The sequence below is a fragment of the Miniopterus natalensis genome, chromosome 2 (assembly GCF_054644295.1).
Source record: "Miniopterus natalensis isolate mMinNat1 chromosome 2, mMinNat1.hap1, whole genome shotgun sequence".
In the NCBI taxonomy this organism is placed as follows: Eukaryota; Metazoa; Chordata; class Mammalia; order Chiroptera; family Miniopteridae; genus Miniopterus; species Miniopterus natalensis.
Genome location: NC_142082.1, coordinates 156,056,049 through 156,116,996, shown reverse-complemented (window position 1 = coordinate 156,116,996; position 60,948 = coordinate 156,056,049). Strand labels below are relative to the sequence as shown.

Here is a 60,948-nt window from a genome sequence, read left to right as displayed (position 1 = left end):
TCAAGGGGGTATTAACCCTCAAGGAAGCACATAATCTTGTTAACTATCCTGTAATCCAGTCCCTGCTTTGCTTTCTCCTGTCTTCAATAATTTCAAATGCACAAAAGAAGTTGCAAAACTTACTCTCCAGAGCATCTTGCTCCCTGGCACATGTGATTAGTTTGACTCAAATAAAGTCATAAAAATTCTCTGCAGGTTTGGATGTTTCTTATGTCGACAGCCCCTACATGCTAAAGCCACATAGCAGGATCGTAAATCTGAAATCTCTGTGTTTTCGTGGTCAGTAGTATAGAACATTGTTCTTCACACTATGCTAAAGTTGAAGATGGTTATTACAACTAAAATTTCTCTTGTCCACAATTGCAAAAGAGCTGAAGGGAGACCAGTTGCAAGACTAAAGATGGAAAATAACCAAACCACAACAAAACTCATTTGCTATTGGCCATGTGTTTTGAAAAATATCTTGGTTTGTCTTTCAATCACACATTTAGTTGAGCGCTAGGCTCGGTCCTGTCCCAGACATGATCTCATTTCACTCTGACAGACGGTTAGGAAGTGCGCGCTGTTATCTTCCTGCGACCTGATGCAATAAGCTCAGAGAGCCTCGCGGAGCCAGGACTAGGACACGGGTGTAATTCGCCTTTCCTGCTGCTATTCTTAAATTTCAGATGGGTAACTGAGGGGGAGGCACAGAGGGAGGGAGCTCGGGAGCTCCGGGGAGGGACATGGGAGTGTAGCAGGTAAACCACGGGACTGAAAGGGGGCTGCATTGGGAGGAGGCTATCACACAACCATATTCTAAGATGATTGTCCAAGGTGCTGTTAACTCACCAGTGTTAAACTTCCCAGTGAGACTCCAGAAACATATTTCCTCATTTACTTACAAAATACCACAATATTTTGGGAGGGGGCAGCTTAATTTGATATTTTGAGATTAGCAGCTGCTGAAATCCCACCTCCTCCAGCAAGCCTTCCAGGACTACCACCAAGAATGAATGAATGGCTCCCAGCAATGCCACCCATTGTAGACAGTAGTCAAGTCCTGGGACTCCTCCCATTTATGTCTCTTCCTCCTCAGGCCCGCTGGCCTTTCTTTCCTTTTCTTCAACGTTGACAGTAACATTATCTACATCCCTTTTATAGTCCCCTTTTTTATCTTGTTATCTTGCTTATCTGTCTGTCTTACTTTGGAAAGCAGAACTTCCTGACTATATACTTGAAGGCTTGGAAAAGACACTGAATTTGAGCATTTCTATTTCAAGCAGGGGACCAGAGCTCCCAGGAGCTAGGCCAGCCTGCCATTGAAGCTTTGGGAAACTTTCTGGACTCCCTCTTTTGTTCTCTGAGTTACAAGGTGCACTCGCAGTGTGGCATAGGTAAAGTTTCCAGCGACAATGAATTTCCGCACTCTGTCCAGCAGAGCCCCAGCCTCCAAAAGCAACTGCAACATTATCTATACCCCTACCACTGACCAACAAGAGATTTAAATAATTGGTGAAAAAATTAAGAGTAGATTATAGTATCATTTAAGTATAATTTTAAAGCCTATTTTACTTCATTCCAAAGAAATCCACATTTATTGTACAATCTTTGGAAAATGTAAGGATTTTGATAAGATTTATAGCAAAGCAGAGGCATCTCTCAGCTGGTTGCCACTCTCTTTCCCACATGTTCTGCTCCCATTAAACGACAAATGTGACAAAAATATCAAAAAGTTTCTTTTCCTTTTTTTTTTAAACTGCAACTTATAGAGGACTGGCAGATCTAGAATTTTTCATAAGAGGGTCTGAGGGGCCATGTCCTGCTGTTATAAAGAGAGGAGTTTGCATAGCACTTGGCATAAGACCTAGAATACATCAATTATTCATTTTAAAGAATGGCTCATGGAACGCTGGCCGGTGTGGCTCAGTGGGTTGGGTGTTATCCCTTGCACCAGGGGTCACGGGTTCCATTCCCGGCCAGGGCATATGCCAGGGTTTCAGGCTTGATCTCCAGTAGGGGTGTGCAGGAGGCAGCCATTTCTCTCTCTCATCAATGTTTCTTTCTCTCTCTCCCTCTCCCTTCCTTTCTTTCTAAAAATAATTAAAAATATATTTTTAAAAAAAGAAAGTAAAATAATAATGGCTCATGGAGATCTTCTGGAATATACAGTCCTCCCAAACCACACTCCCAGTGACACAATTATTTCAGAAGAGTGGGTTTAAGAGACTATTTAGTTACCTTAGTTAACAAGCCTTTATTAAACACCTTCTATGTGCAAAGCCATAAGGTAGACTCCAGATGAAAAGAGAGAGACAAAATGAACAAGCTTTGGTTCCTGCCTTTAAGGAATTTTTAAATAACAAAAAAGACTTTGTTTGACATTTAGGTCACTTTCTACTAAAAATAATACTGTGATGAAATCCCTGTGGTTGAATTCTTTTGCACATCTATAAATATTCCCTTGGGATACATTTGAGAAGGGGATTTGTAAGGTGTCACTTTGATGATTTTAGAAGTTATAATAAAATAACCAGGCAAATCCATGAGACATAGATAGAATTTAATGGATTATTATTTTAATCACTATGAGAGTTGGGTGGTACTAAACCATTAAAAGCATATGAAAAGAATGCAAGAGTTTGACTAAAAAGACATTAAATATCTCAAAAGCCAAAGACATATAAAGTCCAGTCATATAAGGAAGTTTTAAGAGTGAGTATTACAGATCCTAATATGATTTGAAAATTAAGTAATAAAATGACTCACCTCTAAGGTCTTTGGCTATGTGATCACCTTTTGTTTTCAACGAAGAACACTCTGATAGCAGCTATAAATAGGGCTCATTATGCCAGAAAACCCCTTCAGTGTCACAAACAAGGATCCAGTGTTGTTTCAGTCTGCACCATCTGGTCCTTATGAAACTTCAGCAAGCTGAAAGGCAGTGCAAAAATTACATGGGAGGTGATCCCCCAAACTGTGAAGGATGACATAATTACTTACATAGTGGATAAGCATCTCTCAACTCCTAGATTCAGAAAGTTTTTCACAGTGTTAATATATTTTGTGTTAGGAAATCTATGTATAGTTAGTAGTTTGGTACTTTCAATGTCTGGAATTTGGCCTATTAGACTTAAGTTTTTTTAGTTACAATTTAAAACATGTAATATGGAGAGGGAGTGGGAGTAGGAGTCAATGGAGGTAAAAAAAAAAAGGGGGGACACCTGTAATACAGCAATAAAGATAAATTTAAAATAATAATATAAAATTTTTAAAAAACCATGTAATATGCAATGGATTTAAATTTGTGATTTAATTTGAAATTTTATCAAGTTGATATACATTTTAGAATAGTTAAGAGATCTTAAAGTTCATTGTACTTAGAAGTTTCTTTTATTAGATTTATGGCCTATTTGGTACCAGGAGGGTTTTGTTTGTTAAATCAGACAATTATAGTATTAAAAGAAAATGAATATTTTAAATTTATAAGTAGTTTAAGATGTTCAAAGGAGTTCATTTAACTGTAAATGAGGGAAAAACGTTGATGGCCCTTAAATATGATTGAAAATATTTACTATACTTAGAATATTATTTTTAAATATAATTTAACACCTTTATACAAAAATACTCTTTAGAATTTGTAAATTTGAGTTTAAAAGTTCTGAATAATCTTTTCTACACACAAAATCCTCCCTCAAAGATAATTTTTTAAAAACTGAGTTTTAACACAGGATTAATACAAATGTACAAGCCTAGGCTTCTGATAACTATTGGGTTGTTTATGTTTAAAGTTTCAAAATTCTTTATCCCTAATTAACCACATACAGGCATTCCACAATACATTTCAAATCTTTCTGCTCTCACTTCCTTTTTCTTACTTTTACTGAATTTTTAACAATCTTGGTCTAGGGGACACATTCTGACATAAGCTGATTAGCATAACAGAGTTACAGGTAAAAATCATAAATTATTTAAAGATACATACTTTTCTTCTGCAAGGAAATAAGTGCATGTTTAGAATTCAGAGACTGAAACGTATTGGTTGGAAAGTTTTCATAATATTAGGGAGAAAAAAAGAATTGAGGTGACCTTATGAAAGAACCACAAATCTAATTAAAGGCTCGTGAAATAGGCCCCATAGGAAAAGGGTTAAAGATTTGAAATATTTTAACTGGAGAAAACTGAGGTGAAGTGTCTAAACAAAGTGGTTTGACTAAATTTGGCTTATAAATACTGGTTGAAGTCCTTCCAATAAACTCTCTCTCACCCCATGCCCTTCATTAAAGCAAATAAAGCTGGATTTTTTTTATTCTTCAGCTGGCCTGTTGAGTACAAAATTTGAGGGTCTCTAAAGATAGGAAAAGATATTCTATAAATTAAATGCTAAACAGACATTTTCTTTCCATTAGAGATAGTGCAAAAAAAAATTAGCTTAAACTGTAGAAAGAAGATTATAGAGGAACATTCAAAAAAAGTTTTAGATCTCAGATCACATTATACAATTAATGTATTATCTTTTTTCCCGGAAAAATAAACTAAAATACATAGAGACCATCCTTTCTTGGATGGTAGAGATAACTATGAAAAGGTGCTGAGAAAACAAAGACCAAAGAAAAGGAAGTGAGGGTAAACACCCCTCCTTAGTAGCCAAATCCTGGGCAAAATTCTAAAGACATCAAATTCAGTCATTTAGTTCTTCCTGGAGACTCACATCACATTCAAGTCCCAGGAAACCAGCTCCTCAGAGCCCTTACTTTCGAAGTCCCTGCTCTGAGCCACAGTCTTACTCTAACTGACCTTCTCCATCCCTCAGGGCTTTGTTTTGATTAGATAAAATCCTGCTCATCTGACGAAGCAGTACTTATTAAGATGTTCATGGAACCCCTTGGCTAGTGCTATCTTTGCCCAAATAGCACATTTACTTTATAATCAGATTCCCCTGAGTATTTATAACTTTAACTCAAAGCTATGTCTTTAGCAGTAGAACTCCCTGAAACTTTGTTAACTCTGGGTAGGGTAAGCAGATTTCAGAGGATTTAAGTAACTCCAGGTATATCCATTCATTCAATAAATAATTATTAAGCACTTCCTATATTCTAGACACTGTTCTGGGCAGGATGACATCTGAGAAGGACAAGATATGCACTGTTCCTTTCCAATAGCATTGTATTCTAGTGGGACTCGTGGCAGACCAACTATAATGTCATACAGTGATCAGGGTAATGCGTTAGTGACTGGGCAGGGATGGGAGTGTGGGGACGGCGGGGGAGCTGGGGTTAGTACAGCATTTTTCTATGACTCAAACAGGGCAGCTTGGTCTCAGAGATAACTGACTTACCTACTCTCAACTAGCAACCTCACCCACAAGGCCTAAAATTTCCTAGTTCCATAAAAGACCCTATGGGAATACACTCAGCAATTCTGTGTTGGTTTATCACAGTGGATGCTGTGACGTGATTATTCCTTGGGAGCAATATTTTGATCTACTTCACCTGCTCCAGAGATCTTCTAGTACTGCTACATTTCAGGACTGAGCACAGTTGTGCTCCAGACATCCTCCAGTCCAGATATTTTCCATTCCTTGAGAGGTTACAAATAATGATTTCCTTACCCATAAAATAGGGATATAATAGCTACTTAACAAGATTATTTTGATGAAATAAAGCATCTAGAATGGTATGTGGGGCACAGTGTAAAATTCATAAATGTATATTTCTTTATTTCTTTTTACAGATACAGTCTTGAAGCCTTTTTTAAAAAAATTCATTGGACCAGAGTATGAAGATATGTTCCAGAAAAATCACCCAATGGCACCTACAATTCTTAAAATAAATAAACAAACAAACAAACAAACATGTGAGGATATTGGAAGATTATCTTGGAATCATATGAAAAAATTAAAAGCACAATCTTTTCTCCCTTTGCAATCTATAAGAAACTATTGTAATGCTTTGAATTATTGAAACCAGTCTTATGTATAGCTTAAAATTTGTATCAACAATAATATAAGCTATTTATGTTAATTTTGCAGACTGGTAATAAAAGTCTAGGCTTCTAGAGGAAAGAAAACTTTCCTAGCTTGGTGTTCCATCCTCATCTAACGTAGCACTTCTTATCCATTGGTCACTAGATTATACACATTAATGAACGGCCATATATTCCTTTGACAACTATTTTTTTAAGGACTTAACATAGACTGGGCCATTTATTAGCTCCTGGAAATATGTTCATGAATAAGACACCATTTGTGTCCTGAAAAAGATTAGTGTTTGGGGAGATTGAAGAGTAAAGTGAAGTATGGGAAATTTTATAATACGAGTACATCCAGTATGTGCTATGGGAGGACAACAGGGCCATGATTTTCCCATAACTTACTGGAGGCTTCATTTATTGGAGGTCTACCTTCTGAGGTGTCACAATTGCCCTTTACCAGTAGCATATGATTGCAATAGAGCTTTGAAACGGAATAGCCCATCACTCTCATGAAAGCTTCCCTTTCCTTTCAACAGCCAGAAGTGTGACTATGAATGCCTGGTTCTAACCCACGTGTGGCCAGCCACACTAAGTATCCATATTAATTCAGTCGTTTTGTATGGAAAGCCTGAATCGCAGTTACAATAAATAAATTTTCACTCTGCGGATCTTTTTTGTAAAGGCGCAAAAGTATAAATGCTAAAGAACGCCAACCACATTTCCCCCCAGGGAAATCAGATCTCATAAAAGAATTTTGATTTTCTTCCCTGAGTATTTGCATTCAGTGGTTTCTGGAAGCACAATCTCCAACTGGACATACTTCTTGTGTGTGATAACCTCTAAAACCATTTCTGTGGTTACTTTTCTCCTGATTTCCTAGATAGATTCGTAGTCTCCCTTATTTCTTATTGCATGCTTACATTTCCAGTTTTTCAGGGGTGAAAAATTTGATAATATTTACCTTGCACCTTTCTTTCGAGACATTGTGAATTCTCTTTGATCAGTTTTCAATCAGAGGTCTCTATGATCTCTGTTCACGGAGGTTTACCATTTGATGTTCACTAAGACAAAAGAAAAACATTTTTAAAAATCAGCAATACTCTGAACAACCTAGAAATGATCTGTACTTAGTGGAAAGTAACATTATTCAAAATTCCTTGCCTGTTTACTAACAAGTAACCTCAGAAAACATCCCTGAAAAGGCTGACAGTTTCTACTTTTGAAAACATTAGGTAATTCAATAAGGTTAAATTAGGGTCAAAATCTTGAGGAAAATATTCATGGCTTTTAAATTTTTCCTGTTTTTTTTTTTTGTTTTGTTTTGCTTTGTTTTAATTTAGAAGTATACTCTTCATTTCAGTGGGAAAGGATTATTACAATATTTACCTAAAATAAAGAAGTGCCTCTTCTAAAGCTAAGCGTATACCATGAGTAATAATTTGTCTTGTATATTTCCCAATGAAAAATATTACTCTAACATTCATATTCTTCACCCTTTTGTTTCCTCTTCCTACCCATCAGTGTGTGAGTGCTTATACAGACAGGCCTTTCCAAGTGAATTTGCTTTGTAGAGAAGGGCATATGCTTACAATTTCATTAATAAGATAAAGCACATACTAATTAGGTCAATTAGTGAAGGCCCTAGGTCCTCAGACTTAATAAATGAGCTGTATTGTTTGCAGGATTTTATTTATGTCTCTGATCAGACTGTCAGTTACTAGAGATTAGCGACTGAAATTATTCAGTATGCACACACCTGACACAGAAGGGAAGCTCAATAAATAATGCTCGAATTGGACCCTCAAACAGGCCCTAAAGGCTATGGATTAGTAAGAATAGGAATTAAAATTTTTAAATAAACTTAGAACTCTGGTCATATATATTTTTAAGGTACTGATATGTCCTAGCAATATAAAAAGGATCACCAAGGACAGGTAGGAAAAGGGAATGCAGGCCTCCCGTGCCTAATGCACTCTATGAGCAAACTAGTCTGAGAGTAGATTTTATTTTTTATTTTATTATTTTATTTTACCTTATTTTATTTTATTTGTTGTTTTGATTGGTTGTTGTTTTTCTAGTATCTGCAGTTAAAGGAACTGAACTGCTGCATCCAATAATTTTCAGTACTTATTGTCTATTTAAAGCCAAATATAGCAAGATTTCCAGAGCAGTAGATTTTTATAATGGTTCCACTTCTTTCCACTCTCAACAGCTGTGTGTCCTCGTGTGTGTTTTTCACATCATTACTTATCTATTTAAAGGTGAAAATTTTGAGAATAAGCACTGGAGGAATGAATATAACCTGATCTGACAAACAAAATACGAAAACAGAAATGAACCACTTTTGACATATTTCTTAACCTCACTTTTCAAACACTAGCCCCATCTGCAAAATTAAAAAACTTTATCTTAAAAGTCCTTCCCTGAAAATACATAATGTGAGAAGGAAATGTAATAAAGCCGCATCATTCATGCAAAGCCCTTTTGTTTGTGGCGGGTCCTCATTAATGCCCATGAGCTGACCTCATTCAGGGTGTCTCTCTTTAAAATGTTGGGCTCAGTCTTTCCTCTGTGTCCAAACAACAATCCTGGGTGTGAGGAAAAGTCTTTTTAAAACAGCTCCTTTTCCAATTGTCTTCCCTTCAATAACCAATCAAGCCCATAGTTATTTACTGAGTGCTTACTAGGTATGCCCCGCACTGGGGGACACAACCATGAGTGAAGCGAGGTCCGTCTCCTTAGTGAGCAATAGAAGAGTTACCCCCACACGTGCCGCAAGCACATGGATGCGGGAGCCCTGTCACCTGAAGGCCTCCAGGATTCTGCTTCCAGCTGGATCTGGGAGGCGCAGCTGGTGTGTGGGGAGGCAGGAGAGAGGACAGTTGGAAGGAAGGCCCTTCATTTCAGGCACCGTGTACCCGCAGGAACAAAGGCACCGGCGGTGAAGGCCTCATGCTCGCTCGGGAAGCCTTTGGAAGGGACAGAGGAGAGCAGTAAGCAGCACTTGGATTTGCAAGGCCTGAAGGAGGAATGGCGCACTTTCTTCTCTAGACTTCAGACGGCTGCTTCTCAACCGCCGTGTGTGTTCTCACCAGGGGCATCTGAGGCTTTAGGATAAACACAGTGCAGCTTCCTAGAGTACCAATTTAATGTGAAGATTTCGGGAACAAAAACCATCGTTTTTATATAAAAATAAATGTGTATATGTTGCAGAAAGCATAATTTTCTGTTTGGCACAATTGCTTAGAACTTTGCCCTAGATCCTCAAATTTCTTCTCCGTCCATCTCTTCAACCCTTAGGTGTCCTTCTGTAATGTCCGGGACATACTGGGAAGTTACTGCTTGGTTAGGACAGAGCCTGGACCTACGCAGCACCCTATCCCAAACAAGAGACTGGCACCATTAGACTGGCTCCCCCCCAAAAGTAAAACTACTCCTCGGTTAGATACATTCCACCCTCCCTCCTCAGGTTTACATTTGGGTAGGTGTCCAAAGTTGAGGTGAAAGAGTCATAATTATAGCACCGTTTATTAAGACTACTTATGTGCCATGCACCTTATATACATTATGACATTTAATCCTGACTCTCCTGTGAGGAATTGTGCTTATTTCACATATGAGAAAATTGAGATGTAAGGTCACACAGTTGGAATGGTGGGGTCAAAATTTGAAGTCAGGTCTATCTGACCCCAAAGCCTATTTTCTTAGTCCTGTCCTTTATATAACTCTGCTTGGGGGAGAAAAAAATTCAGATATAGTCAACCACTTTGGGGGGGCAGTGAGTCTTGCCACTCAAAACATCATCCATAACATATAGACACAGACAACGGTGAGGTGATGGCCAGCGGGAAGGGGGGGCAGGGTTGGGTGGAGGTGAGCAAAGTGGAGGGGAAGTGGGGACATCTGTAATAGTGTCAACAATAAAAATAAAGTTAAAAAAACACACCTAAAAACATCATACATGGTGTATGATGTCATACATGGTGTCCTAAATCCAGGGAGACAAAGCTATGCCTACAGGTATAAGCCTGTCTACTGTGGACTCGAAGGATCTCCATCCTGGTAGCCACACCTCTTTCAAAGCCACAGGACCCCAAACAAACACTGGGGCTGGGGCGGTGAAACACAGATGCCTGGAACTGGGGTGGAGCACAGGCTGCCACGGTTATCCAAACACAGGAGTGTATACATGGGAACTGAAACCAAAACAAGTCTCACTGAGCACCCCTCTGCGCTGGAAAACCGCCACTGCTCCACCTAGAAGGGGGTGGGGGTTATTTGCAAATTTATGTAAATTGGCACCTAATGCCCCAGTTGATCAGTGTTTGCTTTGCACTTTGCACTCTATTGTAGAAAGCTTTTGATCCGGCAGAGCTTTTGTTCCCTGCAAATTTGCACATTGTTTTACAGGAACTTGCAAATCATTCTACAAAACAGACATTTTCAGAATCTTTACTGCTTTTATATTTTTGGATGAAGAACAATCAGTCGTGGAAGGGCAAGAAAAATTAAATATATGGTCAGACCCTTAGTTATGGGACTTTAGGGCTCCGTGGTTAGAGCATCAGCCTGCGGACCGAAGGGTCATGGGTTCAATTCTTGGTCAAGGGCACAGACCTCGGCTGTGGGTTCAATCCCCGGCCCCTATCGGGGCTCCTATGGGAGGCAGACAATCGATGTGTCTCTCTCACATCAATGTTTCTCTCTCTCTCTCTCTCTCCCTTTCTCCCACTTTCCCTGAAAATCAATGGGGAAAAAAATTTTTTTAATTAAAAAAATGAACTAGGAGCAGGCCCTAGTGGTGCGGCTCAGTTGGGGGTCATCCCACGCACAGAAAGGCTGCCGGTTCAATTCCCAGTCGGGGCATGTGCCGGGCTGTGGCGTGGGGGCATGCGAGAGGCAGCCAACTGATGGTTTGCTCTCACATCTGTTTCTCTCTCGCCCTCTCCCTTCTTCTCTCTCTAAAAAAAAAAAAATCTTAAAAAAAAGAAAGAAAGAAATAGGAGCAGAACTTTTACGGAGCAGCCTAGCAAGGACAAGAATGTCTGCTGTGTCAACCAGGACGCAGATCACACCAATCAGTGGACAAAGCTCGCTTTTCATGCCTTCTCACCACCCAGCTTTCTCCAGTTACCATCCCCTCACCCCCTGCCCGGGGCTCCTGCGCTTTAGGGTCTCCGGTTCCCAGGTTAAAATTCCTGGGCTAGCCAGTTGAGGTGGTTTTGGAGACTACATCATCACCCAGGGATCTGCTGTCCTCCCAGGATAAAACTCTGTCCTGAAGAGCCGGGCCAGTTTTGGGGACTCCTTGGAGAGACTCACTAGCTCTGCACAGTCACCACAAGCATGCCTGCGGGAGGGGGACTTCACATTTGATGAGCACCTGAACTCCGGGCAAGGCACTGGGGGGCAGGGCAGAGTTTGCCACTCCAAAATATGCCTTCATTGGATATTGATTATTTTAAACTGGTTCTTTTTAAGAAACAAAAGACTCAGGAAAAACCTTTGACCTTCCCCCAACTGTCTAGAAGAATTTAGACAGAGGACCTGTTCCAGGAAAGTAGCTATCATCACAGATAACTATCTCTTGTTAATTTGTCTCTGTCAATTTATTAGACCAGCCACAATAAGAGGGAAAAGAGGAGAGAGTTCTCCTTCTTCCATAATATATATTAGGCTTTCACATACATAATCTCACTAAATTTCATCCAAACCTCACAATTACCCTACTTTTCAGAGGTTAACAACGCTCCCAAATTCATACAGCTGATAAGTGGTACGTTCCAGTTTCAGATGAAAGACTGGCTGCCTTTCAAGCCCAGAATACCTCATGCCCAAGGGGGTCCTGAGTAAGGCACGAAAAATAACCTGGGGATGTTACAATCTCCAAGGCCAGTGTAGCACTGGAGGGGGCAAATGGGAGACAGTAGTAATTAAGGAATGGTGATGTGTGCTATGAGGTAAGTTTCAATGTTTTACTTTTGGACACTATGAAGCATATTTGAAAGGACAACCTGCATCCAAAAAAGCTAGGATGGAAAATATATTGAGGGAAGGAAGAAGCACTTATGCAACTAGTTTCTAAATAGAACTATGTCATCAACATCATGGGCAGTCTAAGAAGAAATGATGATAAAGAAAAGCACTATTCAAAGTCAGCTCCACTGACACATGCTCTGCAATACTGAATGCACATAACTGTGGTATTATCTTGTTTATAGACAGCTTAATGTACTAGGAAAGATTTGTTCCACATCGTTTCATTTCAAGTCAGAAGTCTATAAAAACTTTTGTTAGATAAGCAATGAAGAGACATTAAATATGTGTCACCAAAAGGCTTTCCTTGAACAAGTCATCTCTATTTCCACCCCAGCTTCTCTCTCTTGTATGGGCCTGTTTTGTTTTCTTTAGAGCACTTGGTATTCCTTGACATTATCTTAAGTTACTTGTCTTATCTATGTCCTAGGATACAATCTCCATGAGAGCTGTCTCATTCATCACTGGATGCCCGATACCTACATCCGAGCTTGGCACATGGTAGGAGCTTGTTGCAAATGAGTTCTAGAAATGAATCAGAAAGTCAAAGCACTTGCATTAGAGATTTTTGTAAATTATATTGGCTAAGTTTATCTTATGGATCTGAGAGTAGAATAGTAGCTGTATCTAAAAATGTTACCTCATTATTTGGATTTTTATTTACTACCCTATATTTTTTAAAAGAGTACCCTGAAAAAAAGTATATATTATATAGAAAGTATAGATTACATATAAAAGCCAACATTTATTGTGTGCTTACTATGTGCCAGACATGTATTATCGACTCATTTAATCCTGCAACAACACCATAAGCTAGGGCCGTATTCCTATCTTCCAAATTTTATAGATGATAGAATTGAAGCACAGGGGGTAAGGTCACATACCAAAGTTTTCCAGCAGGAAAGTGAGGGGACTGGGATTCAAACCTAAGCCATCTAACTTGAGCCTATAGTCTCAGTCATTATATTCTACTGGCTTTCTACTATGTATCAATGTTGTACATGGATGTATTGTATTTTTTGCAACAAATATGGCAGGAATCATTACATATTTAGAAAATGTTTTTAAATTCTAGATTGGTCCTGACATTTGGTGCAAACATTGGTTTAAAAAGTAGACATGACCCCACAGATTGTGTATTAGTCACAAGGAGAAAACCAGTAACTATACAGAGGAGAAAAAAGATTACATTTGACCAGATAACCAAGGTTAAATTGTCAATGAGAAGGAGGTGGGCCTCATACGTCCATTATGGATGGGAGACCTTGAGAAGGACATGGCATCACTTATGTGATGATGATAACCTGCATATAATTATGAGGAAAAGTCAAACAGGACCAATTACAGGAATATCCCATAAAAATGAACATCTGTAAAACAACAATATCAATATTATGAGAGACAAAGGAAGGCTGAAGACCTGTTTCCAATGAAAGGAGAAGAAAGAGAAGTGGTCACTAAATGCAGAGCGTGATCCAGGGTGGGATCCTGTGCCGAAGAGAGAAAATGCTCTACAGCTCATTATTGAATGCAAAATTTGGACGTGGTCCTTAAAGTATTCTAGCAATGTTGACTTCCTCAGTTTGATAACCGTACTGTGATTGTATAAAGGTAATTCTTGTTTTTAGGAAATACACACAAGTATAAATACATGTGATGTACGTCCCTGTGAGACAAGGGCGCCTCATCAGCCTCACCTGGGTTGGATGAAATAGCCCCTTAAACTGGCTTCCTCTCTTCTTTTTTTTTTTTTTTTTAATATATCTTTATTGATTTCAGAGAGAGGAAAGGAGAGAGAGAGAGAGAAACATCAATGATGAGAGAGTCATTGATCGGCTGCCTCCTGCACGCCCCTGACTGGGGATGGAGCCCGCAACCCGGGCATGTGCCCTGAGCGGGAATCGAACCTTGACCTCCTGGATCCTAGGTCAACGCTCAACTGCTGAGCCACGCCCGGCTGGGCGGCTGGCTTCCTCTCTGGTTACAATTCTTTTCCTCATTAAGCTCCCTTCTGCATGTGGCCGCCTCAAAGGGGTGGAATGCACTGAGCAAATGACCTGGAGATTCAATTCCATTTGCCAGAGACATTTCTCATTTAGATGAGAAACCTGCCACGCTGTTTAATGCAGCACCCTCTTGCCAGCTGATTTAGCAATACCCTCGTGGGGCCATGGCTTCCTCTTCAAAGCCGGAGAACAGTTTCTGGCAAGCAATGGTCATGCTGATGTGCCGCTGGATTAAAGGAGCTGCACCCCACAAACTCTCCCTCCTGACGGCTCTTTCTGAGACCCCTCCAATGGTCATCACTGGGAAACATACCATTCTGCTAATTAACCACAATTAATGCTGTCACCCTAGCTCCACATCCCATTAGTTTTAAGTTATTCAAAACGCAGACCTGCAGGCATCTGAAGCATTACATCAACAGCACACTGAGGGTATCTCGTAATGCCGCACCCTCTGGCTTCTCACAGCTGGTGGAGCCAAAGGCCTGGGGCGAGCGGTGGGGAGTTGAAGACAGGCTCCATCCAGGCTGAGCCCTGGTTTTCTAGGTTGCAGGATGTATTCAGGAGACCATCGGGTAGCCCAGAATGAGCAAGACAAGTAAGCTGAAGGGAGTCCCAAGTCCCCTTTCTCCGCCCAAGGAAGGAAGGTCACTAGGACTGCCTGAAGCCTGTATTCCAGGAGGGCTCTGCCAATGACTCATTTCCCCCTTACTGTCTTTACAGTCCTGTCCTCGGTGATGGCAGGCTAGCTCATGACAGAAAAACAAAAATGCAACTCAGCTAAAAATATCTACTCGGTGCCTACTCCATGCCAGGCATTACATTCCACATAATCAAGTCTGAAAATTAGTTGCTATGGAATATATACATGTGCTTACAGTTATTTTTATATACTTAAGTGTATATAGGGTGGGGCAAAAGTAAGTTTACAGTTGAGAGTATGGGAAATAATACAGGGATTAATAATAAATAATCATACAAGAATAAACTCCGTTTTGTGTACTCACAACTGTAAACTCACTTTTGCTCTCCCCTGTATGTGTATATATTTAAGTTTAGATGCAGACACTGAGGTCTCTGAAGGTTAAATAACACAGGTCAAAAGTCACGCAGCCAGTAGGTAGAACAGGATCGAAAAGCACATGGGCCCATGTTCTTCCTCACTGTACACACTAGGAGAGCAAATCCCTCACCAGCTAGTGCCTGTCTCACCTCAGACCCAGGCCATTTCTTTTTTTCTCCCTCTTATGTTTGTTCTTATTTATCTGCTCCCCTTAGAAGATCTCAGTTTTTATTAGACTCAGACTGAGAGGTAGAAGCCCTCAGACAGGACAGCCTACGTCTCTGTTCCTGGCGTTTTCCTTTGGGCTCCTTCATTCTCTTGGCCAAAAGTTCAGCATAGTCTGGGGCCTCTTGTTTTCCTTACTACGCTGTTTCTTCAGAGCAATACACCAACGTCTGTGTTGCAGGACATGTGGAGTAACAAGACGCTGAATCTTGGGTGCTTTAGTCCTAGTTTTCTTCTTTATTTAGGGGCTTTCTCATTGGCGTGTATCATCTCCTTTAGAGAGACTGAAAAGTTTGTGGATTCTGCTAGCTCTTTTGGGCCCCAAGCGACGAGGCCCAGTAGCATCAATGAGACCAGGAATACCTTTCTCCCTGTTTGTTTGTTTTTTTTCACAAAGACCAAGTTGAAAACACTGAGAGTGGCACCCACAATGCAACCCCACACAGATTTGCACTTTCTCTGTCCGGTCCTCTCTGGGCTGTAACAAGAATGCCCCTTACTCAGCAGCAGGTGGACACAGCCATGGGTCAAGACACCCTGCTTCATGGGGAACCTTGTGTGTCACTCCCACCAGATTCGAACCACATAATCCTCCTGTTCTTCACCCAGAGCGTCAGCAGCAACTCCTGTGGCCATACGCCTCCCAGAGAAGGTACGTCCACGTCAATCAGCTTCTGCAGTCAGCGGCTCAGGGACGCTCAGCTCCACCCTGACGCAGCCGACTGCCCCTGAGGCACCAAGAAATAGAGACCCAGACACTGGTCTTAGATGTGCAAAAGCCCCTCTGGAATTTCAGGGATGAAACAGCTTTTCTTACCTAGCTACAGAGATTGCCATTAATTATTATTATTATTCCTGAATATTCTAGCAAGACAAACATGATATTGCATAAATTGCTCTCTTTAATTTTTACTCATATCCTTTTTACCTTCTTAGGGCTTCATGTTTAATGTCATATCCTTCTAAACAAACACATGACAGCTACAGTCGATCTCAGTCCTTTCAAACGTTCACAATTGTGAACACCATTTACACTGTTAAAATTGCAGTTCACTCGGGGGAAAGCACTTCACTGACAAAAGACAGCAGTGTCCCCGAACTGCAAACAGAACTCCCGCTGAAGGGCTCACAAGTCTGAGAACACAGACCACGTTTTGTACCCTGCAAAGGATCTGGAACAAGCTGGTGTTCAGTAAATGCTAAATAATATACCAGTTGAACTTAAATTATGATTCAGCATTTCAGGCTAATTTTATACCTTAACTGAAAGGATGTCATTTTCATAACAGTACAAAGAAAATGATTAAAGCTGCTACTTTGTAGATTGTATTTATAAGGTCTTGGAGCCCTCTCTACCCACCCCCCAACCATGGTATATTTAAAACACTACAGTATTACTATGTTACTTTCATTTTTTAATTAGAAAAGGAAATCAGAGAGACGGCAATTTTTCCAAAATAATCCAAAATTACAGAGCAATTAACTGACTTAGTCAACTGTACTCTTAGGTCCCAATTCTGTTTCCAAGAGAAATTCTTCACATCACGGGAGATATGAAGATATTTAAGCCCCTGCTCCAGGATAGCATAAGAGAGTAGTTTGTATTAGTAGTAGTCAAACCATATGATTTCTGAGGTTTCTTATAAATTTGATATTACTTCAGGAGGAGAGCATTTAAAACTAAAGCAAACATATAACAGATTAATACCTGTTCAAAGTGTTACCTATTTGTCATAAAATGGTTGAACAATATAGAATGTGGAATACAGACACAAAAGTTAGGCATCTGCTGCTGACTTAGAATAATTTCCCCAGCGACTGTGTCAGAGCCGGATTCTCTCCCTTTCTGAAGAACACTTTTTCTCCCTCACTCTAGCCACTGCTTTCAGGTAGGAACTGCCATGTTCTCACACGACTCCCATCCCTGGCCACAGGATCAAGGACAGGGCACGTGAACCAGTCTGTGCACTGATAGTGCCTACGTTCTTGGCCCAGAAACTGGTGCAGGCATGGGCACGTGGCCCAAGCCAGGCCAATCAGATCCTGCCCTGAGAGTTCTGCTGACTCGAAATGAGGGAGGAAGAACTTTCTTCTCAGACACTACAAAGACATCAGCCTAGAATCCACCAGCAACAGCCATGTCCCCACTGGGTGAGAAAGCTGAGCCCATAGTGGAGGAATAAAGGTGAGATCCAGAAACAAAAAATAGAAGATTGTTTTGATGGCCCTGAGATCCGTGATTCTAGATATTCCTCAGGCCAGCTGCCCCCATGCCCTTGCTACATTTGGAAACACCGTCTAATAAACTCCCTCTTTGTTTATGCGGGCTCAAATACAGTTGCTATCACTGGTAGCCAAAAATATTCTGATTAATATAATTAAAATATAGTTATAAGTGGAATCCCCCAACCCCTTCTCAAGAGGTACTAGTTAGGCTTATCCACATAACTGACAGAAGCAGTTTGACCCACCTTAAACAAATAGGGAGATCTATTTGCTCCTTTGGCCAAGCCCTTGGTATGTGAGCTGGCCCTAAGGAGTCTGGAACCAGAGACTTGAGACCAGCTTTGTCTCATCTCCACTTTTCGGTGTATGTTCACTTCATTCTCTCAGACGAATTGTTTTTTCTTTTTTTTTTAAATATATTTGTATTGATTTCAGAGAGAGGAAGGGAGAGGGAGGGATAGAAACATCAATGATGAACATCAATGATGAGAGAGTCATTAGTCGGCTGCCTCCTGCAAGCCCCCTACTGGGGATCAAGCCTGCAACCCGGGCGTGTGTCCTAACGAGGATTGAACCATGACCTCCTAGTTCATGGGTTGACACTCAACCACTGAGCAACACTAGCCAGGCCAGACTAATTCTTTACCACTTGATATAAAATTGGCCACCAGAAACTCAAGAATCATTTTGTGACTGGAAAGGAAAGAGGTTTTTCTTCTCCTCTTAAAAGAAGAAACATCCTCAGGAAGCATCCTGACTAGTCTGGGTGGTTCACGGATAAATCTCTGTGGCCAGGGCTGTTGGGTAGAACAATTGGCCAATCCCTATAGCCAGAGAGAGAGAATTGGAAAAATGATGGCAGCTTCTTTTTGGAATAATCTACAAAGCTAGAAGATAAGAGGTTTAGTAGATAGAGAGGGTTGCTGTCTCAAGAAGAAGAAAAAAACGTTTAAAGCAGATAATGAGCTCCTGTTTATGTGCCCTGTTGACAAGTTGATGCCTACCTTCTAGACTCTTTACTCCTGTGAGCAAATGTAGAAAAACAGGAAAGTTCCAATGTATCTGTGCACACTGGATACATCCCGATATTCAAAGCAAAACTTGGCTAAAATCTAGATTTCTCTGTGAAAACGAGACATGTCATGCTTTATCTGGTCTTAATATAAAGGTACAACATGTCCCTGTTTCTAATAGGTGGCATCCTGCTTTCTTTCACGACCAAGAGAAAATCAGAATTTCCCCCAAAGAACTTGGTGGTATAGTCATAACCCTGATGACTGGGGTTGAATTTCAGGCCTAACTTTGGGCAGAGAACATCATTCTGAAAAGATGATACAAAGATGTCCTTCAGATACAATTCTGAGATGACTTTGTAATGTCTGCCACATCCCTTAACATGTGTTGCTAGCACAGTTCTGGGCATATAGCTTATTCTCAATGAATAGATGGTTAATTGCCTTGGAATCAAAAATAGGTGAGTATTTTCATCAGACTTCTCCTGTTTGCTGGGGAGATAGAAATCTATCATCTATGTATCTATGTATCTATGTATCTATGTATCTATGTATCTATCTATCATCTATCAATCATCTATCATCATTTATCGATTTTTATATTTGAAAAGAAATGAATGCCTTTGCATTTTGATAATGTTTAAAAATTTATCCGCAAGCCTCTGTGGTATAAGCTGGGGTAGCTAACCTCTGAATGGGGTCTCAGGGAGTGTCACCTCCTTGGTGTTTACGCCCTTGTGTAGTCCTCTCCACAATGAATCTAGGCTGATCTGTGTGACCAACAAAGCAAGAAATAAATGTTTCTGAGGCAAGGTGACTCCAGCTATGCCTTGTCCTCTTGTATTATCCACTCAGGGAGAAGTCGGATTTCACATCACGGATATTCAAGTAGCTCTGCGGAGAAGCATATGTGGGATGAAACTAAGGTTTCCTGCCAACATTCACCACCAACTTTCCAACCATGTGAGTGCTTCACCTTGAGCCCCAGGGAAGCTTTTACACAATGTCAACCTCAGGCGAGACACCTGGGAGAACCTCCTGAGACCAAGCTTGAGCTGCCCAGCCAAGCCATTCCCTAATTCCTGGTCTGTAGATTAATACTGTGAGAAATAATACATGTTCATTGTTGTTTTATGACACTAAATATTGGGGAGGGGTATTTGTTACACAGCAATAAATAATACATAAACTAACAAAAATAAATTTAACAAATATATCTCAGTAAACATAACAGCAACCTTTTCTTCCGAAATACTAAGTCAACTGTATGATGTCAAATTAGACCACATTACCACAAATGGAATATCTTTTCTGGTTCCTTCTTCCTGTTGAGTCTACTATTCTGAGAAGTGTGTATCTCTAAAGCACACTTTTTAACATCTGCCTTCAGCCAATGAGATCTTTGTTGCAGAGAAAACTAGAAACACTGTTTTCTTTGCCAGTAGTAAAAATTCAGGGGAGAGCTAAGGTCACTAGTAAAAGGACACAAAGTGGTAGTGAGGCAATATCTCTCTACCCCACTCGACGAGCTTTCCTTTAACCCCCTAAACAGACCTAAACCTTAAAAAACAAAACGAAACACTTAACAAAAGTGCTGCTGTTCATATATTTTTAAATTTTTGTTGTTTACTTTCACTAAGTAACTTGTTGAGAAAAATGCATGTTACTGAAATATTTTTAGTTATGTAAACTTCTCGTTAATTGCTAAAGGAAGGGGTTTTTGGAGCCACTCATGCTAATATTTGCTTTCCTGAACACTAACTGTCCCTTAGCTACATGTTCAAAGGACTCAAAGAGCTTTAAAAACTACAAAGAAGGAAGAAAGGGAAAGATGTATTTTTTTCTTTTAAAAGAGAACTATTTTTAGAAAAATCCACACTAATCTAGGTATTTTAACAAAGGTAACAATGAATTGTCCTAAGTTAACGTCTAAAATGACAGAATTTAACATAAGGAAAAGGAAAATGTGGCTCCTTTTTAGCTACAGGCTCAAAAAAAAACCTACCAAGTAAGAAATCATTGTCATTCAGAAAGTAGATTAGTGGTTGCCTATGGCTGAGGGTGTGAGGGATGGGGAGTGACTGCTAACGGGTTTAAGATTTCTTTTTGGGGTGATGCAAATGTTCTAAAATTAGGTTATGATGATGGTTATACAGTTCTGTAAATATACTAAGAACCATTGAATTGCATTAGGAAGGGATGAATTTTATAAAATAAAAATTGTATTTTCATAAAACTTTTTAAAGATTGTCATCGACGACCCTGAAAATATTCAGAGAATTAGCAATATAGAAAGTCACCAAAAAAAGAATGGTTCTAGCTCAAAGGTTGCTTTCCTCCTGCTTCTAAGCATATGCATATGCACAAATAAAGCCGAAATCACATTTTAAGATGCCCCAATGGTACATTTAAAAACTGTCTAACAAGAAATACAACAAATAGGCTTTTTTTAAAGGTATGCTTCACCCTGTGCTAAGACAATAAATTTGATAGACTTTGAACTTGCTGTCAGAACGGAAGAGGTAATAATTATAGTTGTTTGCAGTTACTATCAAGGCAAATCCACAGTGCAAAACTGAAACTCCTACAAATGAAAAAAGCAAGTTTTTCATAGATATTACTGTAACCACAAAAAAGTGTACCAGTCATTTTGCATTTTAATTCTTTCAAAGGGTTACAAGGAAATTGTTTCCCTATAGGTTACCTTACAAATGTAACAGTTGCTCTAAAATATGCAAGTCCTTTTTTGTTTGTGTGTTTAGCTCAGTTTTTTACTTTTAGCATAGCAACAACCAAAAATCGTACTGACTAGATGTTGTTAACCGCCTATATGGAATATAGAAGTTTTCTGAGAGGGAAAGATTTAGTTCTTAAGTAAGACCAAAGATAATGAATGCACTCTAACTATAACTCAACCTATACATTTACAAACTAATTAAAAGCTTATTAAATATCCCAGGCTGAGTTGTCTATTTTATTTATTAAGGTTTTTTTAAAATTGATTTTTAGAGAGAGAAGAAGTGGAGGAGAGAGATAGAGTGAGAGAAAGAAAGAGAGAGAGAGAACTGGATGTGAGAGCAAAACATCTATCGGCTGCCTCCTGCACGTCCCCTACCGGGGACCCAGCAGGCAACCAGGGCATGTGCCCCGACTGACAATCCAACCTGCGACCTTTCAGTACATGGGGCGACACCTAACCAACTGAGCCACACCAGCCAGGGCATATATTCTATTTAAAAATATAAAATTTATAATAAAAATAAAATATACTTATAATGAAGAAAACCAGAAACAAAAGACTACTACTGCATGATTGCATTTATATCATATTGTGGGAAAGCAAAGCTGGGGGACAGAAACCAGACCACACTTCCCAGGAGCTGTGGGAGAAGGGGATTGACTGCAGTCTCACCAGGAAACTTTCTGGGCCGATGGAAATGCCCTGTATCTTGGCTGTGGTTGTCATTACACGACTTTGTACATTTGCCAAAACCCACTGAACTGTACATTAAAAGGGATCTATAGCTTGAAATATGACATCATTATATTAGAAATATTAGATTTGACTATTTTGATTAGAGTGTGCTGCTAGAGTTAACTTTATGATGCTGAAAATACACTATGGCACCACACACACAAAAATGAGTCTGTAGTTACTGGAGATTTTATGATTTCCCCCAATTTTTTATCTTCATTGTAGGAAACTTGATGACAAACAGTTTTCAAAATTAGTCTGGATGGAAATTTTAAGTCTTTAGACTAAAATTAGCCCTTACAATACAGATGATCAAATGTTTTACAATTAATTTCAATCAACAGTCACTGAATTAATTATTAACTATTTCTCCAAATAATTTTCTATTGCTTTTATTATTATGGCTACATAATAACTATAGTTGAAAGGCCTACTAAGTTCTAGCCGTTTTTCTCTCTCTCAAATATCTATGACAATTTAAAAAAGGATTTATTTGACTTAGTTCCCTTGATATAGATGCTTCTTTACTGGTTGCTGAGGTAGCAGACTGCCCACATTACAAAGTAATTTTTTTCATGTTTATATATACAACACTGTTGCACCTCTGATAAATAGGAGAGATTTTAACCTAGATTTTTTTCTGTTGGCCAACCTATCCTTTCATATTTGTTCCTATTTCCCACTATAATGTGAATTGTTTGTGGGAGAGGGCAATGTGATAATGCATATAGCAGATGCCCATATATTATTGCACGAGGACAGAACAGATTCATTAATAATTATCACAGAGAATTGTATGCTACTGTAATATTTAATTTTATATCAGAATCTTTTTGGAGGTGTATTTATATTAAGAGTTACAATGAAGGGCTCCTCCCCTTCTCAACAACAAAACTGATTTAAAATTTATTTTTGAAAATGGTGGTTATTTTTTCAAAAGTATTTTCATGTATCATGCAAGCGTTGGAGGCACAACTTGTTTCCTTTCCAATGACTTTAAGACGCTCTTTGGTGGCGGTTATGATGCCTTTCGCAGATTGGTGCTCAACATTCTGCCAGCCCTTTCGTGTGCCTGCCTGTTCTGCAGAGGCTGGAGAGTCTCCCAGAGCCCTTGCCGCTGGGGCCCAGAATTTACCTAGGCCCAGCCAGTAAGACGCACTTCGGGAGAGCGAATCCTACGTCTGTTGCCCCCGCTGGCAAGCCCAGTGGTGGAGGCGTCGGGCTTTCCTGTGACAGCATTAGCACAGCATCCCGATGTCCGGCCACTAGGTTCACGGCTGTTACGGTGGGGTGGGGCACTGGTTTTGCTGATTTAGATTACAGAGGGTATGAATTGGCACTGAGTCCAGCAGCTGGGGCAGTAACTCCCTGACCGGGGCAGTGGTAGTATGTTCTGGAACCTGCAGCCTCCCGGCCAGAGAAGAGGCAGTGGCTTCCTCGGCCGTCCAGTTCTGTGCTGCGGCTTTGCATTGTCCTTGAAGCTCAACCTCAAGTCTGTTTCTTCAGCCATTTCAATGGTTCTTGAGCTATTTAATACCCCATAATAAATCCTTTCCTGCTTAAACTGGCTCGAGTAGATTTTACTTTCTGCAAATGAACCCTGGCCAATATAGAAATGAAATGAATTATAGTCATCTATAGACAAAAATGAAATGGATGGTAGCACAATATTGTCAATCAATACAATGACCAAAATAACTTCTGGGCCTAGTTAAAAGGATTTACATTGTAAATTTAGATGGACATTCTTTGTCTATTTGTAATCTAGTAAGTCCAAAGAGAAAGCCAAATTTTGCATGCAAATTAAGCATTGCCTGACATAAGAAAGTATTGATCGGGGTGTGTAAATTTATGATATTTTCCTTTTGATTGCACTATTTAAAAGTGATATTAGGCATGATTAAGTAGAAATGGGAGGGAAACAAGTGATTGAATCATGTGAAAAATAGTATTTCTAATAGAGACTTTCTAAGATGTGCTGATTTTATTTAGTCATGAGACATCTTCAGCAAAGCCTGTGAGAAGTCAAACCCTGCAGAAAGGGGGACCTCCAAGAACTAATGGGGAAAGTATCTGAGGGTCCTGGATTAAAAGGGCAGCCCTTCATGAAAAGTTTTGCTTATGGGTCTAGAACTACACACAGGATAATACGTGTACATTTTTACCGTGAAACCATATAATTAATTGGTGCTGGACAACTTATTGCAAAACATTTTGAACTTTTAGAAAGGAAAATAGCCTTAAATGTAGACTATGACGACGATGAACTATTTTGAAGGATATTTTCCTCGAATGGTACTTATTGCCACCATAACAACTTTCATGATGCTTTAACTTAAAAATAGTTAAAAGGAAGTCTTGTAGTACTACCTAGGTGCTCAGGTTACATCATTGTGAATGTGTCAGCAACGTGAAACCGCTGCTTAAAAAGAGCTGACGTGATCTTACAGTATATTCACTGAAACATGACACGCAAACACTATGAAGTAATTTCCCCAATATATGTAGGGTTGGTCAAACCCATAATAGAAACTCGCATCCAGTCTGACGGAGGTTTCGTATTTTTAAAAGAATGTGGAGAAACTAGAAAGGAAACAGAACATAGCACAAAGACTTATTAAAGAGCTAGAAAATAGGGCACTGGCCCTAGCTGGTGTTGCTCAGTGGTTAGAGCCCACACACTGAAGGGCCTTGAGTTGGATTCGTGGTAAAGGGCATGTATCTGGGTTGTGGGTTTGCTCCCTGCCCTTGGTCAGGGTGCGTGTGGGAGGCAACCAGTCGATGTGATGTGTCTCTCTTGCATTGATGTTTCTCTCCCTCTCTCCCTCTCTCTCTCTCTTTCCTTTTCCCTCCCTCCCTTCCACTCTCTCTGAAAAGCAATGGAAAAAATTTTCTCATGTGAGGATTAACAACAACAACAACAACAACAACAAGAAAATAGGGCATAAAAATGGTAAGGAAGGAAACTGGTTTTATTTAGTCATAAGAAAGCTAAATGGTCTTAATATGTAACTTAGTGTTCTTTGCTGTAAAAATAAAATAGACAAGTTACACCCAGAAGGCCTAACCACCCAGACAGTAACAACATAGTAAACATGAAATAAATAGGAACATAAGATTTACAACAACAATCACTTAAGCGAGAACTGGTTCTACCTTTTGCTTCTAAAATAGCTAGTCAGATCAGCTGAGGGTCTCCACAAGGAAAATGCCAGGAGAACGGGACTCTAGTTGAGTGGCAGAACACCTGTGGTGAATTAATATTTACATATTTCATTTTAGGAAGAAATAATTCCACTATTGTTTATTATGGGGAAACTCATTCATGGGGAGGGCACCAGTTGCAGATATTTTCAGATGTAAAATAACTCATTCACATAGGCATCTAGCTAGCTGTATTAGCAAGTTATAGCAAGTTTTATGAATAATTATATAGGACATACTTAACATGTAGTGACGGATTTGAATCTCCATCAGTAACACTTATTCTTTAAAGCTAGGCTGCATGCCAAGAGGAAAGAAAATAAAATAAACTATTGGCTCATCAGTCCCTGTCTACTCTCTGTGAGGTAGTTCAGTGTTTTAAAGAATAATCTAAGTCATTATGCTGGTTTCTAAACCAGCTAAGATTAAAGATGGCAAAACAACAGAAAACTGTTTTCAAATGCTACACTTACTTCTTTAAAACCTAAAATGCGTATGTATGTGTGTGTGTGTACATATATATATATATATATACACACACGTATATATATTTAAATATATCTTTATTGATTTCAGAGAGAGGAAGGGAGAGGGAGAGAGAGAGAGAGAAATATCAATGATGAGAGAGTCATTGATCGGTTGCCTCCTGCACACCCCTGACTGGGAATTGAGCCCGAAACCTGGGCATGTGCCCTGACTGGGAATCGAACCGCTATCTTCTGGATCATAGGTCAATGCTCAACTGCTGAGCTACATTGGCCAGGCAAAACCTAAAATATTTTGATAATAAAATGAGATTGAGAATTAGTGTTGAACATTCTGTTGCCAGAAAAGACAAAAACAAAACAAAACCAGCATGGCTGGTGGCCAAGACTATACTGTAGACCCTGGACCACCCTGATGACCACATGTCAAGATACAGACCTGAGAGGGAGTTTGGAGGGGGGATAATGGGGAGTAGAAAATTGATGTAGAGAGGTTCTGGATGTTTTCTGGAACTAGACAGAACCCTGATGCTTTAACTCTGCCTCTGAGAGAAGCTTAGAATTCCTCTCATCCTACCCCAGAAAGTATGAGAAAATATCTTCTTAGTCCTAATAAAAAATAGAATGCACAATTATCCAATGATCTTGAAATACTTCCAGGATTCTGTTTGGATAAGCTGGCATAATGAGAGTTCCCTATGTTCCCTGTCATGGAAATCTGTGCCTCTTTTGCTGCTCTGAAGGCCTTGTTATGGGCAACAGCTTCGCTCCTCAGTTCCATGGGAAATCTAATAAGACTGTCAGTCAGAGAGCTCTACCGGCCCAACCACATGCCAGAGCACAGAGGACCCCTTCTCCAGGCAGTGGTTAGTCCAGGGTGGCTATGGGCCTTGGAGATTAGCATGGCTTTTGGTGAATAAAGGCCACATTTCCTTCTGGGCCCACCAGCTAACACTTCCACATAAGCCTGGGGTGGTGGGACACCACCTTTCTTGACACCTGGAGAGAGCTTGCAGATGAATGAGTCCCAGGCAGAGGTGGAGACAAGAGGTGGAGAGTGAAGAACAATCCTGATAGCCACATTTGAACCATACCCAGCAATGGCAAAGATAAACCAACCCTTGGAGGCTTTTATTTAACTGAGCCAATAAACTTTTTTGCTTAACCTATGTGAACTTAGATTTCTGTCACTTGCCACCGAGAGTCCTACATAAAATCCTGTTTTGCAGACCGGGAAACAAAAGCACAATGATTATTAAAATCTATAGGGAACAAGATGTGAGAGAACCTATTAAATCATTCACTCGTCCATAACCAACTGGATATATGTGGACACAATAATATTATCACAGCTTTATTTATTTGGACTTAAACACTTTGGAGTTTGTGAGAGGTTTTATAGTACAGAGGTTAAGGGAGTCAGAAAGTCCAAAAGTCCCAACCCCAGCTGACACTTACTGAGAGGCCTAGGTGGAACAGGGAAGAGGGACAGGAAACCTCCTAAGCACAGGTTTCCCCCTCTATCTGAACAAATGTAGAGGTTCCTATGAAAACTTCTGTAAACCGAAAAGGCATAAAGTGAAGAAGGAATTACCGTTAGTTTATACGGAAAACTTTTTGAGCATTCCCAGGTACAAAAAGTAACCTACCAAACTATATCAAACACCCCATAAAACCTAAAACAACCCCGACACACAGTAAAGGCAGTGCCCTGTCACTGCTTGTGTCACAGCTCGCTGCAAAACAGACACTGAACTCTATTTTCACTTTTCTGCGAAAATCCTCTTTGGGCTTTTTCCAGTTAGCAAAAGCAGCTATTAACTTAGGTCTCCTGTAAAAATGAAGTGGTGCAATACGAACTTTCAAACAGTGGGGGGATACACGTGTTAACTTTCCCACCTGTGAAAAAGGCAGGGTCATAATCCCAACCTCATCATAAGGATTAAGTGAGACAGTGTATCCAATCTGCTGTTTGCAAACTCTCTGTAAGCAACACAGTGGGTGAAACATGGCAATGACTCGGTAAATTCCTCCGTTGTCTATAACTATTGAACACCAACATTTTAAACGAGGCCTAGGGGAAGGGTACGGTACTGGGAGAGAAAATATCATGCATTTCAAAGTACGCAGGGGTTTTCCCTACGTTAAAGACACCTGTAGTTACAAAGCCATTCTGAACATCTATTAAAGCTGTCCTTGCAAGACAAATGCTGCCCAATTCTGTGTGTGCATATAACAATACTACAGCGAGGGAGTTCTTAACAGTCAGGCAATTTCTGTCCCTGTCTCCCCTCCCTTTCCTCTCTCAACCCACCCGCTTCTTGGCTTCCTAGTCTCAGGTTCTGACACTACCACCCAACCTCAATCCAAGCAAGATAGCAGGGAGAAGTGAATCTATATGTTCTCCTTCATCCGTATGCCTTATTCATTTGCCTGTTAATGCTCCATCTGTGTTCTCTGCTTTGCTCTTCCTGCAAAAGGCTAAACGCAGAAGCTTCACCTCCCAGGCTCCCTTGCCAACTGCTCCTAGTCAGGCCTGGCCCATGGAGGTAACAGAACCAGGGGAGGGCATTTCTCTCCTCTCTTTGCTTCAGGCCACTGCATCTCTTTTGTGGTCCAGCTCCTTCCAGGCAGCCACAGCTCCTCTCCCTTTGGCCCCTCCAGTCTTAGGGGTAGCAGCCCCGCTCTTCCTAATCTTGGAGTTTCCAACTGTTTCCTATTTGCCCTTTCATTTTTCGAACGCCCTTTAAAATAGTTAGTTCCCCATGTTAACTTTCCTCCATGGCACTTGGTGGCATGGGTTCTATTTTCCGGCTCAAACACTGATGGATGGAGTTCTCTATATCCAATTAGTGGCCACACCTTGTTAGTTTTGGGGGACTGTTTCTCTTCCTCTCTTTCTCGCTGCCCGAGCACCGGCCATCATCTCACCTGGACTAACCTAATTATCTCCATTTCCAGTCTCTTGATCTTCAATCTAGCTCCGCTTAAAGATCTTTTCCACATTGCTGCCAGGGTGAGCGTTCTAAAACAGTCACTTTATTGTAACCTCGTTGCTAACCTTCTTAAAACCCCTTCGTCTCCTATAAGAGCTAAGCTCAGCATGACAAAGCTTTGCACAACCTGTCTCTTTACCCCTGCTAACTTCGCCTCTGGTTTCGCCTCTGGTAACACCAATTGCTCAGAACATTGGCTCACACACCCACTCACACGCAGGCATGCACACAAGCACTCACACACAAGCATCCTGCTGCTCCACCTCTCTGATCTTTGATATACGGTTTCTTTCCTACCTTCTTCGGGCTGACTTTAACTCTCCTTCAAAACTCAGCTGGAGGATGTCTCCTCTAGAAAGCTTGTGTGAAGGCCCAGTCTGGGCTTCCTCTGGGCTTGTGTAGCATCTTGTGCACACCCTGTTTGTGAGTCTCTTTCCTCTTTCACCAGGTGGAGTGCAGGTGGAGTGCTCACGAGCCTTGGCCACGTCTTCCCCCTTCGCCTTCTGTGCTTCCTATCAAGAGACATTGGTTGGAGTGAATGGAACTATACCTGCGTGTGCCCTGGCGGCCCAAATTAGAAACTGTGACTTACCCTTAATTTTCCTCTCTTTACCCCCATATCCAAGTACAGGCATACCTCGAAGATACTGCGCGTTTGGTTCCAGACAACCACAATAAAACGAGCATCACAATAAAGCGAATTGTCATGTTTTTGCTGGGGAGAGAGTCTTGCTTTCGGTTCGTAAAAAACCCAACACCTGTGAAGTGCAAATGACGCAAAGCAATGAAATGAGGTCTGCCTGTGGTTAACTAGTCTTAACTTTACCTGAGAAACTTCTCTGATACAGGTCCCCCCTGCTATCCAAAAGGAGAGCGTTGCTATGAAACCTTCTGCAAACCAATGGTGTAAAGCTAAGAAGCAATTAACACTAATTAATATAAAAATTTTTTTGAGTGTTCTTAGACCCCCAAAATAACCAAATTGTACTAAAAATGCATAACTATGTCCAGTTTTTACACTAAGTGTAACACTCCCATGAGCTCTCTTAGGCTTTTCTGATACGTAGGACACATCTTGCTGACAGATGCACAAAATAAGTGAAGAATGCACAGATGCCCACAGACAGTGCAGAGCCACGGTGGCCCGATGCTGAGCTGCCGAGTGTAGCCTGGGGAAGGAGCTTGGTGGGGCCGCCCTCGCCGCTCAGGCTGCCTGCTGCTGCGGCTGCAAAACAGACGCCACCGAGTGCTGTTTTTGTTTTTCACCTGTGTTTTGCAAAAGTGAAAATCCTCTTTGGAAAATAGGTACTGACGCAGTACCTATTGGTATTGGTAGAAGCGAAACGACATGAAGTGAACTTTTGAAAAGTGCAGAACACCTGTATCTTGGTCCTTCTGTCTCAACCCAGAGCTATTGCTCTAATCTCCTAAGTCATTGTTTTCCACCTCTCTTGGACGGTAACCTGTAATAAGAAATACATTTTACAGGTCACCATGACCCAGATTATGTTTCTATTTTTACTACAGTCACTTCTAAGATACAATTTGCAAAATGCAGCCTAGAGGAAACTTACTCAAGGTTTAAATCTAGTAATTAATCACTCATTAATTTCTCATTCCTTTCTTTTATTTTCCTGGTAATAAACCTTACGTCACTTCCACCCTGTCATGCTTTGTATCCAAAGTGATGGTGTTTGTGTTGAGACACAGGCAATTAAACATGCCAAATTTTAAGTAAATCCACTTTGTTCATTTTGAAGATTTAAACCTATTGTAGAAGTAAACCTATTAAAAATGCAAATTGCCTAGTTTATGCACAACAAGTAAATCAAATAGAAGTTTTGTGAGATATTGACCCTTATTGTGGTGGTCTGGAAATGAGCCAGAAATATTTTCGAGGTATGCCTGTGCAGGTTTTATCTAACCCTCACATCCCCAATTAATCGTGCAAGCACATCCTGAGTGTCTCCTACTCTGTGTCTCACTGTGCCAGGCACGAGGCAAGTGATGGTGGACAGGAGAGAGAGGATCCCTCTCCTTGTGGAGCTGCCAGTCTAGTGCAGCAGTTCTCAGCCTTCCTTCTACTCAACACTCTTGAGGGATACAGCCCACTATTAGTCCCAGGTGTGATGGCAGGTTGGGAGGGTGAGGGTGGATGGTGTTTGGGGGTGCAGGCTGACAAAGCACTCCAAGTGATTCTGATGTCTCCCACATGAGTAAGGACCCAGATTCAGCAAATTTAAAGGGCATAGTACACAGTGTATAAGCGCCGTGATGGGAAAACTGTTCTTCGAGTAAGCTGGAGGAGCACCTCCAGTGGAGCTGGGTGGAGGTCAAAGAGCTTTCTGGAGGAAGTGACACACCATGAGAACTGAAATAGCAAGAGCTGGTGGCAGTCAGAAGGGCGTGAGGATGAGATGACATGGTGTAACAACATGCTAGGGATAGATGGCCTAGGATAAAGCTCAGAGAAATAACAAAAGAATGTGGAACCACCGAAGAAACTAAAAGAATTTAAGAAGGGCTGAAGGGTGGAGTTCAGGCAAGGGAACAGTTAGAAACCCTGGTCTGGGCCCAGTTTTGAGTAGCTTTGTTCCGAGGGCGACAGAAGACACTGAAGGGGATTGATGGAGGGGATATGACTGCACAGCGGAGGAAGTTTTAAGGGCTGGTAGACAGAAGCAGCTAACAGCCTGACCCATGGTAGGAGTTGGCCATTAATTGGTATATTAGTTAAAGGAAAGAGGAATTAGCCAGGCTTTGATTTGAACAACTAGGGGGTAGATTTACGGAGGCAGGGCAGACCTTTTATGAGTGGTGGCTGGGAGACAGATGAGTAGTTCAGTTGGGAACATTTAAGTTTGAGGTGCCCAGGTGGGGACATTCCATGTACAGTCAGCTACATGGACCTCAGGAAAGAGACCTGAGCACAAGAGAAACACTTCAAATGGTAACAAGGGCTACAGCCTGGGTAAGATCATGCAGGGAGAGCGTGTTGAGTGGGAACAGACCAGGCCTAGCAGGGGAATTTGAGAAACCCAGCATCTCAGAGGAGGAAGAGCAGGCTGCACAGGGGAATGTTCAGAGCAAGGCTGTCGGCAGGTGGGTCGCAGGTTAGCGCCTTTCCACTGATGAGGAAACTGGCTCACATTCCACAGTTTGGGCAGAATCGGGCTTCAACCTCTATTAGGTGCTTGACTTTCAAATCAATTATTTCTATTATACACAAGTGCAATTGTACAAACAGGTGCAACACCCTCCTCCTAAACCCCTCCACATTTGAATTTCCCTGCTCAGACACTCATCACAGTTTCCCAACACCACCGGCAATTTCCCTCCCCTGGCTCTCTCCTGCCTCGATGCTGGTGATGGATAGGACAACCAAAGGGAAAAGCAAAATAGGACTCATTTTACCTTGAATTACGCTCCCAGCTAATTCTGAACATGGCCTCACCTCTCCTTTACATGGTTACTCAGTTTTTTAGGTCCCCTATCTCTCTTTTTTTTAAATCCTCACCCAAGGATATATTTTCCATTGGTTTTCAGAGAGAGCAGGAGGGAGAGAGAAAGAGTGAGAGTGAGAGAGACAGATCGATTGGTCACCTCCCGTGCCCTGACTGGGACCAGGGATTGAGCCTGCAACAGAGGTACGTGCCCTTGGCCAGAATCGAACCTGTGACCCTTCGGCCAGAGGGCCAGTGCTCTAACCACTGTGCAAAACTGGCTAGGGCTAGGTTCCCTATATCTTTAACGGGGAGAACAGGATCCAGCATTAACCAATGGCCTGAGCTAGGAATGAAGTGCTATATAAAGTTTAATCATTAAATGGCTTTATAAGATACTGTTGCAAACATGGGCAATGAGAAAATTAGCTGATGTAACTTGGCTTTTTTTCTGAACAGTCTCTCTTATGGGAAGGCATTAAGCATGCTCCCTGACACCCACCATGTCTAACAGGTTTATTGCAGTTGACAGGATAGCAGGGATACATGAAGGCCTTGCCTCCTTGGCGTGATGTGAGATGAGCCTGGCAGGTCCCTTGAGCAAAATCATCTCCCCTCGGCGACAGAGACAGTGCACAGAGAGGTTAACAGTGTGGTCTTTGGAGTCAGACTGCCTAGGTTCCCATCCTCCTAGCTGGTGGACACAGATTCCCAGAATCTATTTCCTATTTGTAAAATGGGATAATAATACTTCCCTCACCTCGCTATTAAATAAGACAAAGGCTGACAAAGCCCTCAGCACGCTGCCTGCCTCGCGCAGAGGAGTCAGTAATCATTAGCTATTGCCACCAGCTTTTTTGTGTTAAGCTTTGCCCAGGAGCGAGCGCGGCTGCAGCCTAGAACTGGTTACTAAAGTAGCCTCCTGACGACCGTGCACCTGGGGTGGGGGAGCAGCAGAGCCGGTGAGGCTGGTGTCAAACTTAACCTTTCCCAAGAGGCAAACATGTACACTAATTCACACTGTTCTCAGGCTTCACCTTTGTCCTCAAAAGATTTCTAAGGAGCAGTGACAAGGCCTGAGGACACGGGTCCCTAACAGAGAACAAGTTTCCCGTGACCGCATCCCTCAACACTGAGACATGAGATCCCTAACCCGGGGCAGGGGGCTCGTCCCGTGGACACCCGGCTGGGATTTCTCCCCACTGGCCACCCGCTTTCCGCGGGGGACTTCAGCTCGCGCTCACGGGGACCAGCCGCGGAGCGCTTTGCGCGGCCCCCTCCCCCCTCCTGGGGTTCAGCTAGGCCACCTAAGCGCGAGGCGATCTTTAAGAGGAATTCGTTGTGGCTCCTAAGGAGCTCGTCAGGGAGGACAATGCGTGGTGGCCCAGGGCTGGGCTCCGGGCGCCCGGCTCCGAACCCCGGCAGCGCCGCCTCCGCGAGAAGCCCCGGAGCGCCGCGCGGGGACAGCACCCAGTGCCAGAGCCGCGGCCAACGAAGCCTCTCCAAGGGGGAAAGAAGGGGGTGCTGGGGGTGGCGGCTGAGATAGGAGGAGAGCCAGCCTGCAGATGCAACCGTTGCAGTTTGGGTCTCTTCGGTCCTGACGTAATGCCAGTTTCCTGCTTTCGCACTGCAGTGTGCAGTTCGCTGGCTGGAAAGTCTGAAGATCAATTTACCAAACGCCAAGATAATCACTGCCACTATCTTGCAGTTTACTTTCCACGAATACGCTCTAACTGGTCCAACTGCCCCGCCCCCCAATGCCACGACTTTTGGCTTTTCGGGCGGTATTGTTCTCCCCTCCCCCCAGGAAGGGCGCCTCAACGCACAGCCCTGCACCAGGAAACGCCGACGGCGGGCGGCTCAAATGTGGGCCTGGGGCGGGGTCGGTGCAGACCTTCGGCTCCCCCCCCAACCCCACCTTCCCGCCCAGCTTTTTTTTTTTTTTTTTCTCCTCATTCCAAATCCCTGGCTTTGTTTTAACCCAAACGACTGTCGAAGCTGCGTTTACGCCTCCTTTCCAGGAACCGCGCGCGCCGGGAAGTGGGTGAAAGCCACCGTGGAACGTGCTCGCACGGCCCCCGCCACGCCCAACACCCCGCGGGCCACGGGACGGGCAGCGGCCGCCCCGCCGCCTCACGCGCGCCGGCCTCGCCGCAGCCCCGCAGCCGCCGCCGCCGCCGCCCAGCCGAGCCGGGGAGACTCCCAAGGGCTCTTTAAATACGATCTATAAATACGACGGGCTCGGGGCGCGCGCGTCACGGCGGAGGCGGCCTCCGATTGGCTGTCGTAGCCTCGCTTATGTGCACGACCCGATTGCTCAACCGGGCGGCGACCTCGCGGGCGCGCCCCTCCCCCGCCGCGCGCGGGCTGCGGGGCCGTGGGGCGGGGGCAGCGGGCGGCGATCCCGGAGCCGCGGCGGCCGCCACGGTCGCTTGCGCTCGGGAACCTTTTAAGCCCCGAGTCCTGCGGCGTCCTGCGGGACACCCGCGGCCCCCCACTAGGATCAAGCCGGAGCGCAGCCGTCTGAGACGGGGTCTGTTGTGCTTTCTACGGAGAGAAAAGACGGAAAGTTTCCAGGGGTTCACCCGAGCAAACGCCCTGGGCGGCGCGCACCGCACCACGTGAGCCCCGCCGCGCCGCTAGAGCCCTGTCCAATGACTCGCCGCTCGGCGTGTTCAAAAAAAGGCTTTTGCACGGTCGCGAGTAAGAGCTCGTTAGCTGGAAACCGAAACGGGGGTTCAGAAAGTGTAAGCGGTCCCGTTCCTCCTGGTTTAAGTTAAGTTTTTTAAAAAATGCAACCACTAGCCAGTATGCAGCGGCGATGCGGAAACGCTCCCGGTCGCGGCTCCTGGAGGAGAGAATCTCCTGTAGCAACTGAGGATGTTCAGCCACTTGCCCCCGACTTGAGCCGAGGAGGGAGGTGGCGGCGGCGACGCCCCGAGAGGGGGAACCGGCCGCGCTGTGGAGCCGGGGAGCGACCCGAGGTGGTGGGGTGGGAGAGGCGCCCCTGATTCTGTCGAGAAGCTACGGGTCGAGCGCGGGAGGAACCGGCGGATACTGTTGCATACGGATATCTGGATGCCCCACAGCCCTTTCTCTCTTCGGGCTGTGCACTGAGCATAGGAGCTGTTTCAGCCGTTTGTTCCAAACATTTTAGGTGGGATCTAGAACATAATGAATTCTTTTGAGCGCGGGGTGATCAATATGGTGATTTTTACTTCCTTCACTTCGTTTTAAAAGGCTCTTGCCCGCAAAGCGCACGCAGCGTATTCTAAGGCCGCAGCCTTCCTGTGTCTGGGGGCCACTGTTAGAAGCACATGTTGGTGTTTCGCATCTGGTCCTCAGTAAATATTAGCGGAATGATTCAGTTAGACACATAACATTTATTCAGAAGAGACTATTTGTTAGCATCAAAGATCTCATTAAATTATATTTATAAATGTTCTACTTTGACCCCCCTTCTCCTCTAAATAAAACTAAAAGCTCCAGCGGATTCTTGTTATTTAAGCAATACCTTTAACTACAGCTCGTTGGAAGCTAGCGGATTTGCTGCCCTAAAGCTTTAAAAAAGTGCTTCGGCTTTTAACGGAAGAGCGCCGCCTGCTGCCAAATGGTTGATGGGCAACGCCGCTGAAACAACGTTTGGGTTATGCCCAGTGGCAAAGCAGGAAAGGTGAGCTTGAGGATATTTTTCAGTAACATCTGGTCTAAGTCACTTTGTAATTCTACCTACTTTAATCATTACTGGCAATCCAGTATGATCATTTAGTTGTGAGTAGCTCCTTAAATATTATTCTTAATTCCCTAGTAACACAAACCAGTTTATGCTTTAAAATCAGTATTAAAACAAAAGACAGAGTTGTTCTACAGTCATTGTACTCGGCATTAACAGGTACCAATGGAAGAAAAAAGTTTTAATCATTGAAAAAGGTTTTCTAATAATTTTAGTGGCGCGTGGATCATCAAACTTGACTGATTTGAATACAGGCTACAGTAAGGTCTCACTTAACTTCGTGGCTAGGTTCTTGAAAACTACAACTTTTAGCAAAACTATGTATAACAAAACCAATTTTACCATAGGCTAATGGGTATAAACAAAATATAAGTGCCTATGGCATGCTTCTGCTCACAAAAATATGACCAAACTTCAAAATAAAAACTAAAAACACTTCTAATATTAGACATTGAAATAAGTGTGAGCTATACATACATTTCAGAGAGATTAACAAAAACAGGTAATATGATTATTTTCCATCTTGCTTATTCCAGTCCAGCTCTGGCTGCCTGGTGGGAACACTCCCTGGACAGACACCCTTCCATCGCAGGATGCATCACACACACCGTCACTCACTCAGAATGGGACAATTCAAACATGCCAGTTCACCTAATGGGCACGTCTTTGGGATGTGGGAGGAAACTAGTCTTCCCACACAGACATGGGTAGAACATGCAAACTCCGCCCAGCCGAAACTGATTTTTTTTTCTTATAACAAAACAACATTTTTCAAGGACCTGCTGTAAAGTACTTACAACAACCTTATATCGACCTTTCTCTTCTCAACTTGCTTCTTCCTGTCTTAATTATTGTTTCTAATTGCCCAGGTCAAGTATAAATGTAATTATAATTGTTGCCTTACTGATAATCATCTCTTCAATATACATTTATTTTATTGTAGTATTTGTATATTTATTGCATTTTTACAGTATTTTCCTTTTCTGATAAGTTTTTTAATGTTACATTTCTATTAATTCATTTATTTGTTGTCCTTATTAATGTTCACATAAAAAAAGATATTTAAAAAGTCCCAACTAACTTTGTAAGCTGAAAAGTGCACATCTTGGCTGCTACGTATGTTGGTTCTTATTTTTAGAGCTGCTCATCTTGAGAAGAAAGAGGTACATTCAGAGGTTAGCTGCTGGTACAACTTTGAGTCACTAGGAGGTAAGAGGATAACTGGTAAACCACAGAAGAAGAGATAAGGGAGGTGTGTACCTCCCGCCCGTAAATGCTAATATGGGCATTTCAGCTGCATTCCTCATAATAAGCACTTTACCACCCTTTGTAGACACATACAGATAATGATCACGAATTTTTCTGTGGTTCTCAGTTCTCTCTCAGTCGCAGAGGCAGAAATAGAAATGGAGCCCACTGTCATGCTGAAAATGTATTTGGAAAAAGCTTCAGTAGCCTGTCCTTGTGTAAGCCTGGGGTCGATAATCCAGCACTCTTACAGAAGTGCCAGGTGTTCCTTCTAGCTGTTCTGTGAATTGGGCTCCCTTTCCCCAGTTAATGGCGCAGTACCCACGTCTTTTTCACATGGTTGGTCCTATGTTCACCATCCTATAAGCTAGTTATAAAGGTGGCAGATGAATGCTGGATGTTGGTGCCATTAGAATATGTCTGGCAATAGATTTGTCTCCCTCACTCCATTTATTTAGTGGTATTTATGAATTGTCCTATCTATGGCAGTTCACATTGCTGCTATGCACAGAAAGTTGGTAAAAATGTCAAAGTTTGAGCGTAGATTGGATACATGATGAAAGGCTTATAAATACGCTGAGCTTCACTGCCAGTAGGTCAGCACATCCCTGAGATCCTGGGGTGATTTATAAATTCATTATTTGCAATAGACTGCAATGCTGGCTTTCTGATCCACTGACTGAGGGATGGTCTCTAAACTGTGTTACCCATGCCCTTGCTTGTTGACAGGGAGGTTACGTGACCTGTGCGACGTGAAGATGGGAGTATATGCATTCACTATTGGCAAATACATAAAGTACATACTTACTAAACTTGGGTTTTCTTTCTGTATTGACATATGACTTGAGTTTTGTATATGATGAGGCACTCATAGATTTTGGTTAAAATTCAAACTACTTTTGTTTTTATAAAAATGAATTTACAACAAAATCCAGTTGACATTTATTTTTTATAATTACTCCTTCAAAATTATGCTTCCTTGCTTACACAGACCTCCCTTTAAGGAAGTTTGCTCTACATCAGTTGGCCTAAAGAATGTTATTAGAAATGACCATTTAACGAGAATTTAGTAAATATCAAGGACAGATCTAGGAGACTTATTTAGAACCAAATAAGTGTCCATTATTTAGTAGGAACACAGCTACATGCAATAACAGGTGATACTTTAGGCAATAACTGAGCTATACAGAACATTATGTTAGATTTGAACTACAATGAAAGTCACTTTGGTATATAAAATGACCAATCAGTAGCGTAACTGGTTTGTTAGTCAGCTTGGGCTGCCATAGCAAAATACCATAGCCTGGATAGCTTAAATAACAGATTTATTTTCTCACAGTTCTGGAGACTCGAAGTCCATAATCAGGGTGCCAGTATAGTCAGGTTCTGGTGCGAGCTCTCTTCCTGGCTTGTAGATGGCTGCATCTTGCTGTGTGCTCACATGACCACTTTTTTGAGCATGCTTGGGGGTGGGAGTGGCAAGAGGAGAGGAAGAGAGAGAGCTATCTTCCTCTTCTTAGGGACCTCATCTAACTTTAATTATCCCTCAAAGGCCCCATTTCCAAATACCATCACTTGGGTGGGGGTGGGGCTTCAACATATGGATTTGGGGAGAACACAATTCATAGCAACTGGAATCTTACTCCCGCCTTTTCTTTCTATAAAAAAAAGATAAAAACTTGGTCTCTGATACTTCCTTTTAAACATTTTATTTGTAAATAATTTAAAATTTTAAAAAAGTTGCAAATATAAGATAGGGAGTTCCTATATACCCTTCCCCTGGCTTCCCCTAAGGTTAATAACAACTTGTATAACCATTGTATAATTTTATCAAGACTAGGAAACGACCATAATTATAATACTATTAAGTAAACTTATTCAAATTTCACTAATCAGTTTTTTGGTGTGTGTTTTTTTTTAATTTCAGGATGCTCTACAAAATTTAGTTGTCTCTTTAGTCTCCTCCGATCTATGACAATTCCTCATTCTCTCCTTGCCTTTAGTAAATTTGACACTGCTGATGACTGCTGGTCCGTTATTTTGGAGAATGCCTCTCATTTGGGGCTTGTCTGATGTTTCTCAAAACTAGCTTGAACTTCTGCATTTTGGGCCATACCCCAGACATGATCTTGTATCTTTCTCTGTCTATCACTTCAGAGGCCACATAACATTGATATGTCTTTTAACTGGTAACCTTTCCTTGATTACTGGGTAAAGTGTGTATTTCTTGAGTTTCTCCAGGAAATATTACTATTTTTCCCTTTGTAGAGATATATTTTGGGGGAGATTGTTTTCTGGTTCTTGATTGTCTGGTGATGCCTTAAAACAGAAGTAGGGGAGGTAAGGAAACTTCCTGTCTGCGATATGCTATGTACTTTCACTCTGTGAGACATAGTGTGAGACAGAGTAATGTGAGGTTATTAGTCCTATTTTAAACAAGAGGAAACTACTTTTTTTTTAGTTTAAGTGATTTGGCCAAGGTTACAGAGCTAGGCCTGTCCTTTTTTCATTTTGAGTAACTATTGGGTTTTCAGAAGAACTTACAAATATAATCACAGGATTTGTGACAGTAGAATCCAAAATTCAAATTTGTTTAATACCAGAAGATAAATCGATTGTGTCACTAGTTTTCAAGTGCTTGCAATGTGCTAGAATTTATAAACTCTTTAAAAGTAAATGATAGTGTAGTCTGAGGTATTAATTTAAAACCACAGCACATCACCAAAGCTCATTTAAGAAGCCAAGTACTTAATTAAATCTTGAATCAGATTATTTAAGTGCTTTTTAATAATTGTGCTCTGGTTTAGGCAAAAATAATGGAGGAACACCCTTTAAAAATGTTGTGTCATGATTTTGATAACCAACCAGAGATTATTTACTTCAGGTAAATAAAGATAAATGAGTAACTATAGCCCGGCCAGGGGTGGCTCAGCGGTTGAGCATCGACCTAGGATCCAGACGATCAGGGTTCGATTCCCGGTCAGGGCACATGCCCGGGTTGTGGGCTTGATCAATGACTCTCTCATCATTGATGTTTCTATCTCTTTCTCCCTCTCCTTTCCTCTTTCTGAAATCAATAAAGCTATATTTAAAAAAAAGAGTAACTATAATGATAGCAACAATTTTTGAGCTATTTAAGAATTTGTCAAATACATTATTGTGAACACCTTCTGAATAGAGGTTAAATTTGAATGAAGGTGGAAAATGGCACATTATCTAAATTGCACTTTTATTGAAATAGATCACTGTGCAACATTAACCTGCCTTGTCCTGGGCCTAGGGCCACCAGGGACCGTTACGCTACCACCCAAGACTCCTGTCCTTGGCCGGGCAAGCCTGGCTGAGCGGGCCCCTCCTTTGTGCTTGGAGACCTCCTCCAGCACTTCCTCATCCTGGTCCTCCTGCTCCCCCCACCCCCTGGAAAAACAGACTTCTTGAAAAATGGTATTGGGCAATTGGATAGCCTAGGCCAAAAAGCAAAAAAAAAAAAAAAGCAAAAAAGCAAAAAAAGCCTTGGCCTAAGTAAATGTCAAATATAAAACTATAAAACTTTTTAGAAAACAAGTAGGAAAAGATCTTTGTGATTACAGAGTTCTTAGCTCTTAACTCTTTGGCTAGGCAAAGAGCTCTTAGACTTGAAACCAAAAGTAAAATTCATGAAAGGAAAAACGGATAACTCGGACTTTGTAAAAACTGAAAACTTTCTCTGCAAAAGGCCCTGTTAAGAGAATAAAAAGAGGAGTTGCAGGGTGTGAAAAAATATTTGCAAAGTATATGTCCAAAAAACGACTAGTATCTGGAATATGCAGTGAACCCTAAAAAGTCAACAGTAAAAAAAACCCCAAACACTCCAAAAAGACATGAAGAGACATCTCATGGAAGAAGACATGCAGATGGCAAATAAGCACATGAAAAAATGTTCAACATCATTTGGCATTGTGAAATGCAAATTAAAACCACAATGATATATCATTACATTTTCCATACAAAACAGAAAATGCCAAATACTGGAGAAAATGCCGAGTAACTAGATTACTCATGCATTGTTGGTGGAAATGTAAAATGGTATAGTTACCCTGGAAAACAATATGGCAATTTCTTGAAAAACTAAATACGCAGGGACCATATGACCCAGACATTGTAGTCATGGGTGTTTATCTCAGAGAAACAAAAACTTGTGTTCACACAAAATCTTGTAGACAAATATTTTTAGTAGCTTTATTCATAACAGCCCCAAACTGGAAACAACTTATAGATGTTCTTCTACAGGTGAATTGTTAAACTGTGGTAACTTCATCCCATGGAATACTACTCAGACATAAAAAGGAATGAACTCTTGACACATGCAACGACATGGATAAAAATTCAGAGAATTATGTGAGTGAAACAATGCTAACCCCAAAAGGTTATGTGGAAATCCATTTATATAACATTCTTGAAATGAGAAAATTATAGAAATAGAGAAAAGGTTAATGTTTGCCAAGGGTTAAAGAGAGTATGGGTGGAAGACAGTGGGTGTGGCTATGAAAGAGATCCTTGTGGGGATGGAAATGATCTGTATCTTGAGTGTATCAATGTCTTATCCTGGTTATAATGTTCTACATTTTTAGTGGGGAAACCTTGGTAAAGAGTATAGGAGGTCTCTGTATCATTTGTTGCAATTGCACCTGAATCTACAATTACCTCAAAATAAAAACTGTAATTAAAAAAAAAAAAGTGCAAGTACCTCTCCTCCCTCCAATCCCACCTTCTCCCCAATTTACCATTAAATATTTTGGTGAGCTTTGTTCCAAATGGTGTGTCAGGACAAAAACCCAGATTTCAGATAAGGATTCCATGGCCTTTTAGACCATATTATACATATTGGTCTCATATGCTTACCTTTTCCATTTCATGATATATTCCGGACACTATCTTTTTCCAGGTCAATATATCTCCCTCTCTGCCTTTATTACTATAAAATGGTTCATTATAGGCATGTAGAATTCCATTTTCACTATGGATAGACTTTTAAGTTTGTTAAGGGTTGAATGGTGTTCCCCTCAGCTCCCCAGAGGTATGTTAAAGTCTTAAAGAATGTGATCTTGTTTAGAAATAGGGTCTTTACAGAGGTAAACAAGTTAAAATCAGGTAATTAGGATGGGCCTTAATCTAACATGACCAGTGTCCTTATAAAAAGAGAAAACTGGCTACAGAAGCAGACATTCACGGAGGGAAGATGATATGAAGACAGACAGGGAGGATGCCATGTGAAGACGGAAGATCCGAGTGTTGCGTCTACAAGCCCAGGAATCCCCAAGATTGCCACCAGAGCATTAGAAGCTGGGAAGAGCTAAGAAAGAATTCCCTTACTCATTTCAGAGGGAGCGTGGTCCTGCTGACACTTTGATTTCAGACTTCTAGCTTCCAGAGCTATGAGATAATACATTTCTGCTGTTTTAAGCCATCCAGAAATACTTTTGTATGTTTGCGGTACTTTGTTCTAGCAGCCCTAGGAAACTAACACAATGTTGTTCCTTTCCTTTGCTATTACCAACTACTGTAATGAACATTCCTATGCACACAGCTTTACATATTCTTGTTATTCCTGTAGGATAGATGCAATTCGTGAATCATAGTGCGTGTATATGATACACCTTACTATGCGTACTAGTCGTCTTGGGCTGACATAACAAAATATCATAGACTGCGAGGCTTAGGCAAGAGAAATCTGATTTTTACAGTTCTGGAGTCCAGGAAATCCAAAGTCAAGGTGCGAGGTGATTAGGTTCCTGGTGAGGACCCTCTTGCACATGGAGGAAAGAGAGGCAGCAAACTGTCCTCTCTTCTTTTTTTTGACCCCCCTTCCTCCCCCCTCCCTGTCTTTTCTTCTTAACACTAATCCTATCAGATTAGGGGCCCGCCACACCTCACCCTAATTACCTCCCAAATGTCTCTTCTCCAATATTATCACACAGGATAATAAATATCTCCAATATTATCACACAGGATAATATTGGGATGTGGGCTTTAACATATGAATTTTGGGGCTATACCATTCAGTCCATAGCAGTATGTGTATGATATGTGATACACTTCCAAATTACTCTTGTTGGCATTATTTTAATGTGAAAAACCAGGGGAAATTTTATCTTTTTGTGGGACTGGGTATGGAGCTGCAATTTCCATAGGAAGCCACGTCCTCATATAGCAATCATTTACCACCTAGACATTTTAATCTCAGTCATGTGCGCATGGGGTGTTATTGTTTATCTGTTAACAGTGACAACTTAGAGCGTAGCCACACTTTTGTAGGACCATCCTTTGGACTCAACAGAAAAGACAAAAAAGCAGACCAACAAAAACACAGGGTTGGTCTTCTCTACTCCTCGCCTGATCTTCTGTGCCCTCCTCCTGGCCCTTCATACCCCCCCTCAATTCCATTCCCCCTACCCTCACATACACATCAAAACTTGTTTTCTGAAAAAGACTCTAGTATCGATAATTTACACAATTTTAGACCTAACCAAGTGCGCCTTTTCTTCCACAACACTTGCTTTTCGAGCCTGGAATTTTAGGCATCCGTGAGCAAAGGGAGGGGTTGGGAAAATGAAGGACCAGTCTGGATACACTAAAAAACTCAGATGCAGAGGCCCCCTGGTCCTGTGTGAGCCCAGGCAGTGCGGGATTTCCCACTTTCCCCGTTTCTGAGCCTTGGGCTGTGCACACAGACGGTTGCTTACGGTGGCTCCCAGCTCTCAGGCCCTGTGAGCTCCCCCATCTCTGTCGGGCCAAAGAGCCAGGACAGGGGGAGGAGGGCGACGTTTGAGCACGGAGAAGGCCGGTGGACAGGTGGAAGGCGAGTGGACTCACCTCTTTCTCACTTGGGGTTAAAACTCGATTTTCCCGTGCTTTTTGGAAGTGTAGCAGGCAACAAGGAGCTTCTGTATGGAGAACGATCTTGGGGGATCAACTATGAACAGACGTTCAAGCCCACACTCCGCTTCCAAGAAGGCCTGGCACCCTTTCCTCCCAGCCCAACGCCTCCCCTCTGGGGGTTGCCCGGCTGCTTTTCTTTCCCTGCCCCGAGGTGTTTTTTCACTTGCCGTTGACAACCTAAACGAGGGATGTAGCAAGAGCCTGGCTGAACTTTGGAGTAAAGCTAAAGCGCAGCTGTTTCCTTTCTCGTGCCTTTTTCTCCTCTCCAACAGTTTTTCCTTTAAGTTGGGACATTTGATATTTTAAAAAATTAGCCAAGTATCTGTATTCTAGAACCAAAAGTAGTTTTCGAAAACATCAGTCTCATTTCTTCTTTATTAAAGCACTGACAACGCCTGAATGTTCTAGGCCTCTAGCCACTTGCTGTTAAATGTTCCTCAGAAAGACGACTGTCGGGCTGTTTTGAATGGGAGTGTAGCTGTGGTATAGTTTGTTTTTTTCTTTCCCTTGCACACACCTCAGGAAGGAAAAAACAGAAACACCCTTTAGACTACTCTGGAAGAAGTACACTTTAAGCTCATAATAACCCCAAACAAGCAAAACCTTTGTGTTTAGCAGAGAGCGGGTCTGGAGGAGGAGAGGCTGTTTTAAACGACACAGAACATTGGGCTCTTCTCAGGGAGAGATTCTGTGCTTTCCGTGTCTCTAAAAGCTGTTTACCAAGGGAAAGGATGGGAGAAAATGTACCCGTTACAGGGGCTGTTTGAATCCCTAAATCTGACTTCAGTTTCGAAGATGAATGATCTGTGTAAATAAAACTGAAATTACCTCAGCTTTCCGTATGCAGTATTTTCCCTCCTTTTTTTGTTGGTGGTTGGCACTCCGGCTTGGGCCGAGCTTGGAAGTAAAGCACCATGTTTTTAGACAGTAAATACTTCCAGAATGAACCAGGTCCTTTTAAACTCCCAGCCTCATCAACTTACAACACCCAAGTGAAAATAAATCTTCATCTGGGGAAACAACATACAGGTTTGATATTTAGGAAGACATCGGTCCCATGGACTCTGTTCATCATGGAATTCCCATATTTACTTCTGTCTATTACCAATTTTCTAACTTCTTGCCTTGTTCACAGTTTCAGATTCATTCTAACACCAATTTTATCAGCTCTCTCTGGTCCCTCACCAAATTTATTCATTTATTGAGAGAGAAGAAAAAAAAAAGAGTGTTTTTTCTGTTAGGCACTGGGCTAGGTTCGAGGACAATACGGGTGACCGAGACAAGAAGTAGCCCTTACGGAGCTTACATTTTAACAGGAGAGATCCGAGAGCAAGCACTAACTCTCAATGATTACGCAATGACAACGAAGACAAAGGCCCTGGAGGAGATGCCCGGGTGCTTGGAGTGGGCTTAACCGGAGGAATGTGTCCTAATCTGGAGAGGCAAGGAAAGGTCATTAAGGAGGGAGCGCCTGAGCGGAGCTCCAAGGACGACTGGACCCCCTGCCAGGACGCTAGGGCGCGTCCAGGAAAATGAACAGCCCTCGGAAAGGACCTGGACTGTGAGGAAACACGATGCATTCAAGACGCTGAAAGGAAGCTGGGGTCTCTGGCATAGAGAAGGAAGAGCGGGCGGTGTGAAACTTGGCCTGGTGAGGCAGGCTTAGAGCATGCAGGCCTTGGAGCATCTGGGAGATTTTTGAATTTTATTTTAGGAGTAAGAGAGAGTCATAGAAAGATCTGAAGCAGAAGGAAAACTCAGCTTAGAAAGAAGACAGCACCTTAAGTCTGGCTGCTGGGAAGAGAAAGGAAGTGACCTGGTAGGTGGAGAGTTTGTTCATCCAGCCCTTTTCCCCTTTCCCCGGCTTTTGGGGAACCTCTCCCATGTGCCCTGGGTCGGGTTGGCTCTCCTTCACCTCCCAGCACAGGGATGGCCGCACGACCCACTTAATACAGAACTAGTGAGAGTCCCCTGTCCTCCTGGCCTCACGTGTGGCTCGGAGGCGGGCACACAGCCCAAGTTACACTAACCAGCACCGTCTCCAGGCCTCCTGCTCAGACTCCCAGGAAAGAGACGGCCCCTGTCTCCCTGCGATTGCTAGCTGCAAGGACCAGGCCACATCATCAAGGACAAGATCAGCAATCTCTTCCATCATTTGAGGAGAGACGTTTGATAATAAAGCCAACAGAGGGAAGGACAAGTAGGAGATGGGAGAAAGACGGATTCCTGAACCAGTTAGGCAAATCCATTGAGCTAGCTGCGTCTAGTGTACTCCCTTTGGGATATGTGACCCATAAATACCCAGAAACTTTCCTCATATTCTATAGAATTCAGTGTCTATCTGACTGGCCTTTGGTGAGCCGGACCTCACGCAGCGATATCTTGGTTCCCCTCAGTTCCTCAGATATTGGCGGAGTGACTGCTGCGTACCAGAGAGGATACTCAGCCCGGAGAACGCGACGAGTGGAAGTCCTTGCAGTCAAGCAGCTACAATCCGGGCGGGTCAAGCAAAGGTGTAGAGTGGGGAGATGTGGGCTAGGCGCTGCTTTACCGCTTACTCTGACCTTAGGCAGGTTGGTTAAAGGTTCTTTGAACTTCAGCATCCTCATTTATCAAAATTATATAATGATAGCAATAATAATAATAATAACAATATTACCCAGTTCACAGGGTTGTAGTAACTAACTAAAATAATACTTGTGAGAAAAAAGGTAGTTTTTAGATTGCTGCACAAATGCTGGTTATGGTTCTTTTATAACAACTTACTAAGGCAGGAAAGAATAGATGTCATTATGCTGAACCTTTGTAACTTTGGAAACCGGAGTCGAAAATGATTAAGTACCTTGGGCAGAGTCTCGCAGCCGGGGACACGCGGTGCTGGTGCCAGAACTCGGGTGTTTGCACGCCGCTGTTTCCCCCGAACTGCACTGCGCTGCGAGAATCTGATGCATTCCCCTTCCTAAGGGCAGCCTGTCTATTTTTTAAATGATTCTGGGACACATCTGAAAAGCCATAACGTGCAGTTAAAAAAATAAAAAGTAAAACTTCTGTTTTGCATTTTTCTTGGCAGCTTGGAGAGAACATATTTTTCCGGGCATGTTTGGAGATGGATGATAGTTTTTTATTCTTACCCACATCCTCCAGGCTTTCTTTGGGACCCCTTCAGAGATTATCTCTGGGATTCAGAAAAGCATAATGTCATTTTATTTTTCAAATCCTTGGGGTTTTAGGAGGGGTGGGTCTTATTTTCCTGTCTGCCCTTTCATTGGAGCTGTTATTTTTTTATATATGATATTCATAATTCATTTTGTTGAAGTGAAGATTTTATTTTAATGTATTTATGCCAATAAATATGTATGACTATTAGAAGAGGAACAAAACGTCTGAGCTGTGAGTGCTGGCAAGAGTGATAGGCCATAGTATTGTAAGATAGACTGTGGGGATTATGTCCCTGTGCTCCTCTGGACAAACTGCATGATTGAGAAGCAAATGGGAGTCATCTTTTGCTGAAATTCACCGCAGAAACATCTTTGAAGCATATTGGAAATGGATGACAAAATTAAAAGGACCTGGTTTATTTTACTTGGAAAATTATAATCCCTTATGGGAGATCTTGGTAAACAGACTTCAGAGTTTTGGCTTTGTTCAAGATTGCTCGGCTTGTTGGGTGGCTTGAAAAAGAGATTTCAATTCACTCCTTGAAAATTGGAATAGCATAGTTCATAACACTGTACTTGGCACTTGGGAGTTAACTGTATTAATGGCCAGTGTTTATTGTATGATTACCATGTGGCAGACCATATGCTAAAGGCTTTGTTAGCTGTTAAGTCGTCTAATTCTCTCCATCCTCTGGGAAGTATGGACAATTATTGTTTTTATTTTATAGATAAGAAAACTGTGGTGGGAATTTTTCAGTGTACTATAATTACCTGTTTCCATGTTGGTCCTTTCCTCTGGACCTGAATTTGTGAGGGTAGGCGTTGAACCCTCAGAGCACCTCCCTTCCATGCTTAGCATAGACCCTCGTTCCCAGGCAGTCAACAAATATGATCGAATCTGTGCTTCAGAAAACCACTGTGAGTAGGATGAACCAAAGTGTGAAAAGGTGAGGTAAGGAAAGAGTTGAGACTATTTTAATTGTTTAGGCAAAATCAAATAAGGACTTATATTTAGATTAAAAAATAGAAAAAAGAAAGGTGAGGAGACATGAAAAAATTAGTAAGTGAAATAAGATTTTAGGTAAAAGTAGCAATAAAAGCTATCTCTAAAAGAGCTATTTAGGGCTATGTTGGTGGGTTAAAGAACATGTATACCAATTAATAAAAATGTCATTGGCTATTCAAGCTTTGAGCAGTGATTTGAAGAAGAAATATGGTAAAACAGTAAAAGGGTGATATAAATTGCAATGGGGTATTCTTGGCATTTATCTTGCCAGAATCCTAGTCTGTGCCTTTGGTAGACATAACCAACAGTGGAATTCTTCCTCCATGAGCCTGGGCTTGGCCTGGGAATCCTTCTCAACTCAGTGTTGCTAGTTTCTGCAATGATTAGAGTAGGGCTCACAAGTTAAAAATATTTGCCATTGTTACGTGGCTATTAGGCACTTGAAACGTGGCTAGTGCAAATGAGGAAATTTAAGGGCTATAATTAGAATTTGAAAAATTCTAGAGAACATTCTATACCATGTGGACAAAAAGGGGCCACATATTAAACCTGACAAGCTCAGAGACCTAAAGCAACCACATAGGAAGATCTGAAGTTAAAACTTCCTAACTAAAAGTGAGTCATGGTGGGTAGTCAAGTCCTAGGCTGGTATCTTCCTTGACAAAGGTCAGCCTTTAGCTTAACTGAGCCTTTCTATTGTCTTTTTGTATCTAAGATAACATACTTTTGGAATGTCAGAGTGATCTCCTTTTCTAGACCCCTCAGAGCATAACCTCCTACCCGAACCCCTCATTGTCTCTTGCTCTCCTGTATACCATCTCTACGTGCTAGAAATGTAGATGGTTAACTGTCCTATACCCATCAGTATGAAAGAAGTATGTGTCTACCCATTTTACTTTTTATCCAGTCCCAGAGATTTCCCTGTTTTGCTTTCTCCCCTCAACCTAATCTGTCACTAATGGATTTCATGTAACCCCCTTACATCTTCCCTTCTGATTCTGATGTATAAAATAAGTGGTAAAACTGCCATTTTCCAGAGCATTTTCACAATCCACTGAGATTTTGCTTGCCAGCAATTGTTGTCAGTTTGGCTCAAATAAACATAAAAATTCTCAACAGGTTTGGGCTTTTCATATGTGGACAACCATATCCCAAAGAGGTTTTTAATACCCTGTTTTTTTTTAAATGCTCTGGTGGGGGGGGGGGGAGTGTTCCATGGTCAAGTAAATTAGGGATCATTCTAGAGAGCATACTTTATGGAACAGAGCACTATAAGCTACCATCTTGGAATCTACACATTTTTGTTTTTTCATTTGTCCTAGTGCTAGGTGTAGGTGAAATTGTCAGCTAATTACCCTGTGAGTCCCCCTAACACTCCTTAACTTGTTTGTGTAATGACGTGCTGAACAGCCTGGCCAGTGTGGCTCAGCAGTTAAGCATTGACCTATGATCCAGGAGACTGAGGTTCAATTCCCGGTCAGGGCCCATGCCCGGGTTGCGGGCTCAATCCCCAGTCAGGGGCGTGCAGGAGGCAGCTGATCAATGACTCTCTCATCATTGATGTTTCTCTCTCTCTCTCCCCCTCTCCCTTCCTCTCTCTGAAATCAATAAAGACATATTAAAAAAAAAAAAAAAAAGACTTACTGAACAACACAGCCAAGTCAGTGGCAATGCTGGGGTTTACACCTAGGCCAGTCATCTGACTCCGAAAGCTGAGGTATTTCTGGTACCAGAAGTGGTAACAGAGAAAGTGGTATTGAAGTTCAGGTTGCCCATGAGACTTTGTCTAAGGTCGATGAGTTTCTTGGAAAACTTATTACTTACTATTTGGATTCGATTTTAGGAGTGCAAAAACAGGAAATGCTTAGCACTCACAGAATGTGGTCATCTCAGTCTTTCTAAGGGAATTGTTATTAATATTAATGGCTCTTGTCAACTTACTGCATAGCTATCTGAGGATGTGTTTCTATTTAAATAGAAGAATTCCTGGAACAGAGTAGTGCGTTACTGCCTTAGTCAACGTTATTCAGAGAAAATATTCTCATGCAAATAGAATTATCATAAAAGGGTCTTAAGAATGTCTCTCAAAATGACACACATGATCAGTTACTGAAGGGAATATTGGATGGTTAGAAAGTATGAGGGAAGAGAAAGGAGAAAATTTGCAGAGACAAAGAAATTCTGAGCCAGAGACTAGAGCCAGCAATAGGCTGGTTTGAATTAAAGCGGAGTGAGCTGTGTAGATTGTCTTTGCTTTTCCTTCAGCTGAAGTTCCTTTGGGAAGCTCTTTGCTGAGCCAGGGCTGGAGAAATTCCACTCCTGTAACTGTAACTGTTGTTTTGACTGGCTTACCCGAGTGGCTGAGGGCTGTAGTTTGAAGAATTTTTAAGCAAAGGGACTTTGTCTGGTTGATGAGTTCAGAATTCAGATAAGATCTTGAAAGTGGTAACAAGAGTCATTATTGTTGTCTAAAACTATAATTCTTGAAGGTAATGAGGCTTAAAAGCAGAAGTATTTGGGAGATTGATTTCAGCCTCAATAAAAGTAGATTTTATTTTCTGTAAGGTACGTAGTGGAAGTAGTGACCCTCGAATGCCCCTCTAAGACATTGCAGATGGTTATTTTGGTTATTTTCATGTGCTGCCTGGCATGTGTTCAGGAAAACCACAGGGGAAAATTGGCTTTGAAATGCTCGTGCTTCAAGGTATATGCTGAGATACTTTATAAAGATTCACTTTCTTGCCAAATATAACATTCAATTACTACCTGGAAGTGTAAAAGTTCATATCTTCACGAAAATCTTAGCAACGACTTTAACAGGCCTGCTTAATTATATTTCCTTTTTTCCATCCCGCAGTGCCTACCTAATTCACCACTAGAGGGCATTGTTGGCAGTGATATCAAGAGAAAGCAAAACAGGGAATTTTGCCTAATTTATTTTTTTAGATCTTTTTCAATTTTTATTTCAGCCAGTAAATAATTATGTACGTTCAAAAGCTATTTTTGTTCTTATATTTTATACCCCCAAATACTTAAGTTCTAGACTTTTTTTTCGTTTATTAACTTAAAGTTTTGTTCAGATTTTTAACCAATTCTCTAGAATATGTCTATCCCCGCCCCCTCCATAATGTTATACATTTTGTAATCTTCTTTTGGAATGTTATTGAGTACTTGGGGAATCATTATTTTTTATTTTCCAATTAGTGAAACAATTCTATTTGCCAAATCATCCTTTTTCCTGATGGTTGTCAGAGGATCTTGGAGTGGGAAGGGGCCTTTTTATAATAGATGAAGTCTCTTCTACACATTGATGAGAGTCTGTCTAAATAAAAAATAAGAGAAGTTCTTTCCATTTTGGGACAACTGTATTATTTATTGGCAGTTCTTCATATAAATAGGAAAGTTTGCCCCTTTGGAATTTATGGCATTAGGCAAGATCCTTTAGTTGCAAGCAACAGAAGTCAAATCAGGCATGGGTATGCACAAAAAATGGGGGGGACTTGTTGTTAGGAAACAGAGATGTCTCATGGGCTGTGGCTAACATGAGAACTGGAAACTAGAGAGCTGTCAGGACATAATCTGTTCCATTCTCTTGTGTCTGCTTCTCTTTACATCATTACCTCATTCTGCTCTCTCTGCAGATCAACATTCTCTGCTTCTTCTATCCCCGTGGCAAAATATGCCATTTGAATCAGTAAAAATGACAAGAGTTATTTTTGTTACCTAAGTAGAGGCTGTTCCAGCATCCTGCGAAGCCAGCCACCTCTGGACGTGCAAATGTGAAACGGCCATTGGTCCCCGTGGCCACGGGCCCACTCCCACCGGCCTTCCTGGTGACGCAGGCCTTCTGGCTAGATGCCTTGTGTGGGTCTCCAAGCCTGTGGCCGAGGCACTCCATCGGCTCCTGATCGTGGTGCTGGCTGAGGAAAGGTAAGCACATACCTGGAATATGGGCCTATTCCCGAGGAGGAATGGCTGGCCTTCCCAGGACGGGGGGATTCTGTATAGTCCGCTTGCCACTAAGCGACTGGCTGGTTTCCTCCAGGAATAATGCTCTTTGGGGGGTTCGGTGTTGGCCTCTGTTGTCAAAAGTTGGATACTCAAAGGCAGCAGTAGCTAGATTGGCTTTAAGTGGGGTCCGTGCTCTTGGGCTCACCCGTAGCTCCTGCTTCTGCCGCCGTGTCCACTCTGTTTGTGCTTCAGCAGGTCTGCACTGGGGAACCAGGACAAAGGCTTGCGGCTGTGAAGTCATTTCGTCTCCCCGGTTGTTCAAGATGTTTTCCGTGGCAGGTGCTTTCTGGTCAGCATCCACCTGTAACACACAAGTCTTCACACTTCATGCCGTCTCCCGTCTGTCTGTCCACGGACCTCCTTAGCTCTGATCCTCCAGTTCTTCTCCTTCCAGTCTCCGCACCAGGGCATCGGCCCCTGCCCGGGAATTTACGCATGTGCTCACCTTGGGTCACTTCTCCCTCCACCCAAAGTGAACGACACACATCCTACCGCTCACAGCTCTACCACTGGGAAGAGTTCCCTCTCTACTATTTTTCCAAGTCTAGCACAGAGGGGCTCAAGCTTTCATTTGCATTAGAATCATCTGGAGGCCTTTTTAAAACGCAGATTGTTGGGCCCAACCCCCAGGGTTTCTGATTTAGTAGGTCTGGGGTAGTCACCAAGACTTTGTATTTCTAACATTTTCTAGGTGATGCTGATGCTTTTGGTCTGGGGACTACACTTCGAAAACGACTGCTCCAGAGATTATAACATGCATCCTTAACTTATTACAGTCTAAGTAGTATTTTACCACTTCACGAACAATGTGAAATGTTTATATCTCTAAATTTTTTCTCATTTATGAGGGCCCTTTTTGCTTTTATTGTCATGTGTTTAATGTCTACCCATCTTATAAACTCTAATACATTTTATTGTTTTTATTAATTTTGTTGTTTTAAATAGTCACTAGCTTTCTAAAAAGTTTTAAAAGAATTAGTCTTTACATTTATCCATATTTATCCTTTCTGGAGCTCTTCATTCTTTTTAAAAATTCCACACTTGCATTTGGGATCATTTCCTTTTATCCTGAGGAACTTCTTTTTAAACATATCTTTACTGATTTCAGAGAAAGGAAGGGAGAGGGAGAGAGAGAGAGAAAAATTAATGATGAGTGAGTCATTGATCGCCTGCCTCCTGCACGCCCCCTGCTGGGGATCGAGCCTGGAATCCGGGCATGTGCCCTGACTGGGAGTCGCAACTTGATCTCTTGGATCAACCGCTGAGCCACGCTGGCCGGGCCTGAGGAACTTCTTTTATAATTATTTTGCATTGCAGATCTTCTGATGAAAAATTCCCTCAGCTTTGGTTTGTTTGGAAATGTATTTCACTTTCACTTCTGAAACATATTTTCACTTGGTGAAGAATGCTAGCTTCGCAGTTTTATTTAATTTTTTTGTAGTTTGAAGATGTCATTTAATATTCTTTTGGGCTCCACCATTCATATAATCATTCCCTTGAAGATTTGTCTTTTTTTTCTCGCTACTTTAAATATTTTCTTTTATCTTTAGTCTTTAGTAATTAACTATGATGTTCTTAAGAGTTTTTTTCTTTATATTTACACTACTTAAGGTTCACTGAGCTTCTTATTCTGTGGTAATGTCTTTCATCAGTTGTGAAAAATTCATAGTCATTATCTTTTCAAATATTATTTTTTACCATTTTTTTCTTTTACCATTTTTTCTAGGACTCCAATCATGCATATGTTAGATGGTTCGACAGTGTCTTTTTTCTTTTTAAAAATTCCTTTTCCTATCTGTGCTTCAGTTTGAATAATTTATTTTAAACTGTCTCTGAATTCATGGACTCATTCTATGACATCTCAATTTCCTACACTGTATAGTTCTAGAAAGTTCATTTGGTTCTTTTTAGAGATTTTCATTCACTTTTCCACCTTTTTCTTTTATTTAATATGTTTATAATAGTTATTTTGATATGTCCATTAATTCCAACCTCTGGATCATTTATAGGTTTGCTGCTATCATTTTCCTGATCAAAAATCATGTTTTCCTGTTTCTTTTAATTTTTATTTTTAAATATTTTATGCTGGACATTGTGCAATACCATCTGTGGCCATCATTATAGATATATTTCTCTCTAGGTAGGGCACACTTTTCCTCTACCGGGCAGCAAGGTTGAGGGGCTCGTCACTTCAGTTCCATCAAGAACTGAGTTGGGAGGGGAACGGGTCACAATTTTAGGGTGCTTTGGTTCCCATCTGGCTTCCAAGGCGTTGAGAATGAGATCTGGCCTGTGTCTAATAAGGCTGTTTTCTCTAGCTAGCTTTGACATTTAATCACTATGAGACTACAGGATCCCTCTCTGCTTTTCAACCCAGTGTTCTAGCGTCACAAAGTGATCATCATTCATTGAAAGCTTGTGGGTGAGACTGATGGGTGGGAGGACTGCTTATTCTTTTGGGGGTTCCTCTGGAGTCCAAGATATACTCATGCTCATGTGGCTATTTTAGACTCTGTTAGATTCTCCTTTCCTTCAGAAGAAGAATCCTTTTTCTTATGACAAGCTTACTTATCTACCAAATCATCAAGCACATGTTATTAGGGAGAAAAAGGCTCTTCCCTGTATGGAACATAAATCCTTTATTGCATCCATTTATTTATTTGTTTGTTTGCCCATTTTTTCTTACTTGTTATTGTAAGAACTATGGTCTGTTATAGCCTTTTACATCATAACTAAAACACAGCTCATCTAAATTGTCTTCCTTATGAAACCAAGCAAATTAAGTATTTTTATTTTTATTTTGCAAAGTAAGGTGGAACTTAGAGTGGGTCACTCGCCTCACGTCCTATCTGTAAGCAACATAATCAGAATTTCAGTGCAGGTTGAACTTTCCGTACCTTCAAACATCCGCTCACCTCCCTTCCCCAACCTGCCCCTTACTCTTTCCATTATAAATGCAGTGCTGAAAGGCGATTCAGAATAAAAAAGGGGCTTTGTGGTTAAACGGATCTAAGAAATGCTGTAGGCTCTCTCCCCTTCTTTAAGATTCATAATATGTCAGCATGTTTGAAGTCTTACAGTAAGAATTCACTTAATACAATGTTTTCTAAACTTATTTGACCTCAGTACTTTCCCCCATCTCAGCAAATAATATCTATTAACACTTCACAGAACTAGAGCTATGTGGAGTACATTTTGCACAGAACAGCACTAGGTTGTGCTGCTTCCCAGATGTGCTGTTTGTGTCATCTGAAAGCTCACTTATGCAGCACCTTATAATAACTCACCAAAGCATTTGACAAAAGATGACAGTGCCAAATTTTATTATTCCCTGTAGAAGAAACACACATTAACTGAATATTTAGAATAAATCTACTTTAAGCCATGTCTTTTTTTTTTTTTAAAAAAGGAAACTGGTAAATGTAAGAGACAATAAATGAAGTTAGCATAATGAAATATATTGTTTTATTTAGAAGATATTCTCTTACCTAAATTATGAAGTTGCTATACCCATACCAGTAACAAATCATTCTGCAACATATAAAAATGCTACTTGAGAAGAATTTTGTATCAAAAGAACAAGAAAGTTCAACAGCTGAGAAATTTATAGCTGTCCAGACAGAGGTCATATAAACTGAAGTATTTTCTCCATAGGGTAGAGTCGTTGGATATCACTATCTCATATTAATAGTTTTACCTGGATTTAACTGTAAAGGTTAAAATAAAACCTATAAAATATGTATGTTGCAGGAAATGTGTTAGGGTGTGTTGATTTAGGTAAGATGCATGATATAAAATTTCTGATGAACTAAAAATCAAATTGACTTCCACCGGATCCTCTGGAATGTCTACCAAATTCCAGAGTATATGCATGTCCATGTTCTTGGGGACAGAAAGAGTCCTTTGTGTGGTTTGAAAGCATCATGACCGTGATCTGCTGAGTGGGAAGGTTTACTGTATTAGACTCAGATGTACCTCTCTGATCCTGAATATCAGTGTTGACTGAGAAACATGTGACCACCCTTGATGAAAAAAATCACACTTCATCCATCATCCCGGTGTTACACGAATAAATGCTGATCAGTGGTTTATATTATTAGGGACACAGCTTATATAAAACACAGCTTTTACCTCAGAAAAATATAGTGGCTCCCTGCCAAGCTACCCACAATCTCAGCTTAATCAGTTGTCACCGTTTGGCCAATCTTGTGTTATCTATACTTCCTCCTGCTTTTCCTCATTCTCAACTCCTTCACCTCCAAATGGATTATTTTCAGGCAAATCCTGGGTACCTTACTTTAGAATGATTATCCAGGAACTTCCTGTATTGTACATTACTTTTTAAAAAATTTATTTTTGGAAATGTTTAAGGCTTACAGAAAATTTGCAGATAGTGCAGAGTTTTCACACGCCCTATATCCAGTTTCCCCTGTTATTAATATTTTACATTAGTATGGCACATTTGCCACAATTAGTGAACTAATACTGATACACCCTTATTAACTAGAGCCCATAGTTTGTATTCCAGCTTCCTTTGTGTTTACCCCATGTCCATTTTCTGTTCTAGGCTCTTACACAGGGCACCACTTTACATTGAGTTCTTGTGTCTCCTTAGACCACTCTGGCTACTAAGCAACTCTGCAGTTGCTTAGACTTTTTTTTTTTTTTTTTTGAAGGAAAGCACCGTGTAATAATAGACTTCACCTTTCTAAGAGAGCTAAGTGACTTTCCTGATGTCACTTAGCTAGTGAGTGGTGAGCCTGGGGAGAGAGTATAGCTCCTTTCCTTCCAGCCCCGAGGCCACCCGGCTTTGTCTTTAACGTCAAAGATAAAGCTAAGTCCATCACACTCAACTCCTGGTCAAGGCGGCAGGCAAGTAAACACGGTGCTCGAATCCTCTCATAACCACATCAAAAATACAACTAAACTACGGAACACCCACCATTCAGAACCACCTGAAATCTAGCTGCATGGCAGTCCTACAACTGAGGGTTTAAAGAAGCCACATGGAGACTGGTAGGGGGGCAGAGAGGCATAATGCCCCACACACATGTGGCAGATAGAAATCAGGAGGGGTATCTCAGCTGAGGAGGCCCCCCGAGGAGCGAGGGGTCCCAGCCCCATACTAGGCCCCTCAGTCCCGGATTCCAGTGCCAGGAAGACAAGCTCCCGTACCTTCTGCCTGTGAAACCCAGCAGGGACGTGCCTGAGTGACAGGGAGGCTGCTGGAGTCACAGGCAGTGCCTCTTAAAGAGCTGTGCAGCACCGGGGCAGAAACTCAGAAAGTTCCAGGGACATATGGGGAGGAACTAAATTGTCCGGCATCAGGGTGAGAGCTTGGGGAGGTGGGGCAGCTTTCTGACAGACAAAAGTGCTGGCAGAGGCCACTGTTCCTTTTCCGAGACCCCCGCCCCACAGCCCACAGGAGGGTGCCGTATCTGAGTCTCCATCAACCTGGCCCACAATGTTTGCCCACCCTGGTAATTTCCTGAGACCCTGCTTCACACAACTGGTGGGCCTGTCCAAGCCGTTTCCAGTGGCTTTTCCATAAAACTGGCCTCTCTTGCCTCATGCTTCGGACTTTTTAAATATCTCTCAAGCAAACAGATCTGGAATCTACATATGTCCTACTTCTTGCTAAGTGGTCCCAGGCCTGGCACTAGCTGCGGCCTGCCTTAGTTCATAGCTTGGCCTCTCCTGGGCACTTCTAAGCCCAACACAAGTAGCAGCCATCTGCAGATCACTCTGTAGCTTGTGCTGGGTGACCTTGCATCTCCCAGGAGGCCCAGAGCTAGTGTACCCGGTGGACAGCTTAAGATCATACCAGATTACAATCCTACTACCTCCACGAGCAACACATGCAAGGGGCAGCCTCAGTAGGCATCAGAAGCCCCACTGAAGCAAGTCCTGCACAGCAGCTCCTCTGCTGTAGTTGCAGCTGGTTCTTGCAGCAAGAGAAAAGCAGTTAGTTACTTATAAGGGGCTCCCTTAAGACTGTAGGATGATTTCTCAGAAACTTTGCAGGCTAGAAGGGGGTGGAAAGAAATATTCAAAGTGGAGGAAAGCAAGGACCTATAATCAAGATTACTCTACCCAGCAAAGCTATCATTAGAATTGAAGGTCAGACAAAGAGCTTCTCAGACAAGAAAAAGCTAAAGGAGTTCATCACGACCAAGCCAGTATTACATGAAATGTTAAAGAGTCTTCTTAAAGAAGTAGAGGGGAAAAAAAGATAAAAAATATGAGCAAGAAAATGGCAATAAACACATATCTATCAACAACTGAAACTAAAACTAAAAACCAATGAACAAGCAGAACAGAAACAGACTCATAGATACAGAGAACATTTTGATGGTTGCCAGATGGGAGAGGGGCTGGAAGGATGGGTGAAAAATGTGAAGGGATTTAGAAGTACAAATAGGTAGTTACAGAATAGTCATGGGGATGTAAAGTACAGCATAGAGAATATCATCAATAATATTCTAATAACTATGTATGTTGTCCCATGGGTATGAAATTTATCAGGACGATCGCTTAGTAAGTTGCTCTGTTTCCCAGAGCAAACTCTGTATTGAGTTGATTTATATACTTCCAATCCATATTTTATATATAATATACAAATAATGAATTACATATTTATAATATACTTACTATGTTGTATATATTACATGCATATTAAACATATAAATAATGGCTCTGTCGGGCGTGGCTCAGTGGTTGAGTGTCTGCCTAGGATGCAGGAGACCGCAGTTCGATTCCTGGTCAGGGCACATACAGGGTCGCGGGCTCGATCCCCAGTCGGGAGTGTGCAGGAGGCAGCCGATCAATGACTCTCATCATTGATGTTTCTTTCTCCCTCTCCTTTCCTCTCTCTGAGATCAACAAAGATATATTTAAAACAAACAAACAAACAAACAAACCCATATAAATAATGGCATCATGTACATATTCTCCAACTTGCATTTTTTCCCCTCAACATCACATTTTAAAGGTTGATCCATGGTGATATGCATAGATCTAGTTCAATTGCTTCAAATCCTTCATAGTGTTCCTCATGATTGATCATTCCACATTGTATTACTATATTCCCCTCTTGATGGGCATTTAGTTTGTTCCAATTTTTTATGCTATCATTAAAACAGGGTTATAATAAGCTCCTCTTGTCTGAATGATTTCTGAGTCTTTAAGTTTAAAAAAGCTAATTTTTTTTACAAATATTTTTCATTCCTTGATATTTTCTTTTCTTATTTTTTTATTCTTCACCAGAGGATATTTTTTGCAGTGCTTTTGAGAGAAAGTGGAAGGGAGAAAGAGAGAGAAAAACATTGATGTGAGAGGGACACATTGATTTGTTGCCTCCCACACATGCCCCTGCCAGGGCCCTGGATAGAGCCTGCAACTGAAGTACATGCCCTTGGCCGGATTCAAACTCAGAACTCTTCAGTCCATGGGCTGATGCTCTAACCACTGAAGAAACTGGCTAGGGCCTTGGTATTTTCTTCTAAGACACCTGCTTCACAGTGGTAGGGTGCATACACTTTCAAAACTGAGAAAATTCTGATTTTACATGATAAATCAAAAGAGATAGTTTAGATAAACAGGCCTTTCTCAAATTCTACATCCCTCTGACTCTATGAAGTCATGGAGACAGAAAAGAATCATTGGTGTTAATAAGTATTTGTGAGTCTTTGGTTTTTAAACCGTGCCATTGTGGTATTTGCTTTGTAGTGCATTTTTGTGTTCACATCAAAAAGTAGAAGTTTGGCCTTTGCTCATCTATACATTTTGCTTAGGTTCAATGTCAATTTCTTGGTCCCCGACAAATTCCCTGGCAGTAAAGAAATCAATGTTAGAGCACAGAATCTTGTAAGTGCAAGAATTATCCTTAGTGACTGTCTGGTATAGTCCTTAACAAGAGTACTTAGTTACTATATGTTTTATGCAGAGAGATATGCTTTGTAGAGATGCACTTCCAAGAGGGTTGAGATGAGTCATAGTAGTTGATTAGTCTATGGTGGTTATGAGTCACTGGAACCAAAACATTATACAAAATGCTTGGCTGATGACCAAATGCTCTGGCTTGAACTACTGAGAGATGACATTTTGGAAAATGGGAAGAAAATTGTGGTATCTTACTATCTCCCCATGGAAAGTGTTTGTCAGCTGCCTAGAGGAATATTTTCATTTTTGCACGTACTGCTCCCTCGATTTGGAACACCCGCTCTAATGCCGCTACTCTGACTTTCAAATTCTTATTATTCATCTTTCAAGATCCATCTCAGAACTGAAGTTTTTCTTGAGACACAGTTACTCATTCCCATCACCGAGCCCCACAGCTGTTGGTTTCTACTGTTGTTAGACCATCTATCATGTGATACTGTAATTTCCCTGTCCCTATATTTATCTTCTTGACCATTCTTCTGGGGCAGGGGCCCTGTCTTGGTTGTCTTTATGCATATGATACATAGTAGGGCTCAATGAACTTTTGTTACTTTGTTAAATGGGTGTGCTTGCTTATATAGGCACTATGAGATGCTAATAATTATAACAGTAATAATGAACACTTACTGAGCACTTCTTATTCTAAGAGTTTTATGGTTTCAGATCTATGTTTAAGTCTTTGAGCCATTTGAGTTAATTTTTGTGTAGGGTATAAGATAGTGGCCCAGTTTCATTCCTTAGCATGTTGCTCTTCATTTTTCCTAACACCACTGACCAAAGAGACTGTCTTTTCTTGGCTTCTCTGTTGT

The 60,948-nt window shown here is 41.6% G+C and overlaps 1 long non-coding RNA gene across 1 annotated transcript; it reads right to left on the bottom strand.

The window, feature by feature from the left end:
* Positions 1-2,754: 2,754 nt before the first annotated feature.
* On the bottom strand, positions 2,755-8,760 carry LOC148093889 (uncharacterized). The gene is made up of 3 exons (XR_015714003.1): positions 8,637-8,760; positions 6,914-7,013; positions 2,755-2,913 (listed from the first exon to the last, which is right to left on the bottom strand). It is a non-coding gene; the product is annotated as an uncharacterized LOC148093889 (long non-coding RNA).
* Positions 8,761-60,948: the final 52,188 nt, after the last annotated feature.